General features: G+C 40.8%; 3 protein-coding genes across 3 annotated transcripts; all 3 read right to left on the reverse strand.

Moving 5' to 3' along the window:
• Window positions 1-27,392: 27,392 nt before the first annotated feature.
• Window positions 27,393-27,650, reverse strand: LOC118835782 (keratin-associated protein 19-6-like). The gene has a single exon (XM_036743044.1). The coding sequence runs from the start codon at window positions 27,648-27,650 to the stop codon at window positions 27,393-27,395; it is 258 nt and encodes an 85-aa protein (XP_036598939.1).
• A 9,880-nt stretch (window positions 27,651-37,530) lies between these two features.
• LOC118835740 (keratin-associated protein 19-6-like) lies at window positions 37,531-37,788 on the reverse strand. The gene has a single exon (XM_036742980.1). It carries the CDS (start codon window positions 37,786-37,788, stop codon window positions 37,531-37,533), a length of 258 nt encoding a protein of 85 aa, XP_036598875.1.
• A 30,929-nt stretch (window positions 37,789-68,717) lies between these two features.
• Window positions 68,718-68,906, reverse strand: LOC118835830 (keratin-associated protein 8-1). Its single transcript, XM_036743112.1, has one exon. It carries the CDS (start codon window positions 68,904-68,906, stop codon window positions 68,718-68,720), a length of 189 nt encoding a protein of 62 aa, XP_036599007.1.
• Window positions 68,907-72,089: the final 3,183 nt, after the last annotated feature.

Raw genomic sequence — 72,089 nt, forward strand, 5'->3', positions numbered from 1 at the left:
GATGAAATGTCAACAGACTCCCTGTCCTTGGGCAACTCTAAATTGCTAAGCTCAGTGAGAACCCCAAGGGATCTGCCAGAAACATGGATAATTGATGGGAGAAGATTGCAGAGGCCAAGGGACAAGCCTCTAGGGGCAAGGCACAAGGTCCTGCACCACAGGTTTGTTTAGACCTTGGATATAATCTCTCAGAGAAAGTTAGAAGTAAAGGGAGGAGGGAGGAGATGATTCTGGGCAGGGTGGACAGCCAGCCATTGCAAAGGCAAGCAGAAGGCACATGCAATGCGTTGTCTGAGTGAAAGAAGGAAGACTAGCATGGACAAAACCAAATAATTTGGAGATGTAAATCAAGGGTCCTTAGATTGCACAGATAGGATTGAGGTAGCTAATGGAAAAAGTGGAATGCTAGATAAAAGCTACCTATTTAAATCAATGGAGAAGGAGCAACTGGAATTTATATAACAAGGGTATTTCTCTGGACTTTTGGGAATTATAGAATATTGGAAGTCAGAAAAATGACTTAGGAAAATACACTGGAAAGATGAGTGGAATGAAGATTTGGTTGGGAAAAAAGGTTGAGCCAAGGTGGCCCATCAAAGGGTCTTTTGGAATGGGAGTTATGAGAGCCTAGCCTAAGTGGGCACATATGCAAATTGAAAAGAAGTTTTGGATGCCAGTGACCTTACGAAGTAGGAAAGACAAGATTTGTTAACTAATCAGATATTTGCATTGATAGTTCAGGGTCAGAGAAGTCTCTGAGACTGTTAACCTGAGAGCTTTCCTTGATTTTGGTGCTGTTGAAAGGAATAGGGAAGTGGAGAAGAGGTAGGGTGCATTGGATGATGTAGGAGAGGACATCTATCCCAGACATCAAGTTTCATTCATTTATTCAGTTATTTGTTTTTTATCTATCTATTGAACTACCTATTCATTTATGTATTTATTAATTGGTTGTCAAGTTCAAATTGTGTATACTGACAATTAATTGTAGGGGTCTTGATCATAGTACAGATTCCCAGTCTGTATCTGGACTTGTTGCAAGGAGTGACTGAGGAAATATCTTAGTAACCCTGTGGCCTAAGGAGGGTCTCCTCTTTCATCTTCAGAGAAGTCAAAGGTAAAAGAAAGGAAAGAGGCAAAATCTTGGGCTTCAGCCACAGTTATTTTGAATGGAAGAACAAGATGGTGATCTAGTTAAGATGAACAAGAAGGAAAAATCAGGCAGGAAGAGCATGTCAAGCACACCAGGAACAGCAGTTGGGCAGCGATGTGAAAAGCCAAAGGAAATCAAGAAGCAGGAAGATTGAGAAGAGGCCCTTAGGTTTAGCCATTAGGTTATCACTGAACAACTTGGAGAGAACAGCTTCTATCTCTCTCTTTTTAAAATTTATTTTTAATTTATAGAATAAACCAGCCTTTCCATAGCATATGATAATAAAAAAATATGAGTGCACATGAATGTACAAGTCTGTCCTGTCAAACTTGCTATTCCTTTTAAATATATAATTAAGTTATCATGTAAATTTCTTTTTGTCCTTTCTTTTCTTTGTTCCCCACCCATGTCCTAGAGATGGCTACCATAAAACTACCCAAATAGGTATATCTACATCTATATCCACATCTGTATCTGTGTCTGTATCTGTATCTGTATCTGTATCAATATCTATGTCTATCTATCTATGTAAAATTATTGTATAAACACTTCTATTTTCAGTTCTCTTTCTGGATACAGATAACTTCTTTCTTCATATGTCCTTTATTTTTAATTTGTGTACTTACAGTAGTCAAAAGGATTGAGTTGCTCACAGTTTTTCTTAGAACACTATTTTTGTTACTGTCTACAATGTTCTCTTGATTCTGCTCACTTTGCCCATCACCATTTCATGAAAGTATTTTCCTACCTTTAGAAGATTATCGAGCTCATCATTTTTTATAGCACAGTTGTCTTTCATCAAGACCATACACCACAACTTGCTCAGACATTTCCCAATTGATGGGGACCCTTGCAATTTCCAGTTTTTTGCCACCATAAAGAGAGTTGCTATAAACATCCCATTCACATTCACAGTTTTCATTGCTATTTGTGAATTTCTCTCCATCTTATTTTAACACTATTTTCTTTCTCAGGTTCTCTTTTCACCCCATCCCTGTTCCCTCATCATTTCCCTCCACCATCCCACTCTCCATCTTACCCATCCTTACAAAATTCTCACTCCACCATCTCCATGAGAGCATTTTCTCTTGAAGGTGAGGAATGTGGAAGGTGAGGAACGTGATGTACAGGGCTTCCCAAGAGAACAGCAAGTGGTGCTGAGTAGGTCCCAATGACTTCACTAGAGTCATGCCCTTTTCATGTGTGAAAGGAATGGGAAGTCCTGTTAAAATGAGGTTAGTGGGATCTTGCAATCTGGGCATAGACAGCTGTAATGGCAATCAGGGAAGGATTTTTTGCTATTCTTCTCTTTTGGGATACTAAGGCAACCAAGGGACTTTAACTAGTCTGCCATTTGTTTGAATGGTCCAGGTAAAGTGTGATCATTTGTCTTGGAATGCTTCTCAACACTGGGGTGGTTGACATCATTGATTGTATATGATATGGTGCTTTCCCACACCATGTTTTCCCAGGCTCTGAATGGTGAGCCTTGAGCTCCCAGGGCCCTGAACAGTTGTATATGCCCTGGAAGGTTAGCCTTTGACTTTTGAAGGTGTACTCATTGATAGAGTGACAATTATCTGGGCAAGCAGTTGAAAAAGCCCCGCTTTGCTTTGATAACCCAGACAGGTGTTGGTGCTTCTCTGGTAACTATGTATGGCTAGGGATAGACTGCTTTGTGGCATTTGCTCTGTTTGTAATGTATGCTTGTAATTTCTGTTTGCATTTGTGCTGAAGTTAAGGGGGCTGAGTTTTTCCCCCCTGAACTAAGTTAATGATATGTGTATGTTTAATTAAACTGCTATTGTTAACCCCTTAAGCTTGCTTTCCTTAGAAAAGCAGATCAGAGAACTTTTGTTGGCAGCCCTTCCGTGTGCTCTTGTTCTTGGTCTTACACAGCCAACAATATTGTTGTTCCAACAACACACTGAACCAGTGAGTTCAGGAGAAATGCTGATCTGGAGCTAAAGATGGACTATTGATTGTCAGAGAGAAAGTAACTGAGCCCTTGGCAGATGAGTCTATCACTGACTGAGAAAGTGTAGTAGAAAGAAGAGAAGGCAGGCTGTAGCTGTTTGGCTGTGGAATACTTCAGAACTTCTTCAACTGACAAGGAGAAATCAACTGACGAGGAGAAAAATGAGGTCAAGTCTGTTGGGGTAGCCCTAGCTGTGTCATTTCTTCTCCCAGCTTCTAATCCTCTCACAACTGCACTCTAGAAGATAAGGAAGTCCAGTAAGATGCCACCTGACAACCAGAGATCACTTTAGTTTTCTTGAGGAGGAATATCAGGGATTAGAGCTCAGGAAAAATGAGGTGATGATCTTTCAGTAACCTGCACTGCTCAGTGCATGGCTGGTCTTTGGCTAAGCTGAAGAGCATTCAGAGAAGTTCAGACCACATGGTAGAAGGCCCTCTAACTCAAGGGCCTAAGTTAGCTCCCGCTAGTTTAGCTTCAGCTGAAGACCTAAGAGATTCATTTCAAGGAACTTGGACTCTTGCATTTAGAGGACACTCAAGACCTTGTCCTGGCCTTTGTAAGTGTTTGAATGGCCACCACGTAGTGTAAGTATGAGATCTCTTCTATTTGTTCGTAAAAAGAATAATGTGGATTCAGTGATGGAATTGGCTGTATTGACTTATTTTCATCTGTTCTTAAGACAATGAAATACTCTTTGCCTAATGAGGTTTGTCCAAAAGATAAATTATGTTCTTCCTGAAGGATTTTTTCCCATTGCATTGATCAATGTCTCCTGACAATGGATTGGTCAGTGTTTTGGAGGTATATTTAGGGAGAACTTAAAAGAGTGTGGCTGGCTGCTCAGGGCATCTCCCTTCAAAATCCAGCAAATATACAGAAACTTATCTGCATTTTCAATGCAGGATATTGCCTAGGAGTGATATGTAGTAATACAAATTTATTTTGAGCTAACAAACTGCTGCAGAGTTAAGCTCTATAAGTAATGATACTTGTATTTCCTCCACTCCCTGAGGCAGAATTTTAATCAATAACAATTTATTAAGCACCTAGAAGCACCTAGTATGTACTAAGTTCATTGCAGAGTTTTGGCTTTCTTCCCAAGGACCATTGTGAGGGCCATGATTTTGGGGACAGACTAGCCTGTGGAGCTGTGGAATCCAAAGGCTGGTAGCCAGACAGCTGAACAGCAATGCAGATGCTCTATTTTCCTGGATGACTGAATTATTTAGTGTTTACTGTTTGAGTGTTGTGCAGGGCACCATTGCAAACATGGGTCCACTACCCCTATGGATAGGATCCTCAGCTCCCAGTCAGTGTTGAGTTGAATAGACTGTGCAGTTGGCTAGAAGAGATGGGGTCCACACAAATTATAAGGTTGCATTAAAATGTTCAGACTTCGTATATAACTCTCTTTTGTAGTCTTTGTGGTGGGCCATTCAGTTGTGCTATGCTCCAGATATTCGGACTGCTTGTTGATAAAATAAATTGTGGAAGACAGCTGCTAGAGAAGGGATTTGTTGTTCAGATAGTTTTCACTTGTGCATGAAACTTTGTCACTCCATTTGAAGTTGTCTTGGCTAAGAAATTGGAAGTGTTTCAATTTCCTTCTTCTCTTCATTTGACAGATAAGGAAACTGAAGCAAACAGGGTTAAGTGACTTGCCTAGGGTCACACAAACTACTTAGTGTATGAGGATAAATTTGAACTCAGGAAGATGAGTCTTCCTGACTCCAGGCCTGGCAACATTTTATTTAATTGGAACATTAACAAATAACAACATGATTTCAACCATTTGTCATGCAAAGGTTGATGAGCTTTGAAAAATTCATGTGAACTCAATGCAATAACTCCACAATTCCTATGTGTCCAGAATTTAGGAACACCCTGTAGATATAGTTACAGATAAAGATACAGATATAGATACAGATACAGATACAGATACAGATACAGATACAGATATAGATATAGATACAGATATAGATATAGATATAGGTATAGGTATACATGTTTGTATAGTCTTATGACTGCCATCTCTAGAATATGGGTGAGCAGTAGAGAAAAGAGGAAAAAAGAAATTTACATGATAATTTCATTATGTTTTTAAAAGGAATAGTGAGTTATACAAGACAGATTTGTACTTTAATGTGCAATCATGTTTTGTTATAATATGGTATGGAAAGCCTTATTTTATTCCCTAAATCATAAATAAAACAAAATTTAAATAGAGAGAGACAGAAGCTGTTCTCTCCAAGTTGTCCAGTGATAACCTCATGGCTGAAATTAAAGGCCTCTTCTGAATCTTCCTGCTTCTTGATTTCCTTTGGCTTTTGACAATGCTGGTCAACTGCTGTTCCTGCTGTGCTTGACACTGGTCTTCCTGCCTGATTGTTCCTTCTTGTTCATCTTAACTAGCTCACCATCTTGTTTTTCCATTCAAAATAACTCTGGCTGAAGCCCAAGATTCTGTCTCTTTCCTTTCTTTTACCTTTCACTTCTCCAAGGATGAAAGAGTAGACACTCCTTAGGCCACAGGGTTTCTAAGACATTTTCTCAGGGACTCCTTGCCACATGTCCAGATGCAGACAAGGAATCTTTACTCAGATCCAGAACCCTACAAGTCATTGTCAATGTACACAATTTCAACTTGATAACCAATAAATAAATATGTAAAGGAATAGATAGATCGATAGATAGATTAAAGAAGAAATGAACTAATGAATGAATGAATGAGACCCCAAGACTGAAACAGATGTCCTTTCCTACCTCAACCAAAGCACCCTATCTCTTCTCCACTTCCCTATTCCTTTCAAGAGCACCAGAATCAAGGAAAGATCTTGGATTTACAATCTCAGGAACATCCCTGACCCTGAACTATCAATGCAAATATATAATTAGTTGACAAAACTGGTCTTTCCTACCTTCACAAGGTCACTGGTTACCAAATACTTCTTTTCAATTGCATAGCTCTCCCGTTAGGCCAGGCTATCATAGCTCTCTTTCCAAAAGATCCTTTGATGAATCTCCTTGGCTCAATCATTTTCCCCACTCAAATCCTCATTACACTCAGCTGCCCAATGTATTTTCCTAAGTCATTCTTCTAACCCCCAATATTCTATAATTCCCGAAAGTCCAGAGCCACACATTTGTTATTCCAGTTGCTTCCTCTGCATTGATTTAAATAGGTGGCTTTTATCTAGCACTCCACTTTGTCCTTTAGCTAGCCCAATCATTCCTGCCCAATGTAAGTACACTTGATTTCCCTCTCCACAATTTTGGTCATGCCCCCGATAGTCTACATTCCTTCACTCAGATGATGCATTGCATGTGCCTTCTGCTTGCCTTCTGTAATGGTAATCAGGGCTTTGTGCTGGTTGTTTTTGGTCCTATACAGCCACAGTAGCTGCTAGCAGATTGTTTCTCTACCTTCCAATGGCTGGCTGTCCACCCTGCCCAGAATCCCCTCTCCTTCTTTCCCCTCACCTCTGACTTTCTCTTGTAGACCATATCCTCAGTTCTAAACAAACCATTGGTCCATAGCTTTGCCCCTTTCCCCTAGTGCCTTGTGCCTCAGCCTCTGAGATCTTCTCCCATCAATTCTCCATATTTATGACAGGTGTCTTGGTGTTCTCACTGAGCTTAGAAATTTAGAGCTGCCCAAGTACAGAGAGTCTTGACATTGCATTGTATCCCAATCCCTAAACACAGTGCCTGTCACAGAGCAAACACTGGGGAGGTGGTTTGTGCTTTGACTGCTTCTGGAATAGTTGTTTGAGCGACAGATTCCACAAAGTGGTGCTCCAACAAAATCTCAACTCATTGCTGAAATCTGCATGAACGATTCTGTCACTTGAGCCTTAAGAAACCCTGACTTGGAGAGAGAGCATTCTATAGCCCAGACAAATTATCAGAAGGACAGGAAGGAAAAGTGTAATTTAAGGAGGACAATGTCATCTGGGAGAAGGATGCCATGAAGCCTGGATAAGGCAGCAGCCACATTAACCACATGGGCTTTGGCAACACTATAATCATTTTTCATTATGGGAATAAGACTGTGGAAGATCCTTCTCAGAGACACAACAAACAAGAGAAAAATTCCTTGATGAATGGGGAGAATTTCTGTCAGTGACCAAACAATGACAAGAATGAGATTTTGCCCTGGCAATCAGGTTAATGGGAAGTATGGAATTCTGCCCTGGGTTAGCCTTACTTCCTGATGCGAACATATAAAAGTCCCTGTGCAGGTGGTGCCACACACGCTCCCACAATCTACCTTCAACAGCAATCCAGATCCGTGAATCCTGACACAATGTGCTACTACGGAGGCTACTATGGCAGTCCTGGGCTAGTGGCTATGGCCCTAGGTATGGCTGTGGATGGGGCTGCTTCCGTGGCCTAGGCTATGGCTGTGGTGGCTACGGCTATGGAGGCCTGGGCTATGGTGGCTATGGTTATGGCTGCTGCCGTCCATCTTGCTATGGAAGGTATTATTCCTGTGGCTTCTACTGAAAAAACGTTTACTCATGGCCTGTTACAGCAACCTTTTCCCTCCCTGCTTTAGAGTCATTCCATGGCCTTATAAGGACTTCACATTCCACCTGCCTGTAAGCCTAGTAGTAGGGGAGAGGTAAAATAATAACGGCTTGGAATCGCTATGGAGCACTGAGGGCAGGGAAGTGGCAGGGACTGAGCAGCAGCAGGACCCATCCTTCTGAGAAATGATGCAGAGTCTCACCTGTCATGAAGGAGACTCCTACAACAACAGTTTCTTTCCAGTAATTTTGCTCAGCTCTCATGCACCGTGGCTGAGGTGTGTGTTACAGCTTTCTAATAAACTCGTTTCACTGACTTAGCAAAAGTGTTTTTGCCTCTCCTCCTTGACGTCCATGTACCTGGGTTTCAACTTCTCCTTGTGAAGATATTTTCAATCTTGATGTGCTTACATGAATCATTCCAGAAGATTTACTCTCACATTCATCTTTTGCAATGAGGGGAAATATATCTGGATTTCTGTCCTGAAAACATATGATTTGTTTGTTAAATGTCTTTCTAAAATTTGACTTCTGCAGTACTTACACTTTAGTACATCATAATACCCAAGCCCTGTATTAATGAAGCCAAGCCATTTGTCCACTATAAGCTGCATCCCTTCTCCCACATTCTGCGGACAAATCATCAGGGCTTTTATTTTCAAGGTTCCAAAAAGATTCACATGTTCATGGAGTCATGGTCACCGTTTGTGACCTCCAGATGCAAGGTGTCCATCATGACTGCCAGAACTGTCTTAGACGTTCCCTTGTCTGGGGCAGCTAGGCGGGGCACTGGAGTAAGTGCCAGGCTTGGAGACAGGAAGACTCATCATCCTGAGGTCAAATTTGTCCTCACACATTAAGTAGTCTGTGTGACCCTGTGCAAGTCCCTTAACCCTGTTTGCTTCAGGTTCCTCATCTGTCTAATGAGCTGAAGAAGGAAATGGAAAACACATCCAGTTTCTTGGCCAAGATTTCTTCAAATGAGTTGACAAAGACTCATACAGAAGTGAAAAATGACTGAGCAATAAATACCTTCTCTAGCTATGTTCCACCATTGTTTTAAATCACCAATCTGAAGATTTGGAGCACAGTCCAAATGAATGGCGCACCCAAAGATTACAGAAGAGGGTTATACACAAAGAATGAATATTTGAAAGATACCTTACAACTTGGGTGGACCCCATCTCTTCTAGCCAACTGCACAGTCTGTATAATTCAAACACTGACATAGAGCTGAGGCTCTCCCATCCATAGCGGCAGTGCACCCATGCTTCCACTAGTGCCCTGTATGACACTCAAACATTAAACACTAATCAGTTCAATTGCTCAAGAAAAGAGAGCATCTCCTTTGTTGTTTCACTGTCTGGCTACCAGTCAGTACCCACAGTCATGCTCTCAGAGTGGTCCTTGGGAAGAAAGCCAAAGCTCTTCATACTACCTAGCACATACTAGGTGCTTAATAAATTTTTTTATTATTAAAATTATGTCTCAGGGAGGGGAGGAAACACAGGTATCATTATTTAATAGTGCTTAACCCTCCAGCAGTTTGCTAGCTTGAAAGAAATTACTATTAGTATACATCATTCCTAAGCATTATTCTACATTGAAAATGCAGGTAAGTTTCTGAATATATGCTGGATTTTGAAGGGAAATGCCTTGAGCATCCACACCCTTTTGAGTTCTCCCTAAACATGCCTCCAAAACATTGACTAAACCTTCATCAGGAGACATTGTATAAGGGTCAAAGCAATGGAAAAAATTCTTTCAAGAAGAAGAAAATTTCTCTCTTAGACACACCTCATGAGACAAAGAATATTTCATTCTCTTTAGAAAAGATAAAAATCAGTCAATACAGGAAATTCCATAACTAAACCTACATTATTCTTTGGATGGACAAATACAAGAGATCTCACACTTATATTATGTGATGGCCATTCAAACACCTTAAAAGGGCCAGGGCAAGGCTTTGAGCGTCCTCCAAACCCAAGAGTCCAAGTTCCTTGGAATGAATCTCTTAGGTGTTGACTTAAAACTAAACTACCTGTAGTTAACTTAGGCCCTTGAGTCAGAGGGCCTTCTACCATGTGGTCTGGACTTCTCTGAATGCTCTTCAGCTTAGCCAAAGACCAGCCATGCACTGAGCAGTGCAGGTTACTGACACATCATCACCTCAGTTTTCCTTAGCTGGAATGTCTTGTATTCCTCTTCCTGAAATCTAAAGGGATTTCTGGTTATGTGACATCTTATTGGAAGTCATTATCCTCTAGAGTGCAGTTGTAGGAGGTTTAGAAGCTGGTAGAAGGAATGACACAGCTAGGGCTGCCCCAACAGTCTTGACCTCGTTTTTCTCCTGGTCAGTTGAAGAAGGTCTGAAATGTTCCACAGCCAAACAGGTACAGCCTGCCTTCTCTTCTTTCCACAATACTTTTGTCAATCAGTGACCGCCCCATCTTCCAAGTGACAGCTCACTTACTTTCTCTCTGACACTCAAAAATCCATTTCTAGGTCCAGATCAGCATTTCTCCTGAGCTCACGGGTTCAGTGGTCTGTCAATGCCCAGATTGCAAGATCCTATTAGCCTCCTATTAACAGCACTTCCATTCCTTCCATTTCTTAAAAGTGTATGACTTTAGTGAAGTCACTGGGGCCTAGTCAGCTTCACTTGATGCTCTCTTGGGAAGCCCTGAATATCACATTCCTGACCCTTCCCTTCAATACAAACTGCTCTCATGGAGAGGGTGGAGTCAGACTTTTGGAGGGGTGGGTAGGATGGACAGTGGTAGAGTGGGGGTAAAAGATAAGGTAACGGGGATAGGGTATAAGGAGAAGTTGAGAAAGAAAATAGTGCTAAAACTAAGAAGGACAGAAAGTCACAAATTGTAATTATAACTTTGATTGCAAATGGGATGTTTATAGTAGGTCTATTTATCATGGAAAAAATAGAAATTTCAGGTGTTCCCATCAATTGGGGAATGTCTGAGCAAGTTGTGGTGTATGGTTGTTATGGCATATTACTGGGCTATAAGAAATGATGAGCCCAATAATCTTATAAAGGTATGAAAAGACTTGCATGAAATGGTGAAGGGCAAAGTGAGAAGAACCAAGAGAACATTGTATACAGTAACAAAAATATTGTTTTAAGAATAACTTTCAGCAACTCAATCATTTTGGCTACTGTAAGTACACAAATTACAAATAAAGGACATATATAGAAAGAAGCTACCTTTATCCAGAAAGAGAACTGATAAATAGAAGTTTTATAGAATAATTTTACATTGCTAGAGATAGAGATAGAGATAGAGATAGAGATAGAGATAAAGATAGAGATAGAGATAGAGACAGAGAAAGATATACCTGTCTGTATAGCCTTATGGTAGCCATCTCTAGGACAGGGTGAGTAGTGAAGAAAAGAAAGAAAATAAAGAAATTTACATGATAACTTCATTATATATTTAAAATTAATAACAACTTGTACAGGATAGATTTAGACTTTCAAGTGCAATTATCTTTTTCAATATAATATGCTATGGAATGATTTGTTTTGTTCCATAAATTAAAAATACATGAATTTTAAAATGAGAGTGAGAGAAGCTATTCTCTCCCAGTTGTCAAGTGATGATCTTATGGATGAACCTAACGGCCTCTTCTCCATCTTCCTGCTTCTTGATCTCCTTTGGCTTTTGACAATGCTGGCCAACTGGTTTTCCTCATGTGCTTGACACTGCTCATCCTGCCTGATTGTTCCTTCTTGTTCATCTTAACTAGCTCACCATCTTGTTCATCCATTAACTATAACTCTGGCTGAAGCCCAAGGTTCTAACTCTTTCCTTTCTTTTACCTTTTATATCTCCAAGGATGAAAGAGTACACCCTCTGTAGGCCACATTTCCTCAGCAACTCCCTACCACATGACCAGAAATCTTTACTAAGATCCAGAACCCTACAATTAATTGTCAATGTCCATAATTTCAACTTGACAACCAATCAATAAATATATAAATGAATAGACACATCAATACATAAATAAAAGAACAAATCAATGAATGAAATCCAAAATCTGTAGTAGTTCCTGTGAATATCAGGGCAATAGACCAAGATGGCTCTGGAGGAGAAAGTGAGGCTGGTGATCTTGCGCAGCTCTCCCTCACTCAAATCAAAGTCAACTGCAGTTTTCCTGAGGTGGCGATGTGTCAGTAACCTGCACTGCTAGGTCCATGGCTGGTCTTTGGCTAAGCTGAAGAGCATTCAGGGAAGTCCAGACAACATGGTAGAAGACCTACTATCTAAAGGGTCTAAGTTAGCTCCAGCTAGTTAGACTCAGCTCAAGACCTAAGAGATTCATTTGAAGGAATTTGGACACTTGAGTTTAGAGGACGCTCAAGGCCTTGTCCTGGCCCTTTTAAGGTGTTTGAATGGCCACCGCGTAATATAAGTAGGAGATCTCTACTATTTGTCAATCCAAAGAATAATGATGGAAGTTACTGTATTGACTGATTTTTGTCTTTTCTAAAGACAATGAAATATTCTTTGTCTCATGAGATGTGTCTAAGAGAGAAAATTTTCTTCTTCTTGAAAGATTTTTTTTTCCATTGCATTGCCTCTCATACAATATCTCCTGATAAAGGATTGGTCAATATTTTGGAGGCATGTTTAGGGAGAACTCAAAAGAGCATGACTGACTGCTCAGGGCATTTCCCTTCCAAATCCAGCGAATATACAGAAACTTACCTGCATTTTCAATGCAGAATAATGCCCAGGATTGATATGTCTTGAGAGAAATTGCTTTTGAGCTAATAAACTGCCGCGGGGTTAAGTTCTATTAAGTAATGATACTTGTGTTTCCTCCACTCCCTGAGACAGAATTGTAATCAATAAAAATGTGTTAAGCACTTAGTACGTGCTAGGTTGAGTGCAGAGCTTTGGCTTCCTTCGCAAGGACCATTCTGAGGGACATGATTGTGGTGACAGGCTGACCTGAGGAGCTGGGGGATCCAAAGCCTGGTCCCTAGGTGGTTCAACAGCAACACAGACGCTGCCTTTTCCGGGGTGATTGATTACATTCGAGTTTAATGTTTGAGTGTTGTTCAGGGCACCATTGCAACCATGGGTCCACTACCCCTGTGGATGGGAGAACCTCAGCTCCCGGTCAGTGTTTGCGTTGAACAGACTGTGAAGTTGGCTAGAACAGATGGGGTCCACCCAAGTTGTAAGGTCACATTAAGATGTACAGACGTTGTATATAACTCTCTTCTGTAATGTTTGTTGTGGCCATTCTGTTGTGCTCTGCTCCAAAATTTCAGATTCCTTGGTAACAAAAAAAAAGCCACGGAAGACAGCTAGACAAGGGATTTGTTGTTCAGTCATTTTTCACTTGTGTATGAAATTTTGTCAACCTGTTTGAAGATGTCTTGGCCAAGAAACTGGAGGTTTTTGCCATTTCCTTCTTCAGCTCATTGGACAGATAAGGAAAGTGAAGCAAGCAGGTTTCAGGGACTTGCCCAGGGTCACACACACTACTTAGTGTGAGAGGACAAATTTGAACTGAGAAGGATGAATCTTCCAGACTCCAGGCTGGGCATTCACTCCAGTGGGTCACCTAGTTGCCCCAGACAAGGGAAATTCTTAGACAGTTGTGGCAGTCATCGTGGACAGCTTGGATGTGGAGGTCACAAACGGTGACCATGACACCATGAATATGTGAATCTTTTTGAAACCTTGAAGAGAAAAGCCCTGAAGATTTGTCTACACAATGTGGGAGAAGGGATGCAGCTTATAGTGAACAAATGGCTTGCCTCCAGTAAAACGGGGCCTGCATATTATGATGGACTAAAGTGTAAGTACTGCAGAAGTCAAATTTTAGAAAGACATTTAGCAAGGAAATCATTTGTTTTCTGGACAGAAATCTGGAGATATTTCCCCTCATTGCAAAAGATGAATGTGACAGTAAATTTTCTGGAATGATTCATAGAAGTACATCAAAATTGAAAATATCCTCACGATGTGAAGTTGAAACCCAAATACGTGGAGGTCAAGGAGGAGAAGCAAAAACACTTTTGCTAAGGCAGTGAAACAAGTTTATTAGAAAACTGTAACAGATACCTCAGCCACGGTGTATGAGAGCTGAGCAAAATTACTGGAAAGAAACTGTTGCTGGAGGAGTCTCCCTCAGGACAGGGGAGGCTCTGCATCATTTCCCAGTAGGACAGGTCCTACGGCTTCTCAGTTCCTGCCACTTCCCTGCCCTCAGTGCTCCATAGGGATTCCAAGAGCCTGTTGTTTTAACTCTCCCCTGCCACCAGGCTTCGAGGCAGGTGGAATATGATGTCCTTACAAGGCCGTGGAATGACCCTAAAGCAGGGAGGGACCAGGTTGCCATGACAGGCCATGAGTAAAAGTGTTTTCAGTAGAAGCCACAGGGATAATACCTTCCATAGCAAGATGGGCGCCAGCAGCCATAGCCATAGCCACCATAGCCCAGGCCTCCCCAGCCATAGCCTAGGCCACGGAAGCTGCCCCATCCACAGCCATAACTAGGGCCATAGCCACAGCCCAGACTGCCGTAGTAGCCTCCGTAGTAGCACATTGTGTCAGGATTCACGGATCTGGATTGCTGCTGAAGGTAGATTGTGGGAGTGTGTATGGCACCACCTGCACAGGGACTTTTATACGTTTGCAGCAGGAAGTACAGCTAACACAGGGCAGAATTCCATACTTCCCATTAACCTGATTGCCAGGGCAAAATCCCATTCTTCTCATTGTTTGGTCACTGACAGAAATTCTCCTCATTCATTAGAGAATTTTTCTCTTGTTTTGTTATCTCTCAGAGAAGGATCTGCCACAATCTCATTCCCATAATGAAAAATGATTATAGTGTTGCCAAAGCCCATGTGGTTAATGTGGCTGGTGCCTTATCCAGGCTTCATGGCAGCCCTCACCCGGACGGCATCGTCCTCCTTAAATTGCACTTTTCCTTCCTGTCCTTCTGATAATTTGTCCGGCCTATGGAATCCTCTCTCTCCAAATCAGGGTTTCTTAAGACTCAAGTGACAGAATAGTTCATGCAAATTTCAGATTAGAGTTGAGATGTTGGTGGAGCACCACTTTGTGGAATCTGTCCCTCACACAGCTATTGCAGTAGCGGCCAAAGCACAAACGGCCTCCCCAGTGTTTGCACTGCGACGGGCACTGCACTTAGGGGTCAGGATACAGTGAAATGCCAACAGAGTCCCTGTCGTTGCTCAGCTCTAAATTTCTAAGCTCAGTGAGAACCCCAAGGCATCTGCCACAAACATGGAGGATTGATGGGAGAAGATCTCAGAGGCTGAGGCCCAAGGCACTAGGGGAAAGGGGCAAAGCTATGGACCAGATGTTTGTTTAGAACTGAGGATACAATCGACCAGAGAAAGTCAGAGGTGAAGGGAGGAGAGAGGAGAGGATTCTGGGCAGGGTGGACAGCCAGCCATCGTGAAGGCAAGCAGAAGGCACATGAGATGCATTGTCTGAGTGAAAGAAGGTGGACTAGCATGGGCAAGACCAAAGAATGTGGGGAGGGAAATCAAGGGTCCTTAGACTGGGCACGGGGAATTGGGCTAGCTGAAGGACAAAATGACATGCTAGACAGAAGCCATCTATTTCAATCAATGGAGAAGAAACAACTGGAATTTACCTAACAAGTGTGTGTGTGTGTGTGTGTGTGTGTGTGTGTGTGTGTGTGTGCCCGCGTCTGGACTTGTGGGAATTATAGCATATCGGGAGTCAGAATGACTGAGGGAAATACATTGGGCAGAGGAGTGGAATGAAGATTTGGGTGGGAAAAGAGGTTGAGCCAAGAGGGCCCATCAAAGGGTCTTTTGGAAAGGGAGCTAGGAGAGCCTGGCCTAAGGGGGGAACTGTGCAATTGAAAAGAAGTGTTTGGAGGCCAGTGAGGTTATGAAGGCAGGAAAGACAAGTTTTGTCAACTAATCGGATATTTGCACTGATAGTTCATTGTCAGGGAAGTCCCTGAGATTGAAAACTTGAGATCTTTCCTTAATGTTGGTTCTCTGGAAAGGAATAGGGTAGTTGAGGAGAGGTAGGATGCACTGGATGAGGTAGGAGAAGACATCTGTTCCAGACTTTGTTTTTTATTCATCTATTTGGTTACTTGGTTTTTTATTTATCTCTTCTCCACCTATACATTTATGTATGTATTGATTGGTTATCAGTTCAAATCGTGAATATTGACATGAATCGTAGGGGTCTTGATCTTAGTGAAGGTTCCTAGTGTGCATCTGGACTTTTGGAAGGCATGGCTGAGGAAATATGTAAGAAACCCTGTGGCCCAAGGAGGGTCTACTCTTTCCTCCTTGCAGAAGAGAAAGGTAAAGGAAAGCAAAGAGGCAGAACCCTGGGCTTCAGCCTGAGTCATTTTGAATGGGAGAACAAGAGGGTGAGCTAGTTAAGATGGACAAGAAGGAACAATCAGGCAGGAAGAGCAGTGTCAAGCATACCAGCAACAGTAGTTGGCCAGCATTCTCAAAAAGCAAAGGAGATCAAGAAGCAAGAAGATTGAGAAGAGGTCCTTAGGTTCAGACATAAGGTCATCACTGGACAACTTGGAGAGAACAGCTTCTGTCTCTCTCTTTTTAAAAATGTATTTTATTTTTAATTCATGCAGCAAAACAAGGCTTTCCATGGCATATCGTAATAAAAAAGATGATTGCACATTAAAGTACAAATCTGCCCTCTCTTCCTATGCTTTTTAAATACTTCATGAAATTATCATGGAAATTTCTTTTTTTCCTTCCTTTTCTTCACTCCTCACCCTTTTCCTACACATGGCTGCCATAAGGCTACCCAAACATTTCTATCTATAGGTATATCTATCTATTTAAAATTATCCTATAAATACTTCTATTCATCAGTTCTATTTCTGGATACAGATAGCTTATTTCTTCGTATGTCCATTATTTTTAATTTCTGTACTTAGAGTAGTCAAAATGATTAAGTTCTTTCGGTCGTTCTGAAAACAATATTTTTGTTACTGTATACAGTGTTCTCTAGGTTCTGCTCACTTTGCCCTTCACCATTCCGTGCAAGTCTTTTCATACCTTTGTCAGATTATCGAGCTCATCATTTCTTATAGTACAGTCGTATTTCACCAAACCGTACCCCACAAGTTGCTCAGACATTTCCCAGTTGAGGGGGACCCCTGCAATTTCTGTTTTCTAGCCACCATAAAGAGAGCTGCTATAAACATCCCATTCATATTCAAAATTATAATTACTATTTGTGAATTTCTATCCTTCTTAGTTTTAGCACTATTTTCTTTGTCAACTTCTTGTTATACCCTATCCCTGTTACCTTATCTTTTACCCCCACTCTACCACTGTCCATCCTACCCACCCCTCCAAAAGTCTGACTCCACCCTCTCCATAAGAGCAGTTTCTATTGAAGGGGAGGGTCAGGAATGTGATATTCAGGGCTTCCCAAGAGAGCAGGGAGTGAAGCTGACTAGGCCCCAGTAACTTCACTAAAGTCATGCACTTTTAAGGAATAGAAGGAATGGAAGTGCTGTTAATAGGAGGTTAATAGGATCTTGCAATCTGGGCATCGACAGCCCACTGAACCCGTGAGTTCAGGACAAATGTTGATCTGTATGCTAAAGTTGGTCTATGGAGTGTCAGAGAGAAAATAAGTGAGCCCTTGGCAGATGGCGCGGGCACTGACTGAGAAAGTGTAGTAGAAAGAAGAGAAGGCAGGCTGGAGTTGTTAGGCTGTGGAACATTTCAGACCTTCTTCAACTAACCAGGAGAAAAATGATGTCAAGATGGTTGGGACAGCCCTAGGTGTGTCATTTCTTCTACCAGCTTCTAATCTTCCCACAACTGCACTCTAGAGGATAAGGAAGTCCAATAAGATGCCACATGAGAACCAGAAATCCCTTTAGATTTTGGGAAGTGGAATACAAGACATTCCAGCTCAGGAAAACTGAGGCGATGATGTGTCAGTAACCTGCACTGCTCAGTCCATGGCTGCTCTTTGGCTAAGCTGAAGAGCATTCAGAGAAGTCCAGACCACATGGACTCTAACTCAAGGGCCTAAGGTAGCTCCAGCTAGTTTAGCTTCAAGTCAACACCTAAGAGATTCATTTCCAGGAACTTGGACCCTTGGGTTTAGAGGACACTCAAGGCCTTGTCCTGGCCCTTTTAAGGTGTTTGAATGGCCACCGCATAATATAAGTCGGAGATCTCTATTATTTGTCCATGCAAAGAATGATGATGGAATTTCCTGTATTGACTGATTTTTGTCTTTTCTAAAGACAATGAAATATTCTTTGCCTCATGAGATGTGTCTAAGAGAGAAAATTTTCTTCTTCTTGAAAGATTTTTTTTTTCCATTGCATTGCCTCTCATACAATATCTCCTGATAAAGGATTGGTCAATATTTTGGAGGCATGTTTAGGGAGAACTCAAAAGAGCATGACTGACTGCTCAGGGCATTTCCCTTCCAAATCCAGCGAATATACAGAAACTTACCTGCATTTTCAATGCAGAATAATGCCCAGGATTGATATGTCTTGAGAGAAATTGCTTTTGAGCTAATAAACTGCCGCGGGGTTAAGTTCTATTAAGTAATGATACTTGTGTTTCCTCCACTCCCTGAGACAGAATTGTAATCAATAAAAATGTGTTAAGCACTTAGTATGTGCTAGGTTGAGTGCAGAGCTTTGGCTTCCTTCGCAAGGACCATTCTGAGGGACATGATTGTGGTGACAGGCTGACCTGAGGAGCTGGGGGATCCAAAGCCTGGTCCCTAGGTGGTTCAACAGCAACGCAGACGCTGCCTTTTCCGGGGTGATTGATTACATTCGAGTTTAATGTTTGAGTGTTGTTCAGGGCACCTTTGCAACCATGGGTCCACTACCCCTGTGGATGGGAGAACCTCAGCTCCCGGTCAGTGTTTGCGTTGAACAGACTGTGAAGTTGGCTAGAACAGATGGGGTCCACCCAAGTTGTAAGGTCGCATTAAGATGTACAGACGTTGTATATAACTCTCTTCTGTAATGTTTGTTGTGGCCATTCTGTTGTGCTCTGCTCCAAAATTTCAGATTCCTTGGTAACAAAAAAAAAGCCACGGAAGACAGCTAGACAAGGGATTTGTTGTTCAGTCATTTTTCACTTGTGTATGAAATTTTGTCAACCTGTTTGAAGATGTCTTGGCCAAGAAACTGGAGGTTTTTGCCATTTCCTTCTTCAGCTCATTGGACAGATAAGGAAAGTGAAGCAAGCAGGTTTCAGGGACTTGCCCAGGGTCACACACACTACTTAGTGTGAGAGGACAAATTTGAACTGAGAAGGATGAATCTTCCAGACTCCAGGCTGGGCATTCACTCCAGTGGGTCACCTAGTTGCCCCAGACAAGGGAAATTCTTAGACAGTTGTGGCAGTCATCGTGGACAGCTTGGATGTGGAGGTCACAAACGGTGACCATGACATCATGAGTATGTGAATCTTTTTGAAACCTTGAAGATAAAAGCCCTGAAGATTTGTCTACACAATGTGGGAGAAGGGATGCAGCTTATAGTGAACAAATGGCTTGCCTCCAGTAAAACGGGGCCTGCATATTATGATGGACTAAAGTGTAAGTACTGCAGAAGTCAAATTTTAGAAAGACATTTAGCAAGGAAATCATTTGTTTTCTGGACAGATATCGGGAGATATCTCCCCTCATTGCAAAAGATGAATGTGACAGTAAATTTTCTGGAATGATTCATAGAAGTACATCAAAATTGAAAATATCCTCACGATGTGAAGTTGAAACCCAAATACGTGGAGGTCAAGGAGGAGAAGCAAAAACACTTTTGCTAAGGCAGTGAAACAAGTTTATTAGAAAACTGTAACAGATACCTCAGCCACGGTGTATGAGAGCTGAGCAAAATTACTGGAAAGAAATTGTTGCTGGAGGAGTCTCCCTCAGGACAGGGGAGGCTCTGCATCATTTCCCAGTAGGACAGGTCCTACGGCTTCTCAGTTCCTGCCACTTCCCTGCCCTCAGTGCTCCATAGGGATTCCAAGAGCCTGTTGTTTTAACTCTCCCCTGCCACCAGGCTTTGAGGAAGGTGGAATATGATGTCCTTACAAGGCCGTGGAATGACCCTAAAGCAGGGAGGGACCAGGTTGCCATGACAGGCCATGAGTAAAAGTGTTTTCAGTAGAAGCCACAGGGATAATACCTTCCATAGCAAGATGGGCGCCAGCAGCCATAGCCATAGCCACCATAGCCCAGGCCTCCCCAGCCATAGCCTAGGCCACGGAAGCTGCCCCATCCACAGCCATAACTAGGGCCATAGCCACAGCCCAGACTGCCGTAGTAGCCTCCGTAGTAGCACATTGTGTCAGGATTCACGGATCTGGATTGCTGCTGAAGGTAGATTGTGGGTGTGTGTATGGCACCACCTGCACAGGGACTTTTATACGTTTGCAGCAGGAAGTACAGCTAACACAGGGCAGAATTCCATACTTCCCATTAACCTGATTGCCAGGGCAAAATCCCATTCTTCTCATTGTTTGGTCACTGACAGAAATTCTCCTCATTCATTAGAGATTTACCCCCACTCTACCACTGTCCATCCTACCTACCCATCCAAAAGTCTGACTCCACCCTCTCCATGACAGGAGCTTCTCTTGAATGTGAAGGTCAGGAATGTGATATTCAGGGCTTCCCAAGAGAGCAGGGAGTGAAGCTGAATAGGCCCCAGTGACTTCACTATAGTCAAGCACTTTTTATTTGTGGAAGAAATGGGAAGGCCTGTTTATAGAAGATTAGTAGGATCTTGCAATCTGGGCAGACAGAAAGACCATTGAAACAGTAAGTCCAGGAATAATGTTCATCTGGTGCTAAACATGCTCTATTGAGTGTCAGAGAGAAATATCTGAGCCCTTGGCGGTCATTGACAGAAAACAGTGTAGTATGAAGAAGAGAAGGCAGGTTATAGCTGTTGGGTTGTGGAACATTTCAGAATTTCTTCAAATGAGCAAGAGGAAGATGCAGTCTATGCTGTTGGGGCATCCATAGGAGTGTCTCTCTCCTGCCAGCTTCTAATCCTCTTACAACTGTACTCTTGAGGATAAAGAAGTCCAACAAGATGTTGCATGACAACCACAAATCCTACTGTGTCCTTGAGGCTTGTGTTCGGCTAAGCCAAGATCATTCAGACAAGTCCATACCACATGGTAGAAAGTCCACTAGCTCAAGACCCAAAAGACTCATTTCAAAGAACTTGGACTCTTGGGTTTAGAGGACACTCAGGGTCTGGTCTTCACTCTCTCAAGGTGTTTGGATGGGTGTCACATAGTTTGAGTACGAGATCTCTTGTATTTGTCCACTAAGAGGATAAAGGTGGATTCAGTGACAGAATTCCCTGAATCAGCTGATTTTTGTCTTTGCTAAAGAGAATGAAATATTCTTTGCCCCATGAGATGAGTCCAAGAGAAATTATCTTCTGCCTGAAGGATTTGTTTCCATTGAATTGAACTTCATAGAATGTCTCTTGAGAAAACATTGGTCAATCTTTTGGAGACATGTTTAGGAAGAAATCAATAGAATGTGACTGCTGAGGGCATTTCCCTTTAAAATCCAGGAAACATACAGAAACTTACATCTTTTCACAGCAGAATAATGCCTAGGAGCAATATATAGTAATAGAAATTAATTTTAAGCTAACAAACTGCTCCAGGGTTAAGAACCATTAGTAATGATACTTGTAGTGTTTCCTCCACTCCTTGAAACAGAATTTCAGTCAATTAAAATTCATAAGCACATACTATGTAGCAGGTCGAGGGCAGAGCTCTGGCTTTTTTCTCAAGGGCCCATCTGAGGGACATGATTTTTGGGGACAGGCTGACCCATGGATTTGTGGCATCTAAAGGCTGGCAGTCAGGCTGCTGAGCAGCAAAGCAGATGCTCTCTTTTTCCTGGGTGACTGAATTGCTTAGAGAGTTTAAGTGTTTGAGTGTTGTGCAAGACACCATTGCAACCATGGGTGCGCTACCCCCACGGAAAGGGGCAAGTTGGCATGAAGAAATGGGGTCCACCCAAGGCAAAAGATTTCCTGACAACATTAAAACTTTGTATCTGACTCTTATGTGGTCCTTGCAGTGAGCCATTCAGTTTTGCTGTGATCCAAACTTCAGATTCCTTGGTCATAACAAGGTGGACAAGTCAGTTTTGACTTGTGTCTGACTCTATGACAACACTTGGGGTCAGTCTTTGCAAAGATAATACAGTGGTTTGCCATTTTCTTCTCCAGATCATTTACAGATGTGGAACATGAGGTAAACAAGGTTAAGTGAGTTGCCCAGGGTTACACAGACTACTTAGTGTCTGAGGCCAGAATAGAACTCAGGAAGATGAGTCTTCCTGATGCCAGGCTTGGAATTCTATTCATTTTACCACCTAATTGCCCCAGACAAGGGATAGTCTAAGCATATTCTGACAGCCATTAGAGATCTGGAGATCATCAATCATGAACACGATACCATGAACATGTGAATCTTTTTGAAACCTTAAAGATAAAAGACCTGTCTATTTCTACACAGAAGGTGGGAGAAGAGATGCAGCTTATAGGGCACAAATGCCTTGCCTTCAGTAAAGTGGGGCCTGGATATTATGAAACACTAAAATTAAGTATTGCAGAAGTCAAATTTTAAAAAGATATTTAGCAAGGAAATAATGTGTTTTCTGAATAGAAATCTGAAGTACTATCTCCTCATTGCTAAAGATGAATTGCAGAACAAATCTTCTACAGTGACACATATAAGTATATCAAGGCTGAAAATCTCTTTATGATGAGAGGCCAAAACCCAAGTACAGGGAGGTGAAGGAGGAGAGATGAAAACAGTTTTGATAAGCCAGTGAAACAGGTTTATTAGAAAATAACAACAGACACCTCAGCCATGATGTGTCAGAACTGAGCAAAATTACTGGAAATGAGTTGTCATTGGGGGCGTCTTCCTCACGAAAGGTGAAATTTTGCATCATTTCCAGAAGATGGATCCTGCTGCTTCTTGGTCCCTGCCACTTCACTGTCCTGAATACTCCATAGGGATTCCAAGACCCTCTTGTGGGAGCTCTCCCATGCCACCCAGCAGTAGAGGCAGATGGAATGGGATGTCCTGATAGTATGGTGAAATTACCCCAAGCAGGGTTGCACAAGGATTCCATGACGCTGCAGGAGCAGGTGGTTTTTTAGTAGAAGCCACAGGAAGAATACCTTCCACAGCAAGATGGGCGGTAGCAGCCATAGCCATACCCACCATAGCCATAGCCACCACAGCCCAGGCCTCCATAGCCATAGCCCCCATAGCCGTAGCCTAGACCACGGAAGCTGCCACATCCACAGCCATAACCAGAGCCATAGCCACAGCCCAGGCCCCCATAGTAACCGCCGTAGTAGCTCATGGTATCAAGGTTCACTTGTTAGATGGATGTCGAGTGTAAGTTGTGTGAGTATATATGGTACTACCTGCACAGGTACTTTTATACTCTTCCAGCAGGAGGTGTGGCAAACCCAGGGCAGAACTTCATAATCTCCATTAACCCAATTGCCAGGGCAAAATCCCATTCTTGTCATTACTTGGCTCCTGACAACAATAGCCCCAGCTCATTAAAGCTTTTTTCCTCTTGTTTTGTTGTATCTGTGAGAAGGTTCTGCCACAATCTTATTCCTGTAATGAGAAATGATTATAGTTTTGTCAAAGCCTATGTGGTTAATGTGGCTGACGCCCTACCCAGACTTCATGGCATCCCTCTCCTAGATGGCATTATGCTCCTTCCATTACTCTTGCTGTTCTTGCCTTCTGATACTTTATTTGGGCTATGGAATTCTTTTTCTTTTAATCAGTGCTTCTTGAAACTCAAGTGGCAGAATAGTTCACCCAAATTTCAGATTGGATTTAGACTGTGGTGGAGCACCACTTGGTGAAATCTGTCCATCAAACAACTGTTCCATAAGCAGCCAAAGCATAAACTACCTTCCCAGTGTTTGCACTGTGCTAGCTACTACGCTCTTCATTGGGGTTATAAAATGACAACAGAGTCCCTGTCCTTGGACAGCTCTAAATTCTAAGCTCATGGAAAATATGAAAACATTAAGGCACCTGCCATAAACGTGGAGGGTTGATGGGAAAAGATCTCAGAGGCAGAGGTATGAGCCACTAGGAGAAAAGGGCAAGGCCATATGCCACAAGTTGTTTTAGAACTGAGAATATAATGGACCAGGGAATGTCAGAGGGGAAGGAAGGAGAGAGGAGAGAATTCTGGGCAGAATAGACAGTCAACCATTGCAAAGGCAAGACAAAATAACACACAGTCCATTGTCTGAGTGAAAGAAGGTAGGCCAGCGCTGGTAAGAACATAAATTGTCGGGAGAGAATTAAAGTGTACTGAGATTGTAAAGATTGGAATGGGCCAACTAAAGAAGAGGGTGAAATGCCAGCTAGAAACTATTTGTTTAAATCATCATGGAAGTAAAAGCCACTGGAGTTTACAAGATAACAACAGTCTGGCTTGGGACTCTTCAGAGTTATAGAGGACCAAGAGTCAGAATAATACCTTAGGAAAATCCATTTGCCATCTGAGTGGAAAGAGATTCTGGATAAAAAAATGATTGAGTCAAGGAGGTCAATCAAATGTTCTTTCAGAGAGGTACCATGATGACTTGGTTTAAGGTGGGAACCCTTTGATTGGAAAGAAGTGTTTGAATGTTGGTGATGTTGTGAAGGTAGAACAGAGAAGTTCAGTCAATTAATGAGATATTTGCATTGATAGTGCAGGGTCAATGAAGTCCCTGAGACTGTAAAACCAAGATCTTGGCTTCATGTTGGTGCTCTTGGAAGGAGTAGAGAAGTTAAAAAGAGATAGGGTGCTTTGCTTGAGGTAAGATGAGATCTCTTCTAGACTTGGTAGCTTTGATATGTCTAGTGGAAATCAAGCTGAAATTGTCAAGTCAGATAAATTCATGATTTGTAAGAGGAGCTCAGGAGAGATGTAGGTATGGATGTGGAGATGTGACCGTGAGTGGAAGGGAAAGGTCTCTGAAGCTTTGCAACCTACGGAGGGTCAATTCTTTCACCTCTCTAGAGAACATAGTGGAGAGAAAGGAAAAGAAGCACAACTTTAGGTTTCAGCAAGAGATATTAGGCCTTCTGATGACATGATGGTGGGCCACGTAAGGCCATCAGAAAGGGATTGTTGGGTTATAAAATCAGTGACAAAGAAACCCAGGAGCACCTGTTGGACTATGCAGTCAAAAGTTGAAGGAAGGTCAAGAAGAAAGAGGACTAAGGAGATGCCATTAGTTTTGGTCATGAGAATATCACAGGGTTCTTTGGAGAGAGAGTTTCTCCTAAAGGTTGGGGTTAATAACCAGATTCTCAGGGCTTTCAAAGATAGTGGAAGGAGAGAAGTCATGAACTTTGAGTAGACCATAATAACTGCAATATAGCCATAGACTTTGTGAATGTGGAAGTACTGAGAAGTGCTGATAATATGAAGCTGAGTAGGATCATGCAGTCCAGGCATAGGTAGACAGTCAGCTGAATAACAAGTGAGTTCAGCAGAAATGGTTGTCTGGAACTAGAGTTGAGTTAGTGAGTGTCAGAGAGAATGTAACTGAGACCATTGCAGATTTCATTTAACACAGTGAAAAGTAAACTCAAGGTGGTTAAGTCAGCAATAGCTGTCTCCTCTCTCCTCTCAGGTTCTAAACCTCTCACAGCTGCATGCTAAAAGATAAGGAAGCTCAATTGATGTAACATGGCCAACAAATATTCCACTGTTACCTTGGGATTGCAAGAATAGGTAGTTAGGAAACTAGAATTCAGGAAGTTGAGGCAATGGTCCATCTTTACCTGCCTCTTCAGTGCGTGGCTGGACTGTCACTAAGCTGAAGAGGATCAAGAGGAGTCCATACAACCTGGTAGAAGCGCCTCCAGCTGAATCTCTAAGAGACTCACATGAAGAAATGGGACTCAGGTTTAGGGGGCACTCTGGAGCTACCTCTCATAAGGTGTTTTGATGAATGTCTGCTTGTACATGTACTAAATTTATTCTGCTTGTAGAATGTGGATTTAGAGGTGCCATTCCTCCACTCCCCCCCAAAAAAAGAAACAACCCAAACTGATTTTCGACTTTGATGAAGAGAATAAGACATTTTTTGCACAATGAGAGCTGTCCAAGGGAGAAAATGATCTTTTTCCTAAGCATATTTTCCGTTGAAGTGACCACCATAGAATATCGCTGACAAATGATTGGTGCATCACTTGGGAGGAATGTTTCAGAAGAACCAAGTGTATTGTAGTTGCTGAGGGTATTTCTGTTGAAAAGCCAGTGGATCCATAGAATAAAACCACTGGTAATATATAGGGATAGAAATTCATTTTAAGGTAACAAACAGCAGGAGTGATAATTCTGTTGATAGTGGCACTTCTGCTATTTCTTCCATTGTCTGAAATAGAAGTTCAATCAATAAACATTTCAAACAATACCCATTTATTAAGCACTTTCTATGTGCCAGGTAGAGTGCTAAACCCTAGGTTGAGCCATGTTGGCATTTCGCTGTGGAATCCAGAAGCCCTGAGGCAGATTGTGGAGCAGCAAAACAGAAGCTCTCTTTCCCTGGGAGTTTGAGTTGATTAGAGATTTCAAGTGTTGGAATGTTTTGTAAGACACCCTTGTAATGAGTCTACCTCCTCCACGGATGGGAGGGCCTCATGCCAAGGGCAGTGTTGTTACTTAGACATGCTGTTTTAGGTGGCTGTAGGAGATGAGACCCAGCTGAGGAATAAGGTTACACAATAACTTTCAGACTTGGTATATGACCATCTTCTTTGTGGGGAGCCATTTGTAGTCTTTCAGGAGTGCCATTCACTTGTGCTATGCTCCAAAACTCCAAATTGCTTGGTGACAACAAAGTGGTGGAAGACATCTACACATGACATTGGCTAAGCCAAATTCTGAAAGTCATCAGGCACATCTTGGATCTAGATGTCATGAACTATAAACATGTGAATCTTTTGGAAATCTTAAATATGAGAACCCTGTCCATGTGCACAGAGAATGTGGGAGAAGGGATTCAGCTTATAGAGTCATATGCTTTGCCTTTGATGAAGTGGGGGCTGGACATTATCAAGTACTAAAACTCAAGTACTGCCGAAGTGAAATTTAAGAAAGACATTTAATAACAAAATAAAATGTTATTTGAATGAAAATCTGAAGTAGTGTCACTTCATTACAAAAGATGAATTGGTGAGAAAATCTTCTGCAATGACACTAAAGTGTGGGTAAAGATTGAAAATTGCTTCACTCTTTGATGCTGAAAATGAGGTCAAGGAGGAGAGGTAAAAACAGTTTGGCTAAGTCAGAGAAACATGTTTATTAGAATATCATAACAGACACCTTGGCCGTGGTATAGCAGAGCTGAGCAAACTCACTAGAATGAGCTGTTGTTGGGAGAATCTCCCAACAGGTGGGATTCTACATCATTTCCCAGGACGAGTCCTGTTGCTTCTCAGTCCCTGCCTCTTCACAGCTCTGAATTCTCCATAGAGATTCCAAGGCCTTGATGTGGTAGCTTTCCTACGCCACCTAGCTGTAGAGGCAGATGGAACATGATGTCCTTAGAATGCTGTGGAATTACCTCAAGCAGGGTTGTGCAAGGATTCCATGGTGCTGTAGAAGCAGGTAGTTTTTCAGTAGAAACCACAGGAAGAATACCTTCCACAGCAAGATGGGCGGCAGCAGCCATAACCATAGCCACCATAGCCTAGGCCTCCATAGCCATAGCCACCACAGCCCAGGCCTCCAAAGCCATAGCTACCATAGCCCAGGCCTCCATAGCCCAAGCCACCACAACCATAGCCTAGGCCACGGAAGCAGCCACATCCACAGCCATAACCAGAGCCATAGCCGTAGCCCAGGCCCCCATAGTATCCTCCACAGTGGCACATTGTGTCAGGATTCACGAATTTGGATGGATGTCAGAGTTTAGTTTGCTTGAGCATGTAAGGCACCACCTGTATTGGCACTTTTATATACTTCCAGCAGGAAGTATGGTAGCTTCATTCCAGAATTATGTAATTAAATAAATTAAAGAAAATTAAAGAGATTTCTATGCTACAATGACATTTTTGCTATTGATTTCCTCCATGAGAACAATTCTTCCAGCTCATTTAGGGTGTTTTCTCTCCATTTGCTGTTTTCCTGAGGCATCTCTGTCATGATCTCATTCCTGTAATGAGAAACGATCATAGTGTTACCAAACCCCATGTGTTTAATGTGGGTGATTTCTTATCCAGGCTTCATGGTAGCCCTCTCCCAGATAGCATTGTCTTCGTTACATGACACTTTTCTTTCCTGGCCTTCTGATAATTTATCTAGGCTATGGAATCCTCTCTCTCCAAATCAGGGCTTCTTAAGACTCAAGTGTCAGAATAGTTCATGCAAATTTCAGCTTGGAGCTGAGATTTTGTTGGAGCACTTCTTTGTGGAATCTGTCCATCAAACAACTATTCCACAAGCAGCCAAAGCACAACCCACCTCCCCACTGTTTGCACTGTGACAGGCACTGTGTTAGGGACTGGGATACAATGAAATGTCAACAGAGTCCCTGTCCTTGGGCAGCTCTAAATTACGAAGCTCAGTGAGAACCCCAAGGCACCTGCCACAAATGTGGAGAACTGATGGGAGAAAATCTGTGAGGCTGAAGCAGAAGCCTCAAGGGGCAAGGCTGTGCACCACAGGTTTCTTTGGAACTGAGGATATAATCTACCAGATAAAGTCAAAGGTGAAGGGCGGAGGGAGAAGAGTATTCTGGGCAGGGTGGACAGCCAGCCATTGCAAAGGGAAGCAGAGGGCACGTGCACTGCGTTGTCTGAGTGAAAGAAGGAAGACTAGCATGGGTAAGGGCAAAAAATGTGGGGAGAGAAATCAAGTGTACTTAGATCTGACAGGTAGGATTGGGATAGCTAAAGACAAAGTGAAATGCTAGACAGAAAGCATCACTCTAAATCAATACAGAAGAAGCAAATGGAATTTACACAAGTGTGTGGCTCTGGACTTTGGAGAATTATAGAATATTGGGAGTCAGAAGAATGACCAAGGGAAATATATTGGGCAGCTGAGTGGAATGAGAATTCATGTGGGAAAAAAGATTGAGGCAAGGAGGCCCATCAAACGAGGGAGCTAGGAGAGCCTGGCCTAAGGGGGGAACTATGCAATTGAAAAGAAGTATTAGGAGGCCAGTGACATTATGCAGGTAGGAAAGACAAGTTTTGTCAACTAATCAGATATTTGCATTGATGGTTCAGAGTTAGGGAAGTCCCTGAGATTGTAAACCTGAGATCTCTCCTTGATTTTGGTGCTCTTGAAAGGAATAGGGAAGTTTAGAAGAAGTAGGCTATTTTGGATGAGGAAGGAGAGGACAACTATTCCAGGCTTGGGGTCTCATTCATTTATTCATTACTTCATTTGTTCATTTATTCATTTATCTATTGATCTATCCATTTATATATTTATTTATTGGTTATCAAGTTGAAATTGTATACATTAACCATTAATTGTAGGGTTCTGGATCTTAGGAAAGATCCCTGTTCTTCATCTGGACATGTGACAGGGAGTGGCTGAGGAAATGTGGCCTAAGCAGGGTCTACTCTTTCATCCTTTGAGAGGTGACAGCTAAAAGAAAGGAAAGATTCCAAATCTTGGGCTTCAGCCAGAGTCATTTTGAATGGAAGAACAGGATGTTGTCAAGATGAAAAAGAAGGCACAATCAGGCAGGAAAAGAAGTGGCAAGCACACCAGGAAGAGCAGCTGCCCAGCACTGTAAAAAACCAAAGGGGATCAAGAAACAGGAAGATTCGGAAGAGGGCCTTAGGTTCAGCCATAAGGTTGTCACTGGACAACTTGGAGAGAACAGCTTCTGCCTGTCTCTTTTTAAAATTTATTTTATTTTTAATTTATGGAATACAACAAGCATTTCCATAGCATTTTATGATAGGAAAAGATAATTGCACATGAAACTGCCAGTCTATTCTGTATGATTTGCTAATCCTTTTAAATATATAATGAAGCTATCATGTAAATTTCTTTTGTTCCTTTCTTTTCTTCACTCCTCACTCCTGTCCTAGAGATGACTAGCACAAAGCAACAAAAACAGGTATATCTATCTATCCATTTATCTATCTATCTATCTATCTATCAATTTTTGTAAAATTATTCTATAAATACTTCTATTTTGTCAGTTCTTTTTCTGGATACATATAACTTCTTTCTTTGTATGTCCTTAATTTTTAATTTGTGTACTTATAGTAGTCAAAACTATTTATTTGCAAAGTTGTTCTTCAAACAATATTTTTTTTACTGTATACAATGTTCCTGCTTGTGCTCACTTTGCCCTTCACGATTTCATGTAAGTCTTTTCATACCTTTATAAGATTATTGATCCTATCATGTCTTATAGCACTGTAGTATCCCATCACAACCATACAACACAACTTGCTCAGACATTCCCCAATTGATGGTGACCCGGCAATTTCCATTTGTTTTACCACCATAAAGAGAGCTTCTATAAACATCCCATTCACATCCAAAGTTATAATTTTTGAATTTCTATCCATCTTATTTTAATCACTATTTTCTTTCTCAGCTTCTCTTTTTACTCCATCCCTGTTCCCTTATCTTTCCCCCCACTATCCAACTGTCCATCCTACCCACCCCTCCAAAAGTCTGACTCTACCCTCTCCATGACAGGAGCTTCTCTTGAATGTGAGGGTCAAGAATGTGATATTCAGGGCTTCCCAAGAGAGCAGCAAGTGAAGCTGAGTAGGCCCCAATGACTTCGCTACAGTCATGCACTTTTTATTTGTGGAAGGAATGGGAAGTCCTGTTAATATGCGATTAGTAGGATCTTGCAATCTGGGCAGATAGAAAGCCCACTGAAAGAGTGAGTCCAGGAAAAATGCCAGTCTGGAGCTAGAGATGGAATATTGAGTGTCAGCGAGAAATAACTGAGCCGTTGGCAAATGGGGCGGTCACTGACTGACAAAGTGTAGTAGAAAGAAGAGAAGGCAGGCTGTAGCTGTTTGGCTGTGGAACATTTCAGAAATTCTTCAAATGACCAGGAGAAAAATGAGGTCAATACTGTTGGGGCAGCCATAGAAGTGTCTCTCTCCTCCCAGCTTCTAATCCTCTCACAACTGCACTTTAGAGGATAAAGAAGTCCAACAAGATGTTGCATGACAACCAGAAATCCCACTGTGTCCTCGAGACTTGTCTTCGGCTAAGCCGAAGATCATTCAGACAAGTCCATACCACATGGTAGAAAGCCCACTAGCTCAAGACCTAAAAGACTCATTTCAAAGAACTTGGACTCTTGGGTTTAGAGGACACTCAGGGTCTGGTCTTCACTCTCTCAAGGTGTTTGGATGGGTGTCACATAGTTTGAGTACGAGATCTCTTGTATTTGTCCACTAAGAGGATAAAGGTGGATTCAGTGACAGAATTCCCTGAATCAGCTGATTTTTGTCTTTGCTAAAGAGAATGAAATATTCTTTGCCCCATGAGATGAGTCCAAGAGAAATTATCTTCTGCCTGAAGGATTTGTTTCCATTGAATTGAACTTCATAGAATGTCTCTTGAGAAAACATTGGTCAATCTTTTGGAGACATGTTTAGGAAGAAATCAATAGAATGTGACTGCTGAGGGCATTTCCCTTTAAAATCCAGGAAACATACAGAAACTTACATCCCTTTTCACAGCAGAATAATGCTTAGGAGCAATATATAGCAATAGAAATTCATTTTAAGCTAACAAACTACTCCAGGGTTAAGAACCATGAGTAATGATACTTGTAGTGTTTCCTCCACTCCTTGAAACAGAATTTCAGTCAGTTAAAATTTCATAAGCACATACTGTGCAGCAGGTCGAGGGCAGAGCTCTGGCTTTTTTCTCAAGGGCCCATCTGAGGGACATGATTTTTGGGGACAGGCTGACCCATGGATTTGTGGCATCTAAAGGCTGGCAGTCAGGCTGCTGAGCAGCAAAGCAGATGCTCTCTTTTTCCTGGGTGACTGAATTGCTTAGAGAGTTTAAGTGTTTGAGTGTTGTGCAAGACACCATTGCAACCATGGGTGCGTTACCCCCACAGAAAGGGTCAAGTTGGCATGAAGAAATGGGGTCCAACCAAGGCAAAAGATTTCCTGACAACATTAAAACTTTGTATCTGACTCTTATGTGGTCCTTGCAGTGAGCTATTCAGTTTTGCTGTGCTCCAAACTTCAGATTCCTTGGTCATAACAAGGTGGACAAGTCAGTTTTGACTTGTGTCTGACTCTATGACCCCATTTGAGGTCATCTTTGCAAAGATAATACAGTGGTTTGCCATTTTCTTCTCCAGATCATTTACAGATGTGGAAAATGAGGTAAACAAGGTTAAGTGAGTTGCCCAGGGTTACACAGACTACTTAGTGTCTGAGGCCAGAATAGAACTCAGGAAGATGAGTCTTCCTGATGCCAGGCTTGGAATTCTATTCATTTTACCACCTAATTGCCCCAGACAAGGGATAGTCTAAGCATATTCTGACAGCCATTAGAGATCTGGAGATCATCAATCATGAACATGATACCATGAACATGTGAATCTTTTTGAAACCTTAAAGATAAAAGACCTGTCTATTTCTACACAGAAGGAGGGAGAAGAGATGCAGCTTATAGGGCACAAATGCCTTGCCTTCAGTAAAGTGGGGCCTGGATATTATGAAACACTAAAATTAAGTATTGCAGAAGTCAAATTTTAAAAAGATATTTAGCAAGGAAATAATGCGTTTTCTGAATAGAAATCTGAAGTACTATCTCCTCATTGCTAAAGATGAATTGCAGAACAAATCTTCTACAGTGACACATATAAGTATATCAAGGCTGAAAATCTCTTTATGATGAGAGGCCAAAACCCAAGTACAGGGAGGTGAAGGAGGAGAGATGAAAACAGTTTTGATAAGCCAGTGAAACAGGTTTATTAGAAAATAACAACAGACACCTCAGCCATGATGTGTCAGAACTGAGCAAAATTACTGGAAATGAGTTGTCATTGGGGGCGTCTTCCTCACGAAAGGTGAAATTTTGCATCATTTCCAGAAGATGGATCCTGCTGCTTCTTGGTCCCTGCCACTTCACTGTCCTGAATACTCCATAGGGATTCCAAGACCCTCTTGTGGGAGCTCTCCCATGCCACCCAGCAGTAGAGGCAGATGGAATGGGATGTCCTGTTAGTATGGTGAAATTACCCCAAGCAGGGTTGCACAAGGATTCCATGACGCTGCAGGAGCAGGTGGTTTTTTAGTAGAAGCCACAGGAAGAATACCTTCCACAGCAAGATGGGCGGTAGCAGCCATAGCCATACCCACCATAGCCATAGCCACCACAGCCCAGGCTTCCATAGCCATAGCCCCCATAGCCGTAGCCTAGACCACGGAAGCTGCCACATCCACAGCCATAACCAGAGCCATAGCCACAGCCCAGGCCCCCATAGTAACCGCCGTAGTAGCTCATGGTATCAAGGTTCACTTGTTAGATGGATGTCGAGTGTAAGTTGTGTGAGTATATATGGTACTACCTGCACAGGTACTTTTATACTCTTCCAGCAGGAGGTGTGGCAAACCCAGGGCAGAACTTCATAATCTCCATTAACCCAATTGGGCAAAATCCCATTCTTGTCATTACTTGGCTCCTGACAACAATAGCCCCAGCTCATTAAAGCTTTTTTCCTCTTGTTTTGTTGTATCTGTGAGAAGGTTCTGCCACAATCTTATTCCTGTAATGAGAAATGATTATAGTTTTGTCAAAGCCTATGTGGTTAATGTGGCTGATGCCCTACCCAGACTTCATGGCATCCCTCTCCTTGATGGCATTATGCTCCTTCCATTACTCTTGCTGTTCTTGCCTTCTGATACTTTATTTGGGCTATGGAATTCTTTTTCTTTTAATCAGTGCTTCTTGAAACTCAAGTGGCAGAATAGTTCACCCAAATTTCAGATTGGATTTAGACTGTGGTGGAGCACCACTTGGTGAAATCTGTCCATCAAACAACTGTTCCAGAAGCAGCCAAAGCATAAACTACCTTCCCAGTGTTTGCACTGTGCTAGCTACTACGCTCTTCATTGGGGTTATAAAATGACAACAGAGTCCCTGTCCTTGGACAGCTCTAAATTCTAAGCTCATGGAAAATATGAAAACATTAAGACACCTGCCATAAACGTGGAGAGTTGATGGGAAAAGATCTCAGAGGCAGAGGTATGAGCCACTAGGAGAAAAGGGCAAGGCCATATGCCACAAGTTGTTTTAGAACTGAGAATATAATGGACCAGGGAATGTCAGAGGGGAAGGAAGGAGAGAGGAGAGAATTCTGGGCAGAATAGACAGCCAACCATTGCAAAGGCAAGCCAAAAAAACACACAGTCCATTGTCTGAGTGAAAGAAGGTAGACTAGCACTGGTGAGAACATAAATTGTCAGAAGAGAATTAAAGTGTACTGAGATTGTAAAGATTGGAATGGGCCAACTAAAGAAGAGGGTGAAATGCCAGCTAGAAACTATTTGTTTAAATCATCATGGAAGTAAAAGCCACTGGAGTTTACAGGATAACAACAGTCTGGCTTGGAACTCTTCAGAGTTATAGAGGACCAAGAGTCAGAATAATACCTTAGGAAAATCCATTTGCCATCAGAGTGGAAAGACATTCTGGGTAGGAAAACGACTGAGTCAATGAGGTCAATCAAATGCTCTTTCAGAGGGGTACCATGATGGCTTGGTTTAAGGTGGGAACCCTTTGATTGGAAAGAAGTGTTTAAATGTTGGTGATGTTGTGAAGGTAGAACAGACAAGTTCAGTCAATTAATAAGATATTTGCATTGATAGTGCAGGGTCAATGAAGTCCCTGAGACTGTAAAACCAAGATCTTGGCTTCATGTTGGTGCTCTTGGAAGGAGTAGAGAAGTTAAAAAGAGATAGGGTGCTTTGCTTGAGGTAAGATGAGATCTCTTCTAGACTTGGTAGCTTTGATATGTCTAGTGGAAATCAAGCTGAAATTGTCAAGTCAGATAAATTCATGATTTGTAAGAGGAGCTCAGGAGAGATGTAGGTATGGATCTGGAGATGTGACCATGAGTGGAAGAGAAAGGTCCCTGGAGCTTTGCGACTTAAGAAGGGTCAATTCTTTCACCTCTCTAGAGAACATAGTGGAGAGAAAGGAAAAGAAGCACAACTTTAGGTTTCAGCAAGAGATATTAGGCCTTCTGATGACATGATGGTGGACCACCTAAGGCCATCAGAAAGGGATTGTTGGGTTATAAAATCAGTGACAAAGAAACCCAGGAGCACCTGTTGGACTATGCAGTCAAAAGTTGAAGGAAGGTCAAGAAGAAAGAGGACTAAGGAGGGGCCATTAGTTTTGGTCATGAGAACATCACTGGGTTCTTTGGAGAGAGAGTTTCTCCTAAAGTTTGGGGTTAATAACCAGATTCTCAGGGCTTTCTAAGACAGTGAAAGGAGAGAAGTCATGAACTTTGAGTAGACCATAATAACTGCAATATAGCCATAGACTTTGTGAATGTGGAAGTACTGAGAAGTGCTGATAATATGAAGCTGAGTAGGATCATGCAGTCCAGGCATAGGTAGACAGTCAGCTGAATAACAACAAGTGAGTTCAGCAGAAATGGTTTTCTGGAACTAGAGTTGAGTTAGTGAGTGTCAGATAGAATGTAACTGAGACCATTACAGATTTCATTTAATCCAGTGAAAAGTAAACTCAAGGTGGTTAAGTCAGCAATAGCTGTCTCCTCTCTCCTCTCAGGTTCTAAACTTCTCACAGCTGCATGCTAAAAAATAAGGAAGCTCAATTGAATGTAACATGGCCACCAAATATTCCTCTTTTACCGTTGGATTGCAAGAGTAGGTAGTTAATAAACTAGAATTCAGGAAGTTGAGGCAATGGTCCATCTTTACCTGCCTCTTCAGTGCTTGGCTGTACTGTCACTAAGCTGAAGAGGATCAAGAGGAGTCCATACAACCTGGTAGAAGGGCCTCCAGCTGAATCTCTAAGAGACTCACATGAAGAAATGGGACTCAGGTTTAGGGGGCACTCTGGAGCTACCTCTCTTAAGGTGTTTTGATGAATGTCTGCTTGTACATGTACTAAATTTATTCTGCTTCTAGAATGTGGATATAGACCTGGCATTCCTCCACTCCCCCCCCCCCCAAAAAAGAAACAACCCAAACTGACTTTCGACTTTGATGAAGAGAATAAGACATTCTTTGCACAATGAGAGCTGTCCAAGGAATAAAATGATCTTTTTCCTAAGCACATTTTCCATTGAAGTGACCACCATAGAATATCGCTGACAAATGATTGGTGAATCAGTTGGGAGGAATGTTTCAGAAGAACCAAGTGTATTGTAGTTGCTGAGGGTATTTCTGTTGAAAAGCCAGTGGATCCATAGAATAAAACCACTGGTAATATATAGGAATAGAAATTCATTTTAAGGTAACAAACAGCAGGAATGATAATTCTGTTGATAGTGGCACTTCTACTATTTCTTCCACGGTCTGAAATAGAAGTTCAACCAATAAACTTTTCAAATAATACACATTTATTAAGCACTTTCTATGTGCCAGGTAGAGTGCTAAACCTTGGGTTTAGCTATGATGGCATTTCGCTGTGGAATTCAGAAGCCCTGAGGCAAATAAGCTCTCTTTTTTGGGGAGTTTGAGTTGATTAGAGAGTTCACGTGTTGAAATGTTTTGTAGGACACCCTTGTAATGAGTCTATCTCCTACATAAATGGGAGGGCCTCATGACAAGGGCAGTGTTGTTACTTGGACATGCTGTTTTAGGTGGCTGTAGGAGATGAGACCCAGCTGAGGGATAAGGTTACATAATAAGTTTCAGACTTGGTATATGACCATCTTCTTTGTGGGGAGCCATTTGTAGTCTTTCAGGAGTGCCATTCACTTGTGCTATGCTCCAAAACTTCAAATTGCTTGGTGACAACAAAATGGTAGAAGACATCTACACATGACATTGGCTAAGCCAAATTCTGAAAGTCATCAGGCACATCTTGGATCTAGACGTCATGAACTATAAACATGTGAATCTTTTGGAAATCTTAAATATGAGAACCCTGTCCATGTGCACAGAGAATGTGGGAGAAGGGATTCAGCTTATAGAGTCATACGCTTTGCCTTTGATGAAGTGGGGGCTGGACATTATCAAATACTAAAACTCAAGTACTGCCGAAGTGAAATTTAAGAAAGACATTTAATAACAAAATAAAATGTTATTTGAATGAAAATCTGAAGTAGTGTCACTTCATTGCAAAAGATGACTTGGTGAGAAAATCTTCTGCAATGACACTGAAGTGTGGTAAAGATTGAAAATTGCTTCACTATTTGATGCTGAAAATCAGGTACAATGAGGTCAAGGAGGAGAGGTAAAAACAGTTTTGCTAAGTCAGAGAAACATGTTTATTAGAATATCATAACAGACACCTTGGCCATGGTATAGCAGAGCTGAGCAAACCCACTAGAATGAGCTGTTGTTGGGAGAATCTCCCAACAGGTGGGATTCTACATCATTTCCCAGGATGGGTCCTGTTGCTTCTCAGTCCCTGCCTCTTCACAGCTCTGAATTCTCCATAGGGATTCCAAGGCCTTGATGTGGTAGCTTTCCTACGCCACCTAGCTGTAGAGGCAGATGGAAGGTGATGTCCTTAGCATGCTGTGGAATTACCTCAAGCAGGGTTGTACAAGGATTCCATGGTGCTGCAGGAGCAGGTAGTTTTTCAGTAGAAACCACAGGAAGAATACCTTCCACAGCAAGATGGGCGGCAGCAGCCATAACCATAGCCACCATAGCCCAGGCCTCCATAGCCATAGCCACCACAGCCCAGGCCTCCAAAGCCATAGCTACCATAGCCCAGGCCTCCATAGCCCAAGCCACCACAACCATAGCCTAGGCCACGGAAGCAGCCACATCCACAGCCATAACCAGAGCCATAGCCATAGCCCAGGCCCCCATAGTATCCTCCACAGTGGCACATTGTGTCAGGATTCTCGAATTTGGATGGATGTCAGAGTTTAGTTTGCTTGAGCATGTAAGGTACCATCTGTACTGGCACTTTTATATACTTCCAGCAGGAAGTATGGTAGCTTCATTCCAGAATTATGTAATTAAACAAATTACAGAAAATTAAAGAGATTTCTATGTTACAATGACATTTTTGCTATTGATTTCCTCCATGAGAACAATTCTTCCAGCTCATTTAGGGTGTTTTCTCTCCATTTGCTGTTTTCCTGAGATGTCTCTGTCATGATCTCATTTCTGTAATGAGAAATGATTATAGTATTACCAAAGCCTATAGTGTTAATATGGCTGTTGCTCTGCCCATTCTTCAGAGAAGCCTTTTTTTTTTTGCACTGTCTTCCTTCTATTACTCCTGATTCTTTAGGCAGGAGATTGAATCCTGTCTCTTTTGAGTAGTGCTTCTTGGGACAGAAGTGACAGAACTATGTAAATTTTAGTGAGTTAGATGGTTGGGATAGAACTGAATGGAATGGGTCAATCAAACAACCATTCCAAAATCAAGTCTTCCAAAAGCACAAACCACCTCCCCAGTGTTTGAAGTGTGCGAGCCACTGTGCTCAGGTCTGGGGATTGAAAGAAATGTTAACACAGTCCCTGTCCTGAGGCAGCTCCAAAGTTACAAGGCCACTGAAAAAATGAAAAAAGCAATGCACTTGACACAAGGCACCTGGTGAGAGATGACCTCAGAGGCAAAGGCACAAAGCACTAGCGGAAAGGGGCAAGGCCGCAGGCCACAGGTGGGATTGGAGTCAAGACTCTAACAGACCTGGGACACTCAGAGGAGAAAGGCAAAAAGAGAAGAGGTTTCTGTGCAGAGTGGACAATCAGCCAGTGCAAAGGCAAGCAGAATGGACATGCAATGTATTTTCTGAGAGAAAGCAAGTGTGTACACATGGACCAGGTCATTAAATGTAGGAAGAGGAATAAAGTTTACTGAGACTGGAAAGGTAGGAATAGGCCAGTTGATGAAGCTAGCAAAATCCATTACTGGATTTAATCCATTACTGAACAGGAATCAGCTGGAGTTTAGAACAAAATGGGTGCAGGGCCTGAGGCCTTTGGGGGTGAGCAGGGGAGAAAAGTCAGAAGAATGCTTTAGAAAAACCCCCTAGGTAGCTGAGTGGAGGTTGGATATGGATGGGAAAAATAATGAGGTGGGAGGTCAATCAACGTCTCTTGCAAAGAGGTGCTGTAAAGGCCTTGAGAGAAGGATATGGACTCCAGAGATGTTGTTAAGGTAGAAAGGACAGGTTTTGCCAAATGACTGGAACCTGATTTTTGATGTTGCTAAGGAGAATGAAATATTCTTTATCCAATGAGAGCTTTCCAACAGAGAAATGATCTTCCTGAAGGATTAGTTTTCACGGAAGTGATTTCCATAGAATGGCTCCTGGGAAGGGACTGGTGAATCATTTGGACATATGCTTTGGGAGGAATCAAATGGAGTGAGTTTGCTGAGGACATTTCCATCAAAAAGTCAGTGGATCCATAGAAACAAAATGCTTTTTGTGAATGGTGAATAATGCCTGGAAGCCATATGTAGCAATAGATATTCATTTCAGCTAACAGCAGAAGGGGTAAGATTCATTGGCAGTGACACCTTTACTGTTTACTCTACTACTTGAAACACAAGTTCCATCAATAAGCATTTCAATCCATAAATATTTATTAAGTATCTACTATTGGCCAGGCAGAGTGCTAAACTCCGACACAGCTTCCACACTTCTCACAACTTCACTTTAAAGGATAAGCAAGCCAAAATAAGATGTTACATGACAGCCAGGAGTTCCATTCTGACCTTAGGACTGCATGAAAAAGGTCATAAAATGTCAGAAAAATGAAGGTGATGGTCCATCTACAACCTACATTGATCAGCTAGTCTTGTGAAGTGTAGCTTAGGACTGGGCGCTGCAGAGCCGCAGAGCATCTAGCAAAGTCCAGACCCATTGGTAGAAGAATCTCTAGTTCAGACCTTTTTAGGATCATGGGAAGAACTGGTGGCCTTTGGTTTTGGAGGACACTGCTGAGGATGAAATAGCTCTCTCAAAGAGTTTAAAGGGCCAGTACAGATACTAGATCTCTTCTATTTGTCTACAAGTGGGAGAACCTGGGTCCAGAGATGGCATTTCCCCCTCTCCCTCCAATAAGTGATTTTTGCCTTTCTTAATGACAACGAAAAGCTTTTTGAATAAAGTGGAGGAGGAGAAACCTTCTTCCTGAAGGAGTGGTTTCCATTGAAGTGAGCTCCAGGTAAGATCATAGAGCAAAAGACAGATGAATCATTTGGAGCTGTATTTTGTAAGATGTGGGATAGAGGGCAGCTGGAGGCTCTCTCTGCCCTGAATTCAGGAACTTTTCCTGAGACATCCAACCTGAATCACAAAATCACTTGAAACCAACTTCTAAAAATGTGACCTCTTTTTTTCTTTTATCAAGGATCTTATTGTGATGGCTTCTTTCCTTTATAATTTACTTAGTAACTTCCTTGAAAAGCTTTGGAAATTGTACACAGTAGAATAAATTCCCATTTGGATAGAAATATTGTATTTTTATATAGGTTTTCCTCCTGTTAGTTTCTGTGGAAATCATATGATATGAAGATATGACTTATTTCTGTTTTTTCCACTGTCCTTTTGGGATTAAACATTTTTCCCCGTACAAGGGAACTTCTGTTTACCTGTGATTCATGGATTACTTGGAGAGAACTTATGGAGATGAGGTTCACAGGAGGATTGGACCAGCCAATCAATCTAGGCAAAGCAAAAGATTTTGAATCTGGAAGTATTTAGCAGATCTTTCCATCTGACCTGAGGATGCCAATGGCTGGTGATGTGTGGGGCTGACAAAAGGGAGTAAAGAGAAAAACACCAGGGCAGCATTGGAAGCCTCCAAACTACCCAGTTGCCCCAGACAAAATGGAGAGAAAAAACCAATGGATCCACAGCAATTGTCAGTCATTTTGTGAACTGAAAACAAAGTTCCAGAGCCATATATCACTAGAGAAGACTGTTTTACGTTAACAGCAAGATGTATTAGGTGAATTGCTTAGTGGTACTCATGCTGTTTCCAATACTGCCTAAAATACAAGTTGACAGATTTTCTTCACAATACACCCTCTGAGGGGTCTTGGTGAGTGGGCCTCAATGGCCTATGGAGCTGAGGAATCCAAAGCCCCAAGGTAAGGTGTGGAAGAGCAAAGTAGAAGCTCTCTTTCTCTGGGAGTTTGAGTTGATTATAGAGTTCAAGTGTTTGAGTGGTTTTCAGGACACTCTTGCAACACTTAGTCCACTTCCCCCATGGAAGCACAAACTTCAGATGTAGGGCAGTTTTGTGAGTTGGACCACGTGCAGGTGGCTGGAGAATAAGAGACCCACCCAAAGGGCAATGTTCCTTGAAAATGTTCAGATTTGCTATTTGAGTCTTTTCTGTTGTCTATGCCAGGGATCAAAAAATTATCAAGAATCTCTGCCTTTTAGCAGCTCTAAAGTTGTAAGACCAATGAGAACACGTAAACAACAAGGCACTGGACAGAGAGAAACATTTGTAATGGGATTTCAAAAAGATGGTTCGATTAGAGGGAGTTACTGGGGACTTGGGGATGGGACTCACAGGGTCAGAATGTTGCCAAGAAAGAATGTTAGTGGTGGACTCAGTGTCCGTTCCACCTATTGAACTAGCTGTCATGAAACATCAGCAGAGTTCACTTATCAATAGTAAGATACCACCTGAAAAACTCAATTGGTCAATCAATCATTCTATCCACAAACTCATATTAGATGTCTATCGTTTGCCTGACATGTTCTACCACACTGAAAATGCTTTGAGTATGGCTTTGGCAACACATTAAGTCTGTTTTCCCAAGGCTAACCAACTTTATCTTAGAAAGGCACAAAACCAGGAAGCTCACCAATTATTTTTTTTAAATTTAGTATTTTTCTAAAATAGCTACATGTTGTATGGGACAGAAAATTCAAATAATAGGAGGGACATCTTTAGGAGAAGCAAAGTGAATTTATTTTACAAACCTTGCAAGATTTGGGTGTCGCCTCCACTAGGAAACTAGTTGGGGAGGCAAAGTAAAAAGGAAGTGCCCCACTAGTTATACTCTTAATGAAAAGATTCCCGCCTACCTCTATCCCTTCTCACCATTGGCTGGGAGATGGGCTTACAATCTAGGCGTGAAAAACTAGACAGAGAGCTAGGAAACCAAGTAGAGCTGGTCTATTCATGCTTTCTTTATCTGGAACTCAACTGCTGGGGTGGCGTCCAAAAGTCTAGGAGGGGAGGGGGCCAATTCCTTTGGCCCCATTCAATGCAGGTCACAGTGACCCTTTCCTGATTTGGCTACTAGTATGGTGATGGTATCACGAAAGACAAAAAATGAGGAGGGAAAGGGGGAAGGGCACCTACAGCTTCAGGCCCTGACCTTCTAAGGTTAGCTGAGTCACTACAAGGTTAAATTCCAAGCTTCTCCTACTCCCTCAGACATTCCCCATTCCAGAAATATGAGAATAGAGTAGCCCCTATATTCTTACCCTGTGAAGTCTTCACAAATTATTCTTCTCACTCAATGTAAAAACAATTTTTAAAATTCATTTTTTAAAACTTTGAGTTCCAAATTTTCTCCCTTTCTTCCTCCCCACTCTCCCCCTCATTGAGAAACCAAGCAATTCGATATGGGTTATATATGTACAGCCATGCAAAACATATCCACGTTAGTCATGTTGTAAAAGAAAAGATAGACAAAAAAACTCAAGAAAACAAAGAAGGTTAAAAAAGTATGCTTCAATCTGTACTCAGACACCATCAATTCTTTCTCTGGGGATGGAAAACATCTCTCATCACAAGTCCTTTGGAGTTGTCTTGGCTTGTTGTATTGCTGAGGACAGCTGACATCATTCACAGCTGATCTATGTTACAATATTGCTGTTACTTTGTACACAGTACATTTCACTTTGTATCAGCCCATGCAAGTCTTTCCAGGTTTTTCTGAGAGCATCCTGCTCATCATTTCTCATAGCACAATAGTATTTCATCATAGTCATATACCACAACTTGTTCAGCCATTCCTCAAATAATGGGTATCCCCTCAGTTTCTAATTCTTTGCCCCAGAAAAGAGCTATTGATGAAGGCACAGTCTCTAGGAACCCCCTTGAACCTGGAGTACAGTCTGTGGGAACCCCCTTGAGCCCCACCCTGAATCTTCCCACTTGATCTAGCTTTTCATGCCCCAATAGCCTAACCTAGCCTTCCATTGTTTGGTTACCTCTGGATTGCCTTCTGGCTGTTTCCCACCCTTGATCGTGATCAAAATATCTATACCCTAGCTCTCTTATTGTCTGTCATCTCCAGGTAGCCTTCATCTATTTCCCACTGGGGAGTCTGACCTCACCCCAGTCACCCCAGTCCACTCTAAACCCCTCCTCTAGTCATCCCAGACTACTCAAGACCACCCTAGATCCCTCCTACAATCTTCGTGTATATAAGTCTCATCTTGCCTCCATGAACGTACTCAGATTCAATCTAGCTCAGTAGATTGAATCTGGCCGCTTGTGAAAACAGACATTGCAAAGGGTGGGATTTCTTAAGACAACCCATTATGGCAAACCCTTAATAAACTTTGTCTTTTTCCTTGACTGAGAAGGCTTGAGTCCAATTCTTTCTGCAGGACCCAGCGTGTTGGTACTTTTGGGGTGTCGAGCACCCCTCAACCCCAAATCTCTTCAGTGGTACCAAAGCTGTAGGAAATCATGCAGAGGGTGCTAAGAATCATAGACCTTTTATACTATGAATAATCTTTAATTTAAGGTCCCAATCTAATGATCCACAAGTGTACATATTTTTGGAAGAGCTAAATCATATATGTATATATATTTAATTTTTACTATAAACAAAACCAGAAGGAAGTGTTGTACCAACAGCGAGCAAGACACACCACAGAGTATAAGTTTTAAATGGAGAATTTATTAGCCAGCGACCATTCGGGTTTCCACCCAAATCAGAACAGCCAAGAGAAGGGGTGAAGGAAACATATTTATAGGGAAATCAAGGTGCAGTGGTTAATTATCTCTTGAAACTTACATATGTTATTTTAGCAGACTCGGCAAGCCTGTGTTATTTCACTTTTATGGCCATGATACAAGAAGAGGAACTTCCTTAATGGAATAGATTGTAAATACAATAAATTAGATAGTTGTCAAAGTGTCAACTGAAATTACAACCCAGGATCTCTGTGTCCAATTTGCCATTAACATTCCACAACATGGTATATGTTCATAAAATATCAGGATAAGGAAAAGTCACATAATTCAAGATAATGTCTGGGGCTAAGGTTGTCACCCTTAATGGCCATAGACAGACCAAGGGATGCTCCATCTGGGTTTGTTGACATAAGATAGAGACAACTCTGAGCCTACTCAGGGAACAAAGAGACTGTTAGGGTCAGGCTTTCCTTCTGGTTAATTAGTTGACATTCCTTAGAGCAGCCATGGGGCCCAGGGACATTTGCTGAAGGCCAAATGGCAAGATCTTAGTCCATCCTTTCTTATGCAGACTGGGGGTTTTATCAGGGGCTGTGGGGCAGGGATCTACAGCAATAACAAGTACCACAGAAGAAAAAGTTAGAAGTTTCAGCTAAATGAAAGGATGGCTCCAGGTACATCTTAGAGAGTCAGCAAAAGGAGGTGAAGTGGCTTGTCTTGTTTTTCCAAATGATAACAGAAACTTTATTTAATGAGCTATTTGGTCATTTTGTATCATAGTACTAATGATAAGTATTCGCAGAAAGACTCATGAAAATAATTGCAGCTTATAGACTAACATCAGTTGCTGAGGATAAAGTGATAGAGAAATTTTATGAGGCACTTAATAAGCCTTTCCAAATCAAATCATAATATGTGTACACTGTGGTTACTCTGGTACAAATATGGGAAAAGTGAGAAAGGGAAGAAATAAATAAAAAATAGGGTTCAAGAGAAAGTAATGAAAGAGACTAAAGACTAAAGATGATACAGAAGCATCACACTGAAGAGGTTTGGGGTTGAGGGGTGCTCAACACCCCAAAGTACCTACACGCCGGGTCCTGCCGAAAGAATTTGACTCAAGCCTTCTCAGCCAAGGGAAAAGACAAAGTTTATTAGGGATTCACCATAATGGGTTGTCTTAAGAAATCCCACCCTTTGTGACACCTGTTTCCACAAGTGGGCCAGATTCAATCTACTGAGCCAGATTGAATCTGAGCGCCTTCATGGAGGCAAGATGGAGATTATGTACACAAAGATTGTGGGAGGGATTGAGGGGTGGTCTGGGGAGGAGGGGTTTAGGGAGGGACTTGAGGAGAAGTCTGAGGAGCAGCTTGATGGGACTGAGATGAGGTCAGACTCCATGGTGGGAAATAGCTGAAGGCTACATGGAGACATACAGACAATAGAGGGCTGGTGTAACAGAGCTAGGGTATAGATATTTTGATCAGGATTAAGTGTGGGAAACAACTGGACAATAGAGGGCTAGGCTAGGCAGAGATTTGGGCCCAATGATAATGCAAGGCCCATGGCCTTAGGGGAAGGCCAGATCTAGTTGGAAGACTCAAGGAGAGTTCAAGGGGGCTCCCAGAGACTGTACTCCAGGTTCAAGGGGGTTCCCAGAGATTGTGCCCTCATCAACACCTTTCTATCATGAACTTGATTGCTTTTTCAAGGAGCTTAGTTCAGAAGGGGAAGAGGTATATAGGAAAACAGCTAGGGGAGATAATAGGATCTAGTGAAGGTTTTTATTTTGGTTTTTAATGGGGAAGACTTGCATGTTTGTAGGTATCAGTGAAGGAAACACAAAAGAGATGAGAGAGATAGGGTGATGATAGTAGGGAAAATCTTCTGGAAAAAAATGAGAGGATATGGCATCAAGGCTGCATGTAGGAGGGATTGGCTTCGATAAGAAGGGTATTATCAGACTGTGGTAATTGGAGATATTCAGGGAAGATATGGGGGGATGAGATGGGAGAAGTGGAGAAGAGAGAGCTCATGGAGAATGACTTCTATCTTTTCAGTGAAATATAAAGAGGGATCCTCAACTGAGAGGGATGGAGGGAGTACCATGAGAAACTTGAAGAGAGAAGAGAAAATTTGGGATAGCTGGTCTAGTGCATGGGATAATTAATTAATGAACAATGTAAGGATTGCGTCACTTCACCGAGAGCCTTAATTAGAAATAATAACCCTTCTAAATTTGTTCAACATTGATTAACAAACTCCCACACACTCATATCCTCCCCATCTTACTGATCCTGAACCCTTGGTGCAACCCTACTTCATGGTATCTCTCTGACCTCTCCCTTCCCAGCACCCCTGTATCCACACCCCTAAAGGCCTACTCTAAAGCTACTGAGTGAGAAGGATAATTTGTGAAGACTTCACAGGGTAAGAATATAGGGGCTACTCTCTTCTCATATTTCTGGAATGGGGAATGTCTGAGGGAGTAGGAGAGGCTTGGAATTTAACCTTGTAGTGACTTAGCTAACTTCTGTAAAGTCAGGGCCTGAAGCTTCAGGTGCCCCTTCCCTTCCCCCTCTCTCGGTGCTAGCACAAGAATTTTAGCAAATAGGTAGATAATGGGCTACCTGTGAGCTGTTTGTTCTCTGCTCCAGGAAGGTCCTCCTCTCCTTCCTCATTCGTTCACTTTAGCCATATCATCGCCACATTAGTAGCCAAGTAAGGGAAGTATGTATGGATTGGCTCTGTATTTTTGAGCCTAGATTGTAAGCCCACCTCCAAGCCAATGGTGAGAAGGGTTGGAGGTGGGTGGGAAGAGTGTATCTAGTGCTGCATTTCCTTTGTACTTTGCCTCCCTCCACCAGTTTCCTAGTGGAGGCTATGCCCAAATCTCCTGAGGTTTGTAAAATAAATTTACTTTGTTTCTCCTAAAGACTTCTCTCCCATTTGAATTTTCCATCCCATACACTACCTACTCCTTCCATCGTGCTTTCTGGAATATGTACTTCGCAGATAAGTTATTTGCTTTCAATTTAAGCCTTTTCTTTTCCTAGTCCTTTCAGTTGAGGCAGGGGAATTAGAATTCTTCTTGCTCCCCATTCCCACTTTCAAGTTCTCCCTTCAACATAATCACTCAGTAACTTTTCTTCCTTTGAGTTTCATTCAATCCATATTCATCACCCAATTAAGATTCTAATTGCTGTTGTCAGCCCAACTCCAGGGCACTCTCCTTCCTTCCTCAGTGAATTCAGTATCTGACTCACAGTTTTTTTCTTCTCCACAATCCTATTCTATTGCCAGGAGATTTCATCACATGTATTAATACATCCTCAAACACCCTAACTTCACAGTTCCTCAAATGACTCATTTCCCATGTCGTACTCTCCACTCCACCTCAGCTACACATAAAGATGTTCTTACCCTTGATTTTGCCATCACCCACAAAGGCACCACTATGTTCGTGAGCTCTGAAATTTCTTCTGATCACTATCAGTTGTTATTTAACATTTCCCTCTGCCTTGAAATCCCCAAACCTTTTCTTCACCCTTCTGGGACCTCCAGTCTCTTTACCCTTCAGTTCTTTCCTAGGTCATCATCCCAGTACTAGCTACACATTACTTACAAATATAAGTGTATCTCCTCCATCCTAAAAACAAAACAAAAAAAAACCAAAACCCAAAAAACAAACAACAACAACAAAAAACTTACTTGATCTCTCCATCATCACTAGTGATCATCACATATTTCTTTTCCTTTTTGTGGATAAACTCCTTGAACAGGCCTTCTACCATAGATACCTCTACTTTCTTTCCTCACATTCTCTTAACTCCTTGCAGTAGGATTTCCATATAGTCCCTCATCTGAAAGTTCTTCTTAATCGCCAAAACTTTTTAAAAGCCAAAGGCTTTTCTTGGTTCTGCCCCTTGAGAATCCATTTTGAGGTGTTTTAGGGTTTTAAAGTTGTTTGGAGAATTTGAGAAAGCTCAGGGGAGTCCCTGCCTTTAATCCACCATCTAGGCTCTACCTCCCCCACTCTCCCATTTTTATTCTTGAACTCTCTTCTCTGTCAGTTTTTGCAATACTATTCATCCTTTTTCTTTAACTACCTCTTTTGCTTATCTTTCTCAGTCTATATTGCTGGATCTTAATCCAGGTATGTTCACTACCTATTATGTTTCCCCAAGGTTCCCTCCCCTCCTCTCCGTTCCCCTTCCTTGCCCTCTCCTTACTATTTCACTTGGTGATCTTAGCTCCCATGGATTCGAAAGTCATCTCTATGCTGATGATTCTACAATTGACTTATCCAGACCCAACCTCTCTGTTGGTCTCTCCCCCTACCCCATCTCTCATTTTCACCTATTAGATGTCTAAAACTGGATATCCCATAGATATCATATGCACATGTAAAAAACTGAACTCTTTATCTTTCCTCCAAAGCCCACTCCCCTTCTCTATTACTGCTAAGTGCACCACTGATGGGGATGGGATCTGAACCCCCAAAAGGAAAAGACCATGAGTTTGGGATCTGGACCCCAAGAAGGAAAAGCCCCTGGACTTTCCCACATGGCCCAGGTCCCTGGTGTTTACCTGGGGCAATCAGCCCTTCCTAGTTGATTAACAGCCCTTTCATTTGTCTGCACCTGGCTGCACCCTAGACCACCACACCCTTAATTCCATCTAGACCCCTTCTCTGTTCCCACAGTCTTCTGTATATAAAATCCATCTTGCCTCCATTAAAGTGCTCTGATTCCTTAAGAATCTGGCCTGCTTGTATTAGCCATAGAAATGCTCATATTCCTTAAGAGTCTGGCCAATATGGCAGATTTTTAGAATGATGCCCACCCTCTATTGGTGTTCTAATAAACCTTGTCTTTGGCTGAAATAAGCTTAGTTTGAATTAATTTGGGCAGGACCTTCACGTTGCTATTTCAGGGTCCCCGCCTCCCCAAACCTCAACACAATTATTTGTATGTTTTTTCTTCTTGATCTGTTCTCCAGATTAGTTGCTTTTCTTATGAGATGTTTCACATTCTCTTCTATTTTTGCATTCTTTATATTTTGTTTTATTACTTCTTAATCTTTATGATTTTGCTAGCTTCCTCTTGCACAATTCTGAATTTCAAGGAGTCATTTTCTTCCTCAAGATTCTGGATCTCTCTTTCTAATTGGTTGACTTTCTTTTTATAATCTTGTTTTTCTTGGATTGTTCTTGTTTTTCATTTACTATTTCCTCAGTCTCTCTCATTTGATTTTTTTTTTCATTTTTATTTTTTTATTTAAATTTATTTATTTAACATATTTGGTTTTCAGCATTGATTTTCACAACAGTTTGAATTACAAATTTTCTCCCCATTTCTACCCTCCCCCCCCACTCCAAGATGGCATATATTCTGGTTGCCCTGTTCCCCAGTCAGCCCTCCCCTCTATCACGCCCCTCCCCTCTCATCCCCTTTTCCCTTCCTTTCTTGTAGGGCAAGATAAATTTCTACGCCCCATTGCCTGTGTATCTTATTTTTTAGTTGCATGCAAAAACTTTTTTTTTTTGAACATCTGTTTTTAAAACTTTGAGTTCCAAATTCTTTCCCTTCTTCCCTTCCCACCCACCCTCCCTAAGAAGTCGAGCACTTCAACCTAGGCCACTCATGTATCATTATGTATAACCCTTCCACAATACTCATGTTGTGAAAGGCTAACTGCATTTTGCTCCTTCCCAACCCATCCCGCTTTATTGAATTTTCTCCCTTGACCCTGTCCCCTTTCCAAAGTGTTTGTTTTGATTACCTCCACCCCCATCTGCCCTCCCCTCCATCATCCCCCCCCTTTTATTTTTTTTTATCTTCCTCCCTCTTCTTTCCTGTGGGGTAAGATACCCAACTGTGTATGTATGGTATTCCCTCCTCAGGCCAAATCTGATGAGAGCAAGGTTCCCTCATTCCCCACCTCACCTGCCCTCTCCCCTCCTCCCACAGAACTGCTTCCTCTTGCCACCTTTATGCGAGATAATCCACCCCATTCTATCTCTCCCTATCTCCCTCTCTCAGTATGTTGCTCTCTAGTCCCTTAATTTCATTTTATTTCTTTTAGATATCTTCCCTTTATCTTCAACTCACCCTGTGTCTGCTCTCTCTCTTTTACATATATATGTATATTTATACATAAAACACACACACATATATATATACATACATACACATGCATACATATACACATAGATACATACATACATACACATTCACATATATATACATAAACATATATACCTGCATATTCCCTTCAACTACCCTAATACTGAGGTCTCATGAACCATACACATCATCTTTCCATGTAGGAATGTAAACAAAACAGTTCAACTTTAGTAGGTACCTTGCAATTTCTGTTTCTTGATTACCTTTTCATGCTTCTCTTGATTCTTGTGTTTGAAAGTCAAATTTTCTATTCAGTTCTGGTCTTTTCACTGAGAAAGCTTGAAAGTCCTCTATTTTATTGAAAATCCATATTTTGCCTTGGAGCATGATACTCAGTTTTGCTGGGTAGGTGATTCTAGGTTTTAATCCTAGCTCCATTGACCTCTGGAATATCGCATTCCAAGCCCTTCGATCTCTTAATGTAGAAGCTGCCAGATCTTGGGTTATTCTGATTGGGTTTCCACAATACTCAAATTGTTTCTTTCTGGCTGCTTGCAGTATTTTCTCCTTGATCTGGGAGCTTTGGAATTTGGTGACAATATTCCTAGGAGATTTCTTTTGGGGATCTATTTGAGGAGGTGATCGATGGATTCTTTCAATTTCTATTTTGCCCTGTGGCTCTAGAATATCAGGGCAGTTCTCCTTGATAATTTCTTGAAAGATGGTACTAGGCTCTTTTTTTGATCATGGCTTTCAGGTAGTCCAATAATTTTTAAATTATCTCTCCTGGATCTATTTTCCAGGTCAGTGGTTTTTCCAAGGAGATATTCCACATTGTCTTCCATTTTTTCATTCCTTTGGTTCTGTTTTATAATATCCTGATTTCTCATATAGTCACTAGCTTCCACTTGCTCCAATCTAATTTTTAAAGTAGTGTTTTCTTCAGTGGTCTTTTGGACCTCCTTTTCCATTTGGCTAATTCTGCTTTTCAAGGCATTCTTCTCCTCATTGGCTTTTTGGAGCTCTTTTGCCATTTGAGTTAGTCTGTTTTTTAAGGTGTTGTTTTCTTTAGTGTATTTTTCAGTATTTTTTTGGGTCTCCTTTAGCAAGTCATTGACTTGTTTTTCATGGTTTTCTCGCATCCTTCTCATTTCTCTTCCCAATTTTTCCTTTACTTCTCTAACTTGCTTTTCCAAATCCTTTTTGAGCTCTTCCATGGCCTGGGACCAGTTCCTGTTTTTCTTGGAGGTTTCTGTTGTAGGCTCTTTGACTTTAGTAATTTCTTCTGTCTGTATGTTTTGGTCTTCTTTGTCAGCAAAGAAAGAATGCAAAGTCTGAGACTGAATCTCGGTGCGTTTTCGCTGCCTGGCCATATTCCCAGCCAACTAACTTGACCCTTGAGTTTTTCAGTGGGGTATGACTGCTTGTAGACTAACGAGTTCTATGTTCCATGTTTGGGGGGGAGGTGCCAGCTCTGCCGCACCAGCACTGCTCCTTCCCCAAGGACCCCCAATCCGAACTGGGCTTAGATCTTCGGCAGGCTGTGCACCCCTGCTCTGATCCGCCACTTAATTCCTCCCACCAGGTGGGCCTGGAGCCGGAAGTAACAACAGCTGTAGCTGCCCCACCTCCGCTGCCCCCCGGGGCTGGAAGCCAAACTGCGAACTCCTTCCACTCCCGCAGCTTTTCCCACTAACCTTCTCCGCAGTCTTTGGTGTTTGTGGGTTGAGAAGACTCGTAACTGCCGCAGCTCACATATTCAGGGTGCTAGGGCCCCCTCCGCCTGGCTTCTGGTCTGGATGGTCCACGCTGCTCAGGCTGGGCTCTGCTCCACTCCGTTCCCAGCTCCCAGCTCCGAGCTCCGAGCTCTGTGTGGGATAGACCTCACCCAGAGACCACCCAGGCTGTCCTGGGCTGGGGCCCTGCTTCCCTCTGCTGTTTTGTGGGTTCAGCCGTTCTAGAATTGGTTCAGAGCCATTTTTTATAAGTTTTTGGAGGGTCTCCGTACGGAGCTCAGACTATTCCCTGCTTACCAGCCACCATCTTGGCTCCACCCCTCTCATTTGATTTTTAAAGTCTTTTTAAAGTTCTTCTATGAATTGTTTTTGATCAGGTTACCATTTAACATTACTCTTTGGCGTAGAAGTAGGTTTTTTGCTTCAGTATCCTCCTTTGAAGATGTACCCAAGGCTTCCTTCTTCCCATAGTAACTCTCTATGGTTGTTTTTTCTCCTTTGCCTATGTATTTTTTTATTTGTAGTAGCTCAGCTTTTATAATCACCTCTAGTCCCAGAGTATGGGGGATGGTGCCTCTGGCCTCAGATCCTCCTTCAGTTCTCCCCTCTGGCTTGGTACTGGAGCCAAGACCTCCAGCCTCCCGTAAATACCCACAGCCATCAGTGTCCCTGCCCCACTGCTTCTGCACTCATTGGGTGTGTGCTGGTTCCGTTTCAACCCTGAGTCTCTGCAGCACAGCTTACGCCTCTGAGATCTGTCCTGGGTTGTCTTTCCTTCTATAAACTCTTTCTTAGTGAGTTCAACTACCATAAGTGCATCATACCCATGCAGTTAATCCTCTAATCTATATATATCTCACCCTCATCTCTCCCTTGAATATTGCTAGAGACCTTAGAGGGTGTTTAATTTAACCCCCTCATTTTCAGATGAAGAAACTGAGGTCCATAGAGGCTGAGTCTCAGCCACAATGGGGTAATCATCAAAGGCGAGATTTGAAGTCTCTCTTTCCTTTGTACCATTCTGCCTCATCACCAAGGTTCCAGTCCCGCATCCCTCACTGCCTGCTGGATATCTCCATGTGAATATCCCACAGGCACCTTAAAGTCAGTATATATAAAATGGAATTCGTTATCTTTCCCCAAAACCTCTGCTTACCTTTACCTTCTGCATTTATACTGAGGGTATCACCATATATCCAGCCATCTAGATTTCCAGCTTTGGATAATTATTCACTTCCCTGCATTTTCTATGACTGGTTAGGTGTCAAGTCTTATAAATTCTACCTTCACAACCTCTCTCACATCAGTCTTCTTCTGTCTGCTCAGTCATTTGATTTTTATAGCATCACAAGTGAAAATTAATTTTGGGAGTATTGTCATTTTTATTATATTGCCATGGCCTAGCTGTGAGAACTTCATATTTTTCCAGATATTTAAGGTTTTAAAATATTTATTTAAGGAGCACATTGTAATTGAATCTATACAAGTATTTTGTGCATTTCGGTAGGTACATCCCATGATATTGGATGCATTTTATAGTTATTTGGAATGGAATTTTCCTTTCCATTGTTGCTTCTAGTGTTTATAATTATTATATAGAAGTACTGTTGATTTTTGAGGACTTATTTTGTAACCTGCCACTCTGCTGATTCTCTATGATGTTCCAAATATGTTATATTATCAGCAAAAAGATGCCTTTATCTCTTCCTTAGCTATTTTAATGCCTTAAATTTCTTTTTCTTGTCTTATTGCTTGTGCTAGCATTTCCAAAATTATATTAAATAATAGTCCTTGTTTAAATCTTGTATTTATTGAAAACGATTCTCATGTTCCCCATTCCATATGATGCTTGCTTTTGATTTTAGATAGATGCTTTTTATGATATTAAAAAATAGTTGCTCTATGCCTAAACTTAAATTTCACTTGGTCATAATGTTTTTCTGAATAAATGACTATAGTCTATTTGACAAGATTTCATTTAAGATTTTTGAATCAATGTTCATTAATGGTATTTGTCTATAGTTTCCTTTCTGTGTACTGTCTTTCCCTGGTTTAGGAATTAAGACTGCATTTGTCTCATAAGAGGATTCTTTCAGGGTTCTTTATTTCCCATTTTTTGAGAATAATTTGTGAAGTATGGGTACTAACTAACTATTCTTTAAAAGGTGATAGAATTCTCCTGTGAATCCATCAGGACCAGAGGGTTTTTTTCATTAGTAATTCCTTAACACCTAGACCTATTTCCTTTTCCAAGACTGAGTTATTTGAGATATTTGTTTGGTCTTCTGAAAATTTGGGTATTTTATATTTTTGAGGGGATACCTCTATTTCTTTTGTGTTCTCATTTTGCTAGTATATAACTGTGCAGAATATGTTCTGATAATCCTTTTCATTTCTTCTGGTTTTGTTGTGATTTCACTCTTCTCATTTACTATTTTATTGAGTCCATTTTCTGCTCTCTTCTTTGTAGATTAAATATGTATCAATTTTATTAGTCTTTTTAAAGAATCAGCTTTTACTTTTATTTATTATTTTTATGTTTTTTTGTGTGCAATTTATCTATTTGCCTTTAATTTTTAATATCGACTTTTTTGTCCTTATTTTTGCTGTGTTTACTTTTCTTTATTTTTCTAAATGTATAATTTTGCTATTTTGTTAATGTGTGTTTGTAGGCATGTGATTTTCCCCCTGGGGAATGTTTTAACAGCATCCTTGAAATTTTGTTATGTTCTTTCTTCATTATCATTTTCTTTTACATATTTTTTTTGAGAACAAACCCCAGAATCTGAAATAGTTTTATAAAGAAATTTATGAGCATTCCAAGGGTAGAGTGATACACCCTTTCTTTGTTTCTTGCACATGTTATCTGTAAATTAGGTAAATGTACCATTTATGCCTTCATAAAAGAGCTAAGTGTATCTGGGATCAAAGTCTCTTTGGCCTGAGAAAAGTTTCCAAACTCTTATTTCCCTCTCTTCAAAATAAGTAATGAGAATTATAGACAGGTGCTTAGGGCATACCTACCTCAGTAAGAGGCAAACAAAAGCTCCACCTGGGATTAATTATTGTTTTCTGGCAGCCCAAGGTGATTTGGCAAATCCCATTCACCTGCTTAAGGAGAGGAACTTGACAAATAGTTAATATGCCTGTACAATCCTTGGACCAACAAGGAGGAGTTCCTTTAGTTAGTCAATAAGCATTTCTTAAGGGCTTATTATGTATAAGGTATGGTGCTTAGTGCTAGATTCAAAGAAAGGCAAATACTCAATCCCTGCTCTCAAGGAGCTGACATTCTAATGAGGGAGACAATATGTAAATAATCATGTACATAAGCAATACATATAATATAAATGGAAAATATTTTCAGAGCAAAAACTCTAGTAGAAAATAGGGAATGGAGGTGGGGGTGGGGAGGAATACCAAGAAAAGTCTCCTGTAGAAGGTGAGATTTGATCTTATTCTAAAAGATAGGGAAGCTAGACTATGGAGGTGAGAAAGCAAGAGAAACAACCAGTGCAAATACATTAAGTCAGGAGATGGAGTATCATGTCCAAGAAACTTCAAATAGGCTAGTGTATCTGACTCATAGTGTATATGGAGGGGAATCAAGAGTAAGAAAACTGGAAAAGAAGGTAAGGTCTAGTTAGGGTGGGGACCTGCAGCCTTGAGGCCACATGTGGTCCTCTAGGTCCTCAAGCATGGCTCTTTGACTGAATCCAAACTTCACAGAATTTGTTTTGTGAAGTTTGGATTCAGTCAAAGGGTTGCACCTGAGGACCTAGAGGACCACTTGTGACCTCGAGGCCGAACGTTCCCTACCCCTGGTCTAGGTTATGAAGGGTTTCAAATGTCAAACACAGGATTTTATATTTGATCCTAGAGGTAAAAGGAAGCTACAGCTAACCTTGTTCTGCCCTAAGTAATTAGATTTGATGTAGGCAAACAACAGGTGTTTTTCTCTTACCCAATGTTAATTTAGTAAGAGCTAGAGGCAGTCTTACCTTCCTATTGGCCTGAGAAGGGTTATCTGGGCAATAAATATTAGGCAAGTAAATAGGCAGATCTAGAAACTCAAGACCTGATAAGGGGATATCTGTTGGAACAATTCGACTATCAGCTGTTGTGGGGGTGACAGGCCAACACAAGCCTAACAACAAGAATGCTGCCAGCACAGGTTCTTTGGATCTGCTTTACCAAGGAAAACAACATTAAAGTGTTAAAAATCTTTCTTTAACCCAACATATACATATAAACTCACTTAGTTCAGGAGGAAAAGCCAGCAACCTGAACTTCAGAGCAAGTACAAACAAATTACAAACATACACAATATAAACAGACCAAGTCACAATTCATAGTTCCCAGGAAAGTATCAACATCTGGGTTGAGGAGCCAGGGAGCACTTGACAACAGCTGGCCCAGAGTCATGTGCCATTCCTCCTGTGGCTCAGAACCCCAAGCAAGTGGCTATGTTCTCCCTTTTTGTACACTCTTTAGCCATCATCTGAGCAACCAGAACTTAGGTGCCTACTATAGGCTTTGGTCTTACCAACTCCTCTTGGGGCCCTGGGGGTTTCATGTTCAAATCGGCTTAGCGTCTAGTAAACAGGGGTTTGGGCCTGAGGCTTTGCACCTAGTAAGGCTCTATCAAAGACAATTAATTTAGCATTCTAAAACAGTAAAAAAAATGTCCCACCTTAATTACCAAAATAATATCAGATGCAGATGGAAATGAAAAGTATTTATTAAATATCTACTATGTGCCCAGCATTGTGCTAAACAGTGGGAATATAAATAGAAAACTGAGTTAGTCTCTGCTTTCAAAGAGCTAACAATAGGGTAAACAACATACATTAGGAGAGTTCAGCTGGAGGGTGGATAAAAAAGCACAATGATCTTTAGGGCTAATGGCAAAACCCATGGATCTTTAGATTGTACTTTGGGAAAGGGCGACCCTAGTGGGATCTCTGGGTGGGCAGAGTAGAGCAACTAGGGCAACGGGCTTTTGCAGTGGTTCTGGTGCCAGAGCTCTCTAGTGTCTAGGTGGGTGGGGATCAGGCTGGAGTGATTTGGGGGTTGCATCTAAAGGAGTGCAGGATCATTTCTTGTAGACTCTGTTTTTTGGCTAGTAGTGTTCTTTGGGCCAGTGGGTCTCAGGCTAGGGCAGTGGTGGGAATATCTGGTGGGAGGGGATTTTAAAGTCACCTATGCCTGCATGATAAATTCACAGTCCCAAAGGACCTCTGACCTCTTATCCCAGAGGCTCTTGTGGTCTCCAGTGGTTACCTCAGAGGTCTATGGAATCTAGGGCTTTATTTGATAGAGTAGATAGACTTCCTCAGAAAGCTCTTAGAGTGACTTCAGGGGCTTATAGTTACAGGAGAGGGCAGGGAATGAAAAGGAATGGGGTTGTAGAGAACAAAAGTCTTCCCCACTGGCTTGGTTCATGGACAAAAGAAAGATATTTTATGACTTCTCTTGTACTATATTTAATGTTTGTAGTTTCCAGAAAAGATCATCAATCAGCAGACTTTGTGGTTCCCTAGTTGCTAGTGAGTTGGTGCCAAGGTTATTGGGCTGCCCAATGAAAAGATTTTCCCGCAGTTTTGATTGTGGGAGGTCAAGAAGAATGAAATCTTCAGTGAAGGAACTTGGGCTCTGGAGCTGAGAGGAGTGTTACACAGGAACCTTCATCCCCAAGTATTTCTGACAAAAACTTAATCAACATTTCCTTGGCTATTAAAACTATACAGCACACTTTGAAGAGTGAAAGAGATTGTTTCAAGGCAAATAAAAGAAAGTACCATTTTATACAGCACTTCCTGAATTTTCCCCCTTTAATCAGGGATTTAATCAGGTTTGAACATAGAATTTTCCTTTAACATACCTGTACTTTAACGCTACTGTCAGTAGACTCTGTTTCTCTGTACAAACTCCAAAGCCTATCTTCTTTGGAGGCTTGGCTAAATTACCCACCTCTCAACACCCTGACCCTATCAAGATGAAATATATACAAATACAAATTTAAACAAAGAATTTGATATATTCCTAAGAAGTAATGTGTTAAAAACTGTATCTTGTTCTGGTCCCGCTGACCTCTCCATTCTCCATTTCTAGTTAGTATAGTAAGTAAATTTATAAGCAGCCTTCATAAAGTAACAATAGCAGGAAGTAAGACTGCAAAGGAGAACCTAGAAGTCATATGCAGACCATCCACCACCCCCAACAAAAAAAAATTAAAAAGAAAGAAATTTATTAGGTCATTCAATAGAGGAGAGAGCCAGAAAGAAGGGGTGGCTCTCCTTCCCAGGTTCTGGAAGATTTACATTCTGTAGGATTTTGACAAAGGTATCTGCATGAGTCACACACAAATCATCTGACAAAAGTATCACACATGAATCACATGAAGGGACCCAAAACATACGCTTGGGTGGACCCAAAACAAGATGTAAGTGGGTGTGGGGACCAAAAACAAGAATATTTTAGGTGGATCCAGGATCTGGAAGAAGCCAAAATTCCTTATTGCCTTCTCAGACATTCCTAGAGACTTACTGAAGTCAGACAACATTATGGGTGCAAACAGACTCTAAGTACATAAAGTTAGGTTCAAACAAGATTAATAAATAATAAATAATAATTCATACATAGTTATAAATTCTCTATGATCTTTCTTTGATCTTTTCATATTTAGGATTTGATTCTTTAAGTCTCCATTTGACTCTTCATCTTTTGTTTGTGATCCTGGGAACCGCTTACAATTTTTATTGTGTTATTGTCTGCAAAGAATATTTAACTATTTCTGCCTTTTTATATTTGTTTTCAATATCTCTGTACCCTTGTACATGGCAAATTTTTGTATTTTCTCTTGTTTTTTATTTTGTATTCCCATATATTTTGCATTTTCCCTTTTGTTTATCATTCTGTTAGACTTATCCAAAACTGAGAGAGGGATATTGAAGTCTTCCCGAGCTATTGTGTTACTGTCTATGTTTATGTCTTCTCGTAGCTCAGATAATGTTTCCTTTATGAATTTGGATGCTAAGTCATTTGGAACATATATGTAACATTGCCTTGTTTTCTATGATTCCTCTCAGTATAATGTAATTTCCTCATTTATCCATATTTGTTTCTTTAATGTTTTTTGCTTTGAAAAATATTGTGATTATAACTCTTGATTTTTAAAATTCATTTGATGTGTATTAAATTTTTTCCATCCTCTCATTTTATTTTGTGTATGTCTTTTTTATGTTTCTTGTAAGCACCAAATTGTAAAGTATTGCTTTCTTATCTTTTTTCTTTTTATTAGTTTTTTTATCCATTCACGTTTAAAGTTGTGAGAGTAATGTGCACATTGTCCTCCATCTGTCTCTAATATTGGTTTTTTTTCAAGTGATTGATTTTTTCCTCCCCTTTTGTAATCACAGTACTCAATTCATCTAAGCTTTACCTTAATCTTTTTATTCTTATTTTTTCATTTATTGAGTATTTTATTTTCCCTCAATTACATGTAAAAACAATTTTAAACATTAATTCACCCCTCCCCCCACCCACATTGAGAAGGCAAGCAATTTGCTATGTTATACTTGTCTAATCACGTAAAATATATTTCCATGTTAGTCATGTTTTAAAATAAAACAGACACACAAAAAAGACCTAAGAAAAATAAAGTAAAAAAAATTATGCTTCGATCTGTATTCAGACTCCACCAGTTTTTTATCTCTCTGGGGATGGATAGCACTTTTGATCTTAAGTCCTTCAGAGTTGTTTTGGGTCATCGTATTGCTGAGAATAGCTAAGTGATTCACAGTTGGTCATCTTACAATATTGCTGTAACTGTTTACAATGTTCTAGTTCTACTCATTTCACTTTGCATCAGTTCACATAAGTCTTTCAAAGTTTTTCTGAGACCATCTTGCTCATCATTTCTTATAGCACAATAGTCTTCCATCTCAATCATGTACCATACCTTGTTCAGCCATTCCTCAATTGATGGGTATCCTCTCAATTTCCAATTCTTTGCCACCAGAAAAGAGATGCTGTAAATATTTTTGTATATACAGGTGTTTTTCCTTTTTTTAAAATCTTTTTTTGGGATACAGCCCTAGAAGTGGTATTGCTGGGTCAAAAGGTATGCATGATTTTATAGCCCTTTGGGCATAGTTCCAAATCAGTTCACAACTCCACCAAAAGTGCAAAAGTGTTTCTTTTTCCCACATCCCTCCAACGTTTGCTATTTTCCTTTTCTGTCCTATTAGCTAATCTAATAGGTGTGGGGAAGTACCTCAAAATTGTTTTAATTTGCAATTCTCTAGTTAATAGCAAATTAGAACATTTTTTCATATGGTTATAGTTAGCTTTGATTACTTCATCTGAAAATTGCCTATTCATATCAACCATGTATTAATTGGGGAATGACTCTTATTTTTATAAATTTGATGCAGTTCTCTATATATTTGAGAAATAAGGCCTTTATCAGAAAAACTTGCTTCAAAATAATTTTCACAGTTATCATCGCTAACTGTATTTCCTTTTATTTATTTCTCCCCTGTTTATTCTATTATCTCTCTCCTTCCACCCTATGCCTCCTCAAAAGTGTTTTTCTTTTAACTACTGCTTCCTACAATCCTTCTTCCTTTCTATCAGCCTCACCCCTTCTTCTCTAATCCCTTACACTCCTACATTCCTGTAGGATACAATAGATTTTTATACCCAATTCAGTGTGTATGTTATTCCCTCTTTGAGCCAATTCTGATAAGAGTAAAATTCCAGCATTCCCCCTACAACTTCCCCCATCTTCTGCTCCACTGTAAAAGCCCTTTCATGCTTTTTTATGTGAGATAATTTACCTCATTCTATCTTTCCCTTTTCCTTTCTCCCAGTGCATTTCTTTCTCACTCCTTAATCTATTTTTTTCAGATATCATCCCATCATATTCAACTCATACCTGTGACCTCTGTCTATATATACTTCTAACTGCCCCAATAATGAGAAAGTTCTTATAAGTTACAAGTATCATCTTCTTATGTAGGAATGTAAACAGTTTAACCTTATTGAGTCCCTTCTGATTTCCCTTTCCTATTTATCTTTTAATGCTTCTCTTGAATCTCGTATTTGAAAATCAGATTTTCTATTCAGCTCTGGTCTTTGCATCAGGAATGCTTGAAAGAGCTCTATTTCATTGAGTTTCCATTTTTCCCCCTGAAGGATTATATTCAATTTTGCTGGGTAAGTGGTTCTTGGTTGTAATTCTAGTTCCTTTGCCTTCTGGAATATCATATTCCAACCCCACTGATCTTTTCATGTAGAAGCTTCTAAATCTTATATTATACTGACTCCATGTGTTTCTTTCTGGCTGCTTGCAATATTGTCTTCTTGAACTAGGAGCTCTGGAATTTGGTATAATATTCCTGGAAGTTTTCATTTGGAGATCTTTTTCAGGAGGTGATCAGTGGATTCTTTCAGTTTTTATTCTACCTTCTGGTTCTAGAATATGAAGGCAGGTTTCCTTGATAATTTCTTGAAAGGTGGTGTCTAGGCTCTTTTGGATCGTGGCTTTCAGTTTGGATTCTCCTCCCTTCTCTCCTTCAATTAATCATGTTCATTATTTTTTTAAACTCTCCCTCTACTTTAATCTTGGCTAGTAGCCTTTTCAACTTAAATAATTTACCCTCAGTTTGGTAGCTGATCTCAATGTTCTTTCATCTTCATTGAAGGCCTCTGACAACATTGCTGAAAGTACGACAGTGAGTGCACAGCCTTGCTTCACTCAATTGGTTACTGGGAAAGCATTAAAGCAGTGTCCATTATCCAGAATCTGTGCAAGCATGCCATCATGAAACTGATATACTATATGGAATAATTTCTCCAGGCACTCAAATTTTGCCGTAATTTTCCACAAGCCCTCATGACTAACAATATCAAAAGCCTTGGTCAGATTGATAAACATTGTATACAGACCTCTGTTCTGCTCTTGGCATTTCTCCAGGGGTTGCTTGGCAACAAACAGATATCTACTATTCTTTGGTCCTTTCTGAAGCCACACTGACTTCCAGGTTGATGACCATCTCCTGGATTCAAGATCATCTTATTAAGGAGGATTCTGGCATGAATCTTACCAGCAATGACTAAGAGAGAGACCTCCTTGTGATTATCACAGAATAACCTATTTTCTTTTATCTTTATAGATGGACAATGGAGGCATCTTTGAACACCCTCTTGCCAAAAAACTTGGAAAATTTCAGTCAGCTTTTGTATGAACGATGGGCCTTATAAATCCCAGCTGGGACAGAAGCAGCACTAGGTGTTTTGACACACAAGAGGAGCCAAATGGCATTCAGAAACTCTTATTTAAGTGATAGTTCCAGTAAAGAGGGATTGACTTCAATGTGAGCTATGCGGTCAATGACTTCAACATTGATTGATGATGGTCTGTTGACAAACACTATGAAAATGTTCAGTCCATCTCTCCAGGATCATGTCCTCCTCACTAATTAATGTGGCTCCATCAGCACTGAGTAGTTGAGATGCATTATAGGTCTTTGGTCCATAAAGAGCCATCAGGGTATTATAAAAGCACTTTGGATTGTTATTATCAGCATAAAACTGAATTTAATCTGCCTTCTTACTGAACCAAGCATGCTACATTTCTCTAAGCTTGACTTGCATTTTACTTTTGATGGAGTTAAATGCTGCCTTCTTAGAGACAGATGAACTATCTTGCTGTGAGCCCTGTGGAGTTCTCATTTTTCATTTAGCAGCCTCCGAATTTCCACATCATTTTTTATCAAACCAACTTTGATGTTTGTGAATATTTTGTTTCAGATGAGTAAATGTGGTAATATACACCAGATCTCTGAAAACTGTCCACACCTTTTCTGCTCCACTGTTGCCAACCACATGTTGTCTTGGCTTTCTGCCCAAGTTACCATGAACTGTTCCTGCCGGGAAAAGTGCTCTAATCTGTCGACATTAAGTCTCATTCTTCTTGTGTTGGGGGCCGCAGCTTTTCTTGAATGTGAAAATTTTGCTTGGAGGGGCTAAGTCTATGATCTTTCTAACACTCTGTGCCACATATCACCTTAGTCACTCTTACATCCTATCTCTTCTTCTTACAATGACATAGTCTATTAAATGCCAATGTTTGCTGCACAGGTGCATCCACAAAGTTTTATTGAATTTAGGTAAATGGAAGAGAGTGTTGGTGATGAGGTCAGGAGATGCACAGCTGTTGCTGTTTCTGACTCCATTCCTCCCAAGGACTCCCTATCATGTCTGGTAGTCTGAGCCTTCTCTAGCATCAAGTCATCCAGAATTATAAATTAGTTTCTTTCAGCACATTGATGATGAGTGTCTCCAGGTCTTCGTAAAATGTTTCCATGACCTCATCAGGGTTTATCATGGTGGGAGCATACACACTGATAATGGTGGAATGGAATTTTCCTGCCAGTAGCAGTCATGTTGTCAGGAGCCTGTCATTCACTCCTTTTGGGAGGCATACAAGTTTGTTGACCCGATTAGTTTTTATTGCGAAACATATGCCAGCTTCATGATGCTCACTTTCACTGTGGCCCCTTCAGAAAAATGTGTGTTTAGCTCTGACTTTGGTAAGTTGGCCCCCATTTACCAGCTTTGTTTCACTCAGGGCTGTTATTTGGATGTAATAACTGCTGAATTCTCTTGCAACAAGAGTTGTTCATCTTTCAGGTCTGGATTTTCTGTTGTCCATTAGTATATGCACATTCCATGTACCAATGGAGAGTGGAATCATCTTTGCAAAAGTTTTGGTAACTTTTTTTTGACTGCTGGGTAGGATCTCTGCCTACAACTATAAGCAGGCCAGGGTTTGGTGAAGAAGACAATTTTTAGGGCACTGTTTCTGGCCCCTTCCTCACTCTGGGAGGTGGGCCATACAGTCTTGCAAAAAAAGGCTTTTCAGACACCCAGGGAGCTGCTGAATCTCACTGCTGCTTCTGTGCAGTGAGATGATGCCCCTATGGCCTGAGTTGCCTGTATGGAGCATTGTGACTACAGCTCCCAGTGTGTCTACACCCATTGCTTTGTCATTTGCCTGTCACCACAGGACTTTGAGGTAGGTAAAAATGGTAAAATGATATGGATGATATCTTTTGACTTGCCCATAAATTGGATTTAAGTGAGGCGGAGTAGAGCGAAGTCATTGACTTCACTCTCCCAGTTATCAAAGTCCAGTGGCAAGACAAAAGTCAAGATGGCTGGTAGTGGCTCAGGATACAGTGAATGACCATCATACCTTTGATGTCAGATCAAGCTCTAAGCACTTCACAGCACCTGTTTCGGCCACCTCCATGGCCATTAGAACAAATTGTTCATATCCACCCATTCTTCTAGGGGAAGTCTTCACAAGCTTGGGCTAAACATTATCCTAACTCACTGAAGGATTTGAGATGCATCAATTACCCTTGACCTGGTTTAGCCTGTCTGGAGAAATGGTTTACTAGGGTATGGCCACTGGGCATACTACAGCTTTTTGGAGCCACAGGTGAGCGTTGGGTCAATCAGGTGGACACCAAAACTGGAAAGCAGCCCTGAAAATGATTTGACAGCCCTGAACACACCCCATACCCCAAAATGTTTGTAGTCAGCAAGAGAAAGAAATTAAAAGCATAATCATAGGCAAAGAGAAGACAGAATTATGTTTATTTGATTTTCCTCCTTAACATATTCCTCTTTTCTCCCTTGACATTCTTAAGATCATCAAAAGAAAACAAAAACAATTCTGGGCCCTCTGTCTAATTAGACTGTGACCCTTAATAATATGGTTTTGAGGGGCCATGTGTATTATTTCACTGTGTTAGAATGTAAACCATTTGCCCTTATTTAGTCCCTTATGCTTGATGACTGATATTTATACTTTTATGTTTCCCTGCATTTCAGAGCTTCTAAATATCTCCAGAATTCATTCATCAGGAATGCTTAGAAGTCTTCTTTTTTCATTAAAGGTTTATTTTCTATGAATTTTCATTTTGAGATTTCTTTTAGCAGGTAGATTCTTTCATTTACACTTTGCCCTCTGGTTCTAAGATTTGCACAGGCTTGTTTTAGGATTTCTTGAAATATGATGTCTAAATCCTTTTTTTTTTTCTTTTTGGTTATGGCTTTCAAGTAATCCAATGTTTCTTAAACGATCTCTTTTTAATCTGTTTTCCACATAAGTTATTTTTGCCATGAGGCACACTAACATTTTTTTTCTTTTTTTAAAGGCTTTTTAAAAAATGCTTCTTGTTGTCCCAAGAAGTTATTATCTTCTATTTAAGGCATTTTTCTTTTCAGGGAGTTTATCTTGTGACAAGCTATTAATTCTATTTATAATTCTTTCCAAAGATTTCATTTCTTTTTAAATATTTTTTCTTCTATTGCTCTCACTTCATTTACAAAAAATATTTGTAACCTCTTAAAAAATAACTCCTGTATCATGACTTCCAGGAATTCTAGTTGAACTTGTTTCTGATTTTTCTTTGAGGCTTTGCTTGTAGATATTTTGATATCATTTCCTTCTTTTGGATTTGTGTCTTGAATGTCCTTGTTGTCATAATAGCTTTTTTGTTTGTTTGTTTTTTTGAAGAGGGGAAGGCAGGGCAATTGGGGTTGAGTGACTTGCTCAAGGTTACACAGCTAATAAGTGTCAAATGTCTGAGTTCAGATTTGAACTCAGGTCCTCCTGACTTCGGGTGCTCTACTCACTGCACCACCTAGCTGCCCCAATAACAATTTTTTTTTATGGTGGGATTCTTTTTTTTTTTTTTTTTGCTTGTTCTTTCAGGTCACTACCTGGCTTTGGAATGTTTCTCAGTGCAAGGCTCTGTGTACTTTTTGTTTGTTCATCTGTTTTTGCAAGGCAATTGGGGTTAAGTGACTTGCCCAGGGTCACATAGCTAGTAAGTGTCAAGTTTCTGAGGCCTGACTCCAGGGCAGGTGCTCTATCCACTGTGCCACCCAGCTGCCCCTTTTGTGCACTTCTGAAGGGAATGTCTGGACTATGCTTCTGTCCTCGTGGGTCCTGCTCTTACTGTCTTGGGTCTATTGAGTTTTGTGTTATTCCAAGATCTCAGAAACAGCTCAGGTTAGGGACCTAGAACCTTTTAGTACTCTTAAAGAGGTCTGATCCAGCATGAAGTGTAGTCATTCTGGTCTGAGCTCTGCAAGTCCCTGACCTATATGCTTGCCCCAGTTGGAGTTTCAGTAGATTGCTGCTAAAAGCCACTATTAACCAGCTGGAAAGCTCTGATGATTCAGCGTCAGGACTGCAGACTTCTCTGGTCTGTGATTCCTTTCATGGTTATTTTGCTGCAGGCTTCAGATTGGGCTACAGAATGGGAGTGAGATCTGCTCTCCATTCTTAGAGTCAGAGCCACATAGCTACTGCTTGCTTCTCAACTTGTTCCTTCTTCAATACACTGCTTATATCTCATGATAGCTCTTTACACTGGAATGCCATCTCTAGGCAAAGGTCCCTTTTTCAGTCTGTTTTATATCTGTGGCCCAGAACTGGATACTGAGTGACAGAATGGTCAGTTGGCACCTGTTCCTGTTTCTTGCACAAGATCAGGCCCCGGTGCACTTTGTCCCTTTTTCAGTCCCTAAGTTGGAATGCTCAGTGTAACCATTCCTTATATTTCATCCTCAGTGTCTCTGTCTATTTCTCTCTATGCTGACTTAAGCTGAAAAAAAATCTCTCCCTGTTACTTTTTCTTGGATTTCGCAAACAAGACTAGGTCAGGTGTGTTTTCCAGGTCTTCGTGGATAAGCTGTTGGGAAGATAACAGCTGTACTTTTTCCATCTTTCCAATAAATTTATATAATATTGGAATTAATTATTCTTTAACATTTCAAATAATTAACTTATAAATACCTCTTTTCCTGGTTTTTCTTAGAAGTTCTCTTAGGGCTTGTTCAACTTCTTTTTCTGAAATCAGATTATTTAGGTACTATTTTTTTTGTTAATCTCAGAATTTTATATTATTGTAAATATTATTTCATCTCATTTAAATTATTAATTTTATTGGTATATGGTTAGGCAAAAGTTGTAAATAATTTCCTTTATTTTTTTATCCCTTTGTTATGAATTCTCCTTTTCCATTTTTGGTGCTGATGTTTTGGTTTTCTCTTTCTCTTAAAAACTAAATAAATTGTGTTTTATCTATTTGTTTGTTCCCCTTTCCCCCTCCCACCCTGTAGTCTCTAATATGATTTGGTAATTTTGACCCCCTAGCAAAAATTACAAGATGTGGGTGAGTTCCATAAAAATGAATATCCCTTAATTGATAGAGAGGAGCAAGATTAGATTCACATGAATGTCAGCCCACCTTTCTTAGTATAATCAATCATAACGCTCCTGCCCCAACCCTATCCTTTTTTCTCCACTCCTACCAAGACCCCTTCCTTGTTATGTGTCAATAAAGAAAATCACTGGCTTTGCTGAGGTTGCCGGTCTGATCCTCTTTGTTAAGTAATATGCATCACTATTAATAAACTGATTTTGCTCAGAGCTTTGTGCTTCAGTTTACCTTTATCAATTTTATTTGTCACAACAGAGAGATGATAGATTGAAATGAAGAAAGAGATTTTTTTTGGACATGGTCAATGTGGGAATTTGCTTTTCTTGACTTTGCACATTTGTTATAAAATTGTCTTTTTCTTTTTTTCTATGGGGGAGAGAAGTTAGAGGGGAAGAAAATAGAATTTTATTAATTTTTTTTAAATTAAATTTTAAAGGAGTTGACTAGATCACTGAGAGCTTATATAAATTGTCCAAGATCATAAAACCATTATGTATCAGAAGTGCCCCTCTTCATTTTATTAACTTCATATTAATATGTTAGATAAAATTTATTTACTATAAGTCTAAAGAGCTCCTTAATTACACAATGTAAGGCAGGGCTAAAATAATGGCAAAAGCAGAGCAAATATAGATATAAAGTCAGAGACTTTCCAAAAGAAGGAAGACATCAGTAATATACAAAAAGTGATTAATTTAGATTCTAGGGAAGCCAGTTTCTAATACTATCTCTGCCATTTACTCCTTAGAAAAATATTATCTTAGACAATTCACTTAACCCCTCTAAACTTCATTTATTTAGTCTGTAAAATGAGTGGGTTAGACTAGTCTTTTTTTTCCTGCTCTACATCTATGTTTCTATAAACAATTGTGCACATCAAAGAAAAAGGTGGGGGAGTGACTGGAGCGGGGTAAGGGAATCCAACAAGATGGAAAAAGAATATAGAAAAGGGAGGTTGCTAGAGTTAAAGCGACCTTTGCTTTACAAATTTGCCTAAGTCTAGCCTTGGGCATTGTCCAGACTTCACTCCTGGGTTCAACTTATAAGAGATAATTTTTGCTCAGAAATTGTATGCTAAGAGAAGTAATTTGTTATTCTTTCTGTTGGACTTAAACTGGAACATGGCAAATAGGGCTGTGACTGGGAGTCATGTAAGGATCACATGCTTCCTCTCAACAGTAACTCTTTCCCATGGCATGCCTCATGACCTTCTAGCAATCTGTGCTACTCCCACCCCAGGAAGCTCCTCCCCCAGGTCCCACCTTATCCTCTTCTTTCAATGCCTGCAAGGTTAAGAGCCATAGTCTGTATGGGTTGGCTCACCCCCTCTAAGAAAACATTAGAGCTAGTAATAGCTCTTCTTTCTCTACCAGTTGCAGGATTGCAGCAGAAAACTGAGACATAGAATGAAATGAAACTATACTTTAGAAAACAATTTCTTATGCAATCTGAAAGAAGTTTATTGAAAATTCAACAGACTGAGAAGACAGAAAAGATCAAAGTAATGAAGAATTCATGAGAACTGTAAGATAAAGTGCTGACGTTCTGTAGATGTCCAAAGGAATAACATCCAGTTCATTCAGCTTGATGTAAAGTTGGTCCAACATATTAATCTTCCAGGCTTGCAGGCTCTTCCTACAGTGAACTGGTACTAAGTCAAGAGAGCAGCAATATCAGAGATGATGAGCAGATGCAGACTCAGTAAGTCTCAGCTGTTTAAGCCAATCAGTAGAGTCCAAATGGCCAAGACCTTCTGTAGCCATATGGTCCACAACCACAGTATCCGTAGCCAAGGCCGTAGCCCACTGGTGAATAGGTGCTGCCATAGCCACAGCCAACACTGTAGCCCAAGGGGTAGCCATAACTGCCCCAGTAGCAACCTGGATTGACGGTGCCAGGGAAAACGCTGTACATTTTGTCAAGAGTTGAAGGTTCAGTTAAGTGGCAAACTTGCTTGGATGTGATGAATTTCCTCGGTCATAGGACTTCTTTATATATGCTCACTAAGGGGTGTGGCAATAACGTAAGTCCTTTATTAACATTCTTTATAGCAATCTGAATGAAAAGAGATCATTAACTTGCTGTGCTTTTATGTCAAGATGGCATAATTGTTAAGGAAGTTTTCATGCATTTACCACAGAAAATAAATCTCGTGAACACATTGTTTTCTCTCACTGGAAAATGCTTACAGTATGTTCAAAGTACTTGGTCACAGAGACCCTCCATAATGGGTCTTTACAGGCCCCCAAAGTACTCTGTGATTATTCTTACCTTCTAATTAGGCACTACTATTCCCCCTTGCCATTCCAAAGCAGGCAAAAAGCACTCTGCAGCCAAGGATTTATTCTTTCTTTAATTTTGATTTATTTGAAAGAATCCTTATTTACTTAACATGAGATTCTTGGTTCTTTAGCACCATAGCTCATACAACTGAAGCAACATACAACTGTGAATTTTTTGTTTTTCTTTGTGCCTCAGTTGTATTAACTGTGGTGCTAAAGAACTGAGAATTAGATTCCTACTGATGAGCCCCTTAGGACATTATGTCATGTTTCAGATAAGGAAAATGACTTATTCAAGTAGGACAGGTAACTCCATGGCCTCTGACAAAATCTAGTCCTTGCTTGACTATACTATGTTGCAGAAACTTTGTGAATACAAACGACAGTGAAGGGAAGTGAACATGCGATCTTTTCTTTGACGTGGTCTTCTGTTGGTAATGAGATGTAGAAAGGTGAGAAGCACAAGGGATGACATAGTTTGAAAACACTTGCCTTATCTAGACCCATGGAGAATTTCTTTTCAGTGACTACTTTTCATGTACACTCAGTAAGGATGAAACATATCCCATTGGTTTTGGAGGAAAAATACAGAGCTTAAACCTGTGTAAGAGCACATATTCATTCATTATGAGGGTCCTCAAAGTGCCATTGTACCAGAAGTTCCATTAGTTTCTAATGGGGGAACAAGAACAGAATCATCCTAAAGTCTGTGATTGCTTATACAGGAGAATTATTCACTTTTATCTTTTGATAAACATTTCTGGAATAGATGACAACTGTGCAAGCCCCAACGTATGATGCACAAAATGTCATTTCTATTTGAATTTTTCAATAATTTGCATATGATATTTCACTACTCTTGACTAGTGGTATGTGGTAAATTATCACTGATGCTAAATTAAGACTTACTTCCAAATCGATCTTGCCTAAATAAATGGGAGTATGCTCCAGCATAAATTCTAGTGTCACCTCTGCTACTAACTAGTTGTGTTACCTTGGGTAAATCATTTAGCTCCCCTGGTATAATTTTCTTCATCTAAAAAATGGAGAATATACACTGGATTTCTAAGACCTTTTTCTTTTTTAAAATTCAAAATTTCTGTAGTTCTACTCTCACTTCTATTGATCAGCTCATACTTATAATTCAACTCTCTTTTGCCAAAATTTAATCAATTAAATGTAACTCTGGAAGTATTCTGTATAATTATTTTGGCCTCATTCATTCTTGCTGACATTCTATCCACAATTAGGATTAACTTAAAATAGTTAGTGTTATCCTTTCTGACAAAATAAGAGAGAGGTGATAGGGCATGGTAGATAGAGAGCTGATCTTAGAGTTGGGAACAGAGGTTAAGTGACTTGCTCACTGTCACACAGCTAGTAAGTGTCTGAAGCAGGATTTTAACTCAGGTATTCCTGATTCTAGGATCAATCCTTCATCTACTGGGTTACTAGCTACTTCTGGAAGGAATTTGGGAAGACTTGAGTTCAAGGTTCACCTTCAACACATGCTGAATGACCCTGAGCAAGTCACATTCTCTCTGTGGCCTAGGAAACTCTCTTACGGTGTAGAGAAGGTATTGTCTATATCAAGCCAATGAAGGAGAGGGAGAGGGAGAAATGATTTGGGAATAGCTATAGTAAAACCCATTTTTCATCTGATAAACACATTTTTTTACAGACCTCAGCTGAATCTCTAGGCTCACTGAGTTATGAGTTACATAGCCAAAAATAAATGACAACTTCCTTCACTCTTGACATTTTTGTGGCTGAGCTACTTTTCAATTTCTCTGTGGTTACACCGATAAACATGACTCTACCATTTGATGTGGAACATGTGAGGTATTCTTATGAAACATTTTTACATTTTTTTTCTGCTTTGCTGTATTATGAGCTTACTAGGTACTGTGTAAAGCACCTCAAATAAATAGCTATCGGGTGTTTTACAATATAATTTATAGGAAGAAATATTTGCTTTAATGCACTCTATCAATGGTAAGTTATGAGAAGTGCTGACAATACTGAAGTGGTTTGGGAATCCACCCACTTTAGAATTCTGGTAGTCATATCCAAGGGCAGAAGAACTGGAACATTCTCCTTGTGGTATCATGGAGGTGTCAGAGCAAAAAAGTAATAATGTATAAATAAATTTATACATCACACTTCTATATTTGAGCTCAGTTATACAAATAAAGGAAATAAAAAATAGAAACCAGCCCAGCCACCAAAGTAACATAGTTAGGGACATGACACTCCATCCCATCTGTTCCTTGTTTTTTTTTTTTTAAGTTTAGGGCATATCCTGTGGGTAACTTTTTGAAGCACACATGTACACACACACACACACACACACACACACACACACACACACACACACACATACACACACACACACGTTTCATTTTCACCATGACCCATGGACCAGGGCCCCTCTGGGACTCTGAACTCATGGGGTCTGGTTCCAAGAGGGTCATTTTCTACAACAACTGTATCTTTCTCTGGTCCCTACCCAAATCTATCCTTCTCCTTCCTTCCTTTCCCTGCCTTCATTGCTTTGTTCATTCCTCCCTCCCTTCTTTCCTACTGCTCTTTGTATTAGACTTCATAGGCATTTTTCAATTGCAGAACCTTGGCTTTCCTTTGAAGATACTCTATCCCTGTCGACCCTTTCCATTACCGGATTACCTTCTTTCATGACTCCTAACACAGTGGAAAACGAAGGGACATAGGAATGTTCCTTGTTCTTGAGTGAGGTCCTTTCGCCTACCACCTTTATTAAATGATTTCTCTTTCTTTGAGACTGATTCTCTACAGA

The sequence above is a fragment of the Trichosurus vulpecula genome, chromosome 2, assembly GCF_011100635.1.
Source record: "Trichosurus vulpecula isolate mTriVul1 chromosome 2, mTriVul1.pri, whole genome shotgun sequence".
NCBI classification, from domain to species: Eukaryota; Metazoa; Chordata; class Mammalia; order Diprotodontia; family Phalangeridae; genus Trichosurus; species Trichosurus vulpecula.

Excerpts from the sequence above, each read along its gene's own strand:
- LOC118835782 (XM_036743044.1), bottom strand. The coding sequence starts at position 27,650 with ATGTGCCACTGTGGAGGATACTATGGGGGCCTGGGCTACGGCTATGGC.
- LOC118835740 (XM_036742980.1), bottom strand. The coding sequence starts at position 37,788 with ATGTGCCACTGTGGAGGATACTATGGGGGCCTGGGCTATGGCTATGGC.
- LOC118835830 (XM_036743112.1), bottom strand. The coding sequence starts at position 68,906 with ATGTACAGCGTTTTCCCTGGCACCGTCAATCCAGGTTGCTACTGGGGC.